The sequence below is a fragment of the Bubalus bubalis genome, chromosome 1 (assembly GCF_019923935.1).
Source record: "Bubalus bubalis isolate 160015118507 breed Murrah chromosome 1, NDDB_SH_1, whole genome shotgun sequence".
Taxonomy (NCBI): domain Eukaryota; kingdom Metazoa; phylum Chordata; class Mammalia; order Artiodactyla; family Bovidae; genus Bubalus; species Bubalus bubalis.
Window position 1 is genome coordinate 21,274,110 of NC_059157.1, and position 72,089 is coordinate 21,346,198.

General features: G+C 41.5%; 1 protein-coding gene and 1 long non-coding RNA gene across 2 annotated transcripts; one reads left to right on the forward strand and one right to left on the reverse strand.

Annotated features, from left to right (window-relative positions):
- Nucleotides 1-4,140: 4,140 nt before the first annotated feature.
- On the reverse strand, nucleotides 4,141-54,118 carry LONRF1 (LON peptidase N-terminal domain and ring finger 1). Its single transcript, XM_006075404.4, has 12 exons — nucleotides 53,299-54,118; nucleotides 25,748-25,866; nucleotides 24,382-24,504; nucleotides 21,268-21,417; nucleotides 20,435-20,675; nucleotides 20,239-20,335; nucleotides 18,267-18,381; nucleotides 15,155-15,276; nucleotides 12,533-12,691; nucleotides 12,257-12,419; nucleotides 7,854-8,006; nucleotides 4,141-5,499 (listed from the first exon to the last, which is right to left on the reverse strand). The coding sequence occupies exons 1-12, from the start codon at nucleotides 54,017-54,019 to the stop codon at nucleotides 5,341-5,343; spliced, it is 2,322 nt and encodes a 773-aa protein (XP_006075466.4). The 5' UTR covers nucleotides 54,020-54,118; the 3' UTR covers nucleotides 4,141-5,340.
- Nucleotides 20,933-21,226, forward strand: LOC123465470. Its single transcript, XR_006640684.1, has 2 exons — nucleotides 20,933-21,064; nucleotides 21,120-21,226. It is a non-coding gene; the product is annotated as an uncharacterized LOC123465470 (long non-coding RNA).
- Nucleotides 54,119-72,089: the final 17,971 nt, after the last annotated feature.

The following is a 72,089-nucleotide window of genomic DNA, read 5'->3' on the forward strand; positions in this document are numbered from 1 at the left end:
CAGTTAAATCAGATGGATTAAGATATGGGAATCATTGAATGTGTGTGTGTGTGTGTGTGTGTTAGTTGCTTAGTCGTGTCTGACTCTTTGCAACCCCATAGACTGTAGCCCACCAGGCCCCTCTGTCCATGGGATTCTCCAGGCAAGAACACTGGAGTGGGTTGCCATTTCCTTCTCCAAAATGAACTATAGAAAGAAAGAAAGTGAAGTCACTCACTCGTGTCCGACTCTTTACGACCCCATGACTGTAGCTTAGCAGGCTCCTCCATCCATGGAATCACTGAATACTTAGCAACAAAGGCATTTCAAAGAATAGAGATGATAAGCATGGGGTACATAAGTATATGAGATTTTCCCATTGTTCTGAGTTTTTAATTTGGGTCTCTGCTACTTGGAACAAGGTGGGATAAGAAGACCCCACAGTCTGACATTGGGTTGAAGATTGTTTTTCTGTAGCTAAGTTGTGTCTGACTCTTTGAGACCCCATGGACTGCAATATGCCAGGATTCCTTCATTGTCTCCCAGAATTTGCTCAAACACATGTCCATTGAGTTGGTGATGCTATTTCAACCATCTCATCATCTGTCACCCCCTTATCCTCCTGTCCTCCATCTTTCCCAGCATCAGGGTCTTTTCCAATGAGTCGGCTCTTCATATCAGGTGGCCAAAGTATTGGAGCTTCAGCATCAATCCTTCCAATGCATACTCAGGGTTAATTTCCTTTAGGATTGAAGATTAAGAGCATTTTAAAGATCCTTGATATACATACCCTGCAATACTACTTTCTAAAAACGTTGTTAGCAATTTACACTGCTCCCCTAAATGTAGGGCTGAGCCTGATCTGGCTGTCTCACTATCGTGGTGAGGTGCTTAGACGCAAGTTCTAATGCCATTACTGTAAAACGCACCCCTCCCCCGAGTGGAAAGCCTGTAAGTCAGAGTCATGTCAGTCACTTTCAGACCTTCTTTGCTGTCTCAGAACCTGATGTGGGGTTAAGGTTGAGGCAGACTGCCTGGGTTCAGTCAGTTCTACCATATATTAGCTGTGTGATCCTTTGGCAAGTTACTTAATTACTTAGTGTTTCTGTTTCTTCATCCTTACAAGGACATTACTTCACAGGACTTTTCTGAGGATTAAATGTTGAGTGTCTACCACATCTTGAAATGAAGCCTATATGCTTTTCAATATCCTACTGTGACAAAAAAAATTTCCTCAAGGATACATTTAAATTTTGGTGAACAGCTAAGAAGTATTTGGAGTCAGGTCTCTAAGAGAACTCATTTATTAAGCTGGTCATAAATGTCTTTTTTTAAAAAATGTTGGCATTTACATGTTGGCTTAGGAAGAAAATTCATCTCATTGAGCCCGTCATCTCCCTGTGGATCGATGAGCTGATTTGAGTTATTGCTATTTTGTCTGTTCTTAGTCACCTAAGTTTGCCTTATTGTCCTATTTAAATGGATGACCTCCATTCCCCAAGAAAGCCCAGAGGTTATTTTATTACCCTGGAGTCAATTACTTGTCTTGTTTCTTCTCTGCTCGTCTTAAAGTTGTACAGATGGACATGAAAACTTAGAATCTCTCTGCCACATCTTGATCTCTCCCTCCTACCCTGCTCTACTGACCTCTGCACTGTGTTCTGGAAAGGACCTCAACCCACCTTCTGCCTCATTCCTTAATCCTGTGTCTGAATTCATTCTTCTGTTTAACTCACCTGCTTAGTATATTTTTATGATTCATTCACTGGTTCAAAAAACTAGGCTCCCAGGTGATGCCAGTGGTAAAGAATCCACCTGCCATTGCAGGAGACACAAAAGACGCAGGTCCCATCCCTGGGTCAGGAAGATCCCCTGTAGGAGGAAACAGCACCTCTCTGGAGTATTCTCGCCTGGAGAATCCCATGGAGAGGAGAGCCTGGCAGGCTACAGCCCATGGGATCACCAAGAGCTGAACACAGCTGAGCAGTCTCACAGCCTCTGCCCACCTCTGCACTGTGTCCTGGAAAGGACCCTGACCCACCCTCTGCCTCATCCCTTCATCCTCTGTCTGAATTCATTCTGCTTAACTCATCTGCTTATTTTTATGACCCACTCACTGGTTGCCAAGGACTGTCTGAGGAACGTATTTTAGATCCCCAGGTAGTTTTTGGAATTGCACGTCCTCCAATCAAAGGGCACTGGATTTGTTGTTTTGTTTAGACTGTCTTTCTGCAAATTCGTAGAAGTTGACTGTCTACTCGCCTTTGTTCCTTCCTGTGGCTTTGCTGGTTCAGTCCCAGGCAGCCTGCTTCTGCTGACCGTGGAGAAGGCTGGGACACAGCCTACGTGAGGGAGGTTGGTAGCTTGCTGTCTGTGCCTGAGGGCTCGCCACCCCATTGGGGCTCTGTGGCTATTTATGTTTTCATGGTCTTCTCTGGCCCAACGCCCACATTCAGTGCTTTGGCCCGAGAACAGCTGCTGTTGCTGCCTGCTGCCTAGGCCAAGTGGGGACAGGCCAGACTATCCAGCCACCTCCCCAAGGAATCTGCCCGAGATTCTCTATCAGTCTGGGGCTCCCCTGTAGTTCTCCATTTCTATAAAGCTATGTTCTCCTCTGGTCTTCTATATCAGATCCTATTTCCAAATCTCATAAATTCCCCCAGAAAACACTGACTTTGGTTTTGTAGCACCATTAGATTTCATTTTCTTTACTGTCACTGTTTTGAACTTGAGGAGGAAAACAAGACAAAGGTATTTTCTCAATCTAAATCTCTTTATCCAACTTCCCTTTTTAATTGGCATTTATTTCAGCTCTGTTCAGTGGTCAACTTATGTCTTGGAGATTACGTCTGTCTAAACTGCTAGACATTAGTCTCAATACTCGAGAGGCTTTATGTATTTAATTCAGGTATCCCCCATAAACGCTATAAGTAAAGTGTAAGGAAAGTGCTATGGATTTAGGGTTCTAGCTGAGTGAAGGTATTCAAGTTGACCTTGAGGAACAGGAAGAACCGCACATGTAGAGACAGGTGTTTAAGAAGGGAAGAGCAACAACCAGCTACCTTGGCTTGAAATATGGAATTCTTGACAGAACTTAGTCACTTAAAGTGACAAGAGAAAATGTGTCAGATTCTTCTGCTTTTTTTTCTTTCTGATAAACTGAATGGGAATTATAGGAGGAAAAAGATTTCCAAAGATTTTCTATAGACATAGTAATTATCGGAGATCATGTACCACAAAACCAGGGTCGAATGATAAATAAAACCCATGAATTTCCATTAGAAAGCAGGTGTACATAGACAGAGACCATTTACTGCCGCGTGTGTGTAGACACACTGCAGAAACTATCAGATGTAGCTCTAGCACCAGGTAACGCCTACTGCCATGTGATACATAACTGGAGAACCATACAGGTAAACTCGTCACTGACACCAACCAGACGTTAGATAGTTTATTACAAGAAAGTGCAATCTAATACTTCAGAAAACTATTCATATGGTACTTTTGGGAAATTGCTCATTCTTTGAACATTTTCTGTTCAACTAGTCAAGATTCTTGAGTAGCATAATTGTGGGGACAAAGGGTGGCCCTCTATCTAGGCAGTCATTTCTGCCTTTTTGAAAAACAAAAACATTTGATATTAAGATGACTTATTTGTATTTGAAAAATTCTAGCTGAGAAACTGGGGACCTAAGTAGTTAAAACTGTTTAGTCAAGAGGAATCAGTAAGAGTCTTATCTTTATCCTTAAGGGACATAGATATTTTTGAAAATTATTTTTAATTGAAGGATAATCACTTTACAATGTTGTGTTCATTTCTGCCATACATCCATATGAATCAACCAAAGGTATACAATATGTCCCATCCCTCTTGAACCTCCCTCCCACCCTGACCCACCCCTCTAGATTGTCACACAGCACCAGGTTGAGCTCCCTGCATCATATAGCAACCAGGGACAAATCTTTTAAGAGGTTGCAAAATGTGTTTTAGAGGATGGGCCTAGAGCTTCCTTAAGACACTTCACTGTTTGGTCAAAAGAAGACCAAAAAAACATATTTCAAAAATATTTTGAAAGCTGTATTATTTACATCTCATAACACAAAACAGTAAAGAAAACTCATGTTCTTTTTTTGACATTGACCTAATAATTAAGAAAAAAGTATTATGAATTTAGCTTTTATTCAAAATTAAATAAGCAAAAGCAAAATTTTTAAGAAACTTTTTACAAATTACTTACATAAAAGAAAGTTAAGAGGGACAGTCACAAGTCTGCAACAAATAATTACAAAAGTATCTAGGGCAGCATGAATACAGACCATGTCACAGCATAGTGACCTAACTGTGATATGAATAAGGCATAACTAACATTTGCACCAAGACCAGGATTAAAAAGAAACAAAACATACTTTAAAAGCTTAGTTCTACATTAAGCTTCTTTTCCCTCAGATCCTTAATGGGTTTATACTATGTAATTTTTTTAAACAAACACATCATGTCAAACTATAAATTACACAGATGGGCAGTTAATGTGAAAAGCACCCCCCCCAAAATGTACAAATGAACTGGTACTGAACTGAGTTCTCCATTTACCTTTATGTACAGTTAAGTGTAAACCATATTTTCACAGTTTTAAGTGTTTTATGAATAGATGCACAGTACCAAGTCAGGTTTGCAGTTGTTCCTGAAAACTGGCTCTAGGTTCTGCATCCGATGCCCGTCGGCTATTGGGATGCAAGTATTTACATAAATAAGAAACTGTGTCATAGTCAATGGTCAAGACGGTTCAGCAAGAGCGGTATTTCCGACAAAGAGGGATACTCAATACCATAGCTTAAATACTTGTGCAAAGTAAGCATTAGGACAGAGAAATCTGAGGCAAATTCAATTTGCAAAAACTTGTATCGCTACTGTTGTAAACTTGGGCAATAAGTGACCCTCGGCAAGTACTGCTCTCTATGGCTTTTTTTTTTCTTTTAAAATTTTAAAGCCAGAGAAAATGCACCCATACTACCCACACGTGCAGAGACACACACACGCGCACGCACCCACCCCACATACACACACAGTTCTCATTTCATTTAGAGTATGGTACATAGTGCAACTTCATCACAAGGTAGAGGTTTAACACACATTCAGTGTGTCTTTTTCTGTGCAAGTTCTTAGTGGTCTAAATCCTAGTTGAAGGTATTCGTCTGCAGAACCACATGACTCAGGAGGTTGAAGAAAAAGGAAAAAAAAAAAAAAAAAGAACAGTTTCCTTACATTTCTCAAACCAGCACTGGATGTGCAAAGGCAGCGGACAACCTGGCCGTCACCCCAGCCAGATTAGGGTAATTTCAGAGGAGGATCCAAGCAGTTGGTTACTTAGATTGGTCTCTGGAAAAATAAGTCAGTATATGCTGTATCTTTGTCAACCGTTCTTTCAACGACTTCATTGACAAAACCGACAGCTGATAGCGGGGGTCAACGGGAAGGACAGCAAGAAGCCACCAACACCAGGCCGGACCATTAGGGATTGCCTAAAAAGAACGCACATTTTATAACATTAACAAAACAAGTAGTTATGTAGGCCCAGCAGCAACACACCACCACCAAGCTAATCTGGATTGAGCAGTTCAGTGTCAGATTCTCTTTCTAAATAAAATCTCCCTACTGTTTTCCATCGTGGCTTACATTCCCCCCAACATTCCCTTTTCTCCACTCTCTCTCCAACATTTGTTATTTATGGCCTTTTTAAATGATGGCTATCCTGACCTGTGTGAGGTAGTAGTCTTGATTTCCTCATTGACCGATTGGTTTTTTAGTAGCATACTGTTCAGTCTCTATTTAATCATTCTCACTTCTTTTCCTGTAGCTGATTTCTGATTTCTATACTCTTATTTGTTGAATGAGGTTAGTTCTGTGTCCTAATATGTGCACTTGAAGAGAATGAACTTTTTGGATGTCTATTTAGAAAAGACTTTTCATTATTTTTTTTAGGATAGGTTTAGGAATTGCTGTATTCTTTTACTTTTTGCTTTTCTAAGAAATTGTCTTTCCTTCTATTCTAAATGATAATCTTGCTGGGTCGAGTATCCTAGGTTGCAGGTTCTTCCATTGCAGGGCTTCGAATATATCTTGCCACTCCATTCTGGCCTGCAGTGTTTCTGTAGAGAAATCAGTTGACAGCCAAATGGGGTGGGGTCCCTTGTAATTAACTCTGTTTTTCCTCTTGTTACCTTTAGAATCCTTACACTTTTGCCATTTTAATAGTAACATGTCTTGGTGTAGGTTTGGGATCCTCTGTGCTTCCTGTACCTGGAGATGTGTTTCCTTCTTTAGATTTGGAAAGTTTTCAGTCATAACTTCTTCAAATACATTTTTGATCCCCTTTTCTCTTTCATTCCCGTCTGAAATCCCCATTATGCACAGACTGGCCCACTTTATTTTATCCCATAGGGATCTTATATTGCTTTTTTTTTTTTTTTCATTTGGCTTCCTGTCTGCTGTTTTGATTGGGTAATTTCCATTATTCTGTCTTCCAGAACACTTACTTCTCTCTTCATGATTCATTCTGCTATTCATTGCCTTCAGCTGAGCTTTCATCTCAGCAAATGAGTTTTCTAATTTTTCTCAGCTCCTCTTTCTAGTTTCTAGTTCCTTTCTAGAACAATCTGCATTTATGTTGATAGCCCTTCTTAATTCCTTCAATTATTTTCACTGCCTCTTTTTTGAACCTGCTGTCTACTAGACTGAAGAGGCCTATATTTCATTGTTCTCTTAGGGAATTCTCTTGGGTCTGTTTTACTGGGAGTGCCTCCTCTGCATCTTCATTTTACTTACATTTCTCTTACTCTGGGTTTAGGAGAAACAAGTAGGCACTGTAGTCTTGGACGGCTATTTACAAGTGGGAGCACCCCTGCACAGCTTGTGTGGGTTTAATAGATTTTGGCCAGAGCGCTGTTTGGTTTGGACACCCGCTGCCTCTTTCCTCAGGCTGCCTGGTCATCGCCCCCCTCACTGGGGGCGTGCAGGCACGCGGCTTGTGGATGCTTCTGGAAGGGCGGGGGTTGGTGCCCCCTCAGGGAACCCTAGGCAGCGGTAGCGAGTGAGGCCACCTCCAGAGTCCGGGACGGCGGTCACGGCTCACACCCCTGGAGCTCGTGTAGTCAGCCCCCTGCTGCCTGAGAGAAGCTCCTATGATGGTCCTGCGCCCCCCAACAACGGCGTTCTGCCTCTCTGGCAGCCCTTTCCGTGCTCCCCCGGCAGTGAGCGCCACACCCCAGCCCCTACAGTTCTCCCTAGACAGCCAACCCCCATCCTCCCCACAGGGTCTGACCTCGGAAGCACCCCCTCTTCCCTGCTGGCCTCCCTGCCAGTGAGGGACCTCCCAGGAACCGTTTCTCCGTCATGGCTCCCTCCCAGGGGCTCAGGTCCCATCCCAATTCCCTTCTGTCTTTTTTCCTTTCCTGCCCGGTTATATGGAGATTTTCTTGCTGCTTGGAAGTCTGAGATCTTTACATCAGCATTCAGTAGGTGTTCTGTGAGAATCGTTCTGTAGGTACATATAAGTTTGATGTGTCTGTGCAATCTTGATCCGACCTCCTATGTCCCACATTTGACTCCTTATCCTCCTTCTGAAAAATCCTCACTAGAAGGGCTTTCTCCTTCTCTGGCACTAACTCCTAATAGACATCTCAGCTCACACCTGTTTCCTTTCTCTTCCTATATAAGATGCAGTGGGTACCACTGTGCTAGAAATATATGGTCATGAGTCTAAGGGCCAGACAAAGGAAATGTTGAATGAAACTCTAAAGATGAAGAAACTTAAAAATCTAACAATTTGGGTTTACACACAGAGTGAAACTTGGAAACAGTATCAAAACCATCGTACCTGCAGGTTTTCCTCCCGCCCAGGCATTGATCCAAAGTGCTGAAGAATCTGGCTTCGAAATCTGTCTCTTAAATTCTGAAACCAGCTGCAGGCTTGAGAGTAGACCAAATCATGAAGTTGCCGGAGGTTCTCTATTTCATCTTCATTCTCAACCTAGAAATACAACAGTAAGATGTCTGTGTTTAGTCTTCCCATCCACACTACCAACATTATAGAAGTGGGGGAAAAAATACTTAAAAAGGAATACCTGTCCCAATGCTGGATTAGAGTGTTTGTGTGACTGACTTCACTCAGCAAGAAAATCTCTAGGTCCATCCATGTTGCTGCAAATGGCATTATTTCCTACTTTTTAATGGCTATGTAATATTCCATTGCAGATATGTACCACTCCTCTGTTGATGGGCATTTAAGTTGCTTCCATGTCTTGGCTATTGTAAACAGTGATGCAGTGAACACTGGGGTGTATGTATCCTTTCAGGCCATGTTTTTCTCTGGGCATATGCTCAGGAGTATTATTCTTATGAACACAGTAAACCCCACACATTTCTGCCTCACATAGTACCAATAGGCCAGACTCAGACAGACAGCAAGGCCTGACCTCCCAGCACAGCTAACCTGGCCTTGCTGAGTTAGCAGTCCAGCTGGGAGGGGCAAGATGGAGAGTGAGTTCTCAGATAATGGTCTACAGGGACTGGGAACTCATTTCTATGGATCAAGGGCCTTTGAAAGCAGTGGAACAAAAAAAAAAGCAGAAGAATACAGTTGCTACAATGAAAGGTAAGATTGGGGGAGGTCTCAGGTGCAGATCCCCTGTGGCAAAAGTAGGAAGAGCACAGAGGAAAAGCGTAATTACAACTTTTACCAGGGAGTTGGGTCAAAAAACCAAAACACGCAATATCTTAGCATAATAAAGCCAGAATATCAAAAGATAGAGAATACATTATGCAGTGATGAAATTCTGCTGTAAAGTCCTACCTCAATCCCCTCTGTACGCTCTTTGGACTACTGGTTCATCAAACTGCAAATACAAAATTAAATGCTTCAGCCTTCCAGCCTAAGATCCAAAAGACTAGGCACATAAAACACAGGTGGGAAGATTGAGCATTAACTCATCCATCTGATATTGATTTCTTTAACACACACTCATATCCCACTCGCTGTGTGCCCGAGAGCGCTATATTTCACATACATTAATGCATCTGAACAAATACCGCCTTAGTCAGCCTTTCATATGTCAAGGATGACTCAGTATAAAGACAATGAGACTCTAAAAAACATCCTGATATATAAAAGGTAAGACTATAGTACACAAGAGACAAAAGAACGTAACTTTTTATTTTTTAATGACTTGAAAAATAAAACTGAAGATAAAAAAGCATCTGCTTTTTCACAACAATGTGGATGTGCTTAATGCCACTGAGAGGGTATTGGTACAAAAGCAGACATATGGATCGATGGAATAGAAATGGAGAGCCCAGAAATAAACCCAGAAACCTACAATCAATTTTTGATAAAGGAGCCAAGGGGTATTGGAAAAGTTGGACAGCCACGTACAGAAAAATAAACTCAAAATGCCTTAAAGATTTAAACCTAAGACATGACACCATAAAATTTCCTAGAGGAGGTCACAGGCAAAACATTCCCCTAGGTTTTCTTAAGTCAGTCTCCCAAGGCAACAGAAATAAAAACAAAAAAATGCTCATCACTGCTAATTATTAGAGAAATGCAGATCAAAACTACAATGAGGTACCACCTCACACTGGCCAGAATGGCCATCATTAAAAGTCTACAAAGAACAAATGCCAGAGAGGGTGTAGAGAAAAGGGAACCCTCCTTCATTACTGGTGGGAACCTAAGTTGGAACAGCTACTATGGCAAACTGTACTAAAAATAGAATTACCGTATGATCCAGCAATCCTACTTCTGGGCATACATCCTGATAAAACCATAATTCAAAAAGATACATGCACCCCTATGTTCACAGCAGCACTATTCACAGTAGCCAAGACATGGAAACAATGAATGGATAAAGATGTGGTACACACTGATAATGTGTAACCAACAAGGTCTTACTGTATAGCACAGGGAAATCTACTCAATATTATGTGGCAGCCTGAATGGGAAGGGAGTTTGAGGGGAAATGGGTATATATAGCTATGGCTGATTCCCATTGCTGTCCACTTGAAACTATCACAATATTGTTAATTGGCTATACTCCAATATAAAATGAAAAGTTAAAAAAAAAAAGATGTGATACATACAATATTACTCAGGCATAAACTTAAAAATGCCATTTGTAGCAACATGGCTGCAACTACAATGAAGTGAAGTGAAGGCAGAAAGAGAAAGACAAATACCATATGATATCACTTACATGTGGAATTCAAAATATGACACAAATGAACCTATGGAACGGAACCACAGATACAGAGAATACACAGGTCGTTGCCAAGGGAGAGGGGATTGGTGGAGGGATGAAGGGAGAGGTTAGCAGGGGTTAGCAGATGTAAGCTTTTTATATAGAATGGATAAACAAGGTCCTATTATATAGCACAGAGAACTATGCTCAGTATTCTATAATAAATGAAAATGGAAATATTTACATTTTTTAATATTTTACGTATAAACGAATCACTTCACTGTTCAGTAGAAATTAACACAACACTGTAAATCAACTATACTTCAATTTTTAAAATCTTCATTAAAAAAATAAACATGATACTTGTTAAAACTATTACAAAAGAAAAAAGTATCTAGTTTCCAGCCTTTTAAAATTCAAGGGACCAAACCATGAACTTTGGTAAACAAGGAATGATAAAAATCATGAGTCTTGGTTAGAAAAAGGAGCTAAAAAGCTGGCAGAAGTTTTAAAGTTATGGAATTTCCTTGCAATAACAGAATCTAAAATGTTATTGAAAGAAAACAGAATTACAACACCAAGGGAAAAAATAGCCTTGATATAAAAAATTTGAGACGCTTTCCCAGAATGAACAAGAAATCATTACACAGATGAGGCACTAAGATGAAGAAAAATTTAGACATTCCTAAAACTACAACATAGATAATTCTAAACATCAAATCCCTAATACTTTCAATATTCTATCATACTGTCATATTTATATGTCATATACATATATAGTCAAGGAATTTTGTCAGCAAATCCAATATATGGAGATGTAAATTTACATAAAACTAAAGTTTATTAGTTTTACAAAGACTATCACTTTTAGGAAATAAGTCCATTAATCAAATATGCTAAGGCACAGACTATATCAATCAACTTAAAATTCCAACTCAATACCTCCAGCTCACTGCATCTTTATAATAGGATAGGCAGTGGCAGATTTAATGAAGTTCATCAGCAGAGCTTGTCAAGAGTGCAAGATAAAACACAGCACTCGAAGCCAGAGAGCTGGCTTTAAATTATCATCATCTTGGCAAATTATTACTAATTAAAACTCCTGAATCCTACTTTCCTTACCTGCTATCTGACTTTTGGAAATTCAGTGAGCTACTGTTTGTAGAAATGCCCAATGCTAACACTCAGTAAATGCTGCTTGGGATGATCAAGCAGATCAATGAACAAGTGATAATACAAGATTTCCTGATTTTTCTAATTTTCTAATGACCTTCCAAAGAAAATTGCCTTTCATTTGATATTTATAGTATCTCAAATCATTTTTCTGGTACCTAAACTAACTGCAGATGCTAAAGCAGGTACTAGAAGTATCAAAAGGATAGCATTAACCCTATTCAAGAAAATTATCACCCTAACCCTCCCCAGGTAAGATACCACCTGTAATTATACTGACAGGGCTGTATCTGGGATGCTCTAGAGCTTGTGTGTATGTTATCACTGAGGTTATCTTAGGCGTATCTTATATATAGAACCATTCAAGGAGTTCATGTTTACCTTTATACCAAAGTTCAATCTACTGCCGACTGTATCCGCTTTGACTACTAATTAATTTAAAAGGGCAGGAATTAGCAGGTTTCATAACTTAGGTTGGAAGTTTAACACCTGCTTTTGTTAAGTAACTACCATGCAGCTACACATGTGACTACATTCTAGGCACGGTGGTGGTTGTCAAGGCGGTAGACATGAACAAAGTCTAGGCTGTGGTCTCCCACGTTCTCTTGGAACTCACAATAATTAAGAGCAAGATGATATAAAGGTCCACCCGAAACTGTCACAACATTGTTCATCAGCTATTCTCCATTATAAACTAAAAATTTCAAAAAAAAAAAAAGGAGAAGCAGGTAATGGAGCTAATTTGCCTAAGTATTGATGAGGGTCTCTGACAGGAAGAACTGGTTAATGTGCCTAGAAAACTGCAGCCTTCACGCCTGTACAATGCCTAGGACAGAGTACACCAATGCTGAAAAAGGGTAGGTTTTAGTACCTTAATATCTTCCAGGTATTCAATGTCTGCGGTGCAATATCCATCTTTCATTCCTCTTTTTAAAACCCTAAACCGCTTTCCTCCAACGGTATCAACCACAGACCTTCCATCAGGCAAGAAATGTACATTTCTAATTTGTAACATACAACCATAGTCTGCAAAACTAGAAGAAAAACTCCAGTTAGTACCAAAAGTTCAAGCCACAGGCATGCACGTTCTCAGCAATATTCACAGAAAACTCAAGAATCAATAAAAACATTTAGACAAAAAGCATACCTATTCTGTGTATCACTGACGCACATCCCAAACTGTTTAGTTCCAGTCTGTATACTTCTTCGAATCATCAATCTGTATCTTGGCTCAAATACATGAAGAGGGCAAGGCACAGTGGGATAGGCCATAGTGCAAACAAATATTGGAACATTCTTGGTCAAGCTGAAGAAGAAAAAAACTGCATTATTATATATCAGAAGATACAACAAAATGAGTGAAACTTTCAATAAATAATAGAAAACAAAAATGTATTCTAAAATCAGGTAATTTTCATTCTTGGCAGGAATAAGAATCAGCACCCCCTTCATTTAAGCTTATGTTGATACAATATTAATCCTAAAACTGTCTGCAATCCTCTTACAAGTAAATTCGAATTTACAAAGTTGTCATATAGAGCTATGTACTTTTATGAATAAAAAAGCAATTGATTGTAATTATTCTATATTAAAAATGTTTCAAATATTTGTAACATGACAGAGTTATTATCTTCTATCCATAAAACACTCTTACTCTTAGACAATAATAAGTGAGTTCCTGCAAAGGACAAAAAACACATTAAAAAAATTTTTTAGTCACTAAAATATTTCCTAACAAAAGCAGGTAATTCAATGACATACAATTTTTTCCAGATAATTAAAATGATACATTTTAATTCCCAGATTGGCAGGAAATATGAAGGATAAAGGCAGCACTCAGTTTCTCATTAATCTAAAGAAACCCTTTGGCAAGGGTATGGGGAAAAACTGGCAGTTGACAGGGGCAGTTTGAAATAGTACAACCATACCAAAGAAGAATTTGGCTACATACATCAAAAATTTTTTTAAATATTCATATCCTTTGAACCAAAAGGTGTACTTTTTTCTGCAAGTACTGTAAAAATGTTCAACGTGTACAGTTGCCAAAACTTAGAAGCAAAAAGAGACAACCAGTAAAATAAATTATGATGTAACCATAAAATGAGATACTATATTTAGACTTTAGATTAATGAGAAAGGAAAGTATTGAATAATGGGAGTAAAATAATCCCATCTTCGTTTATAATGTATTTATATATATTAAAATCAGGAAGGATATACATATTAAAATCAGGAAGGATATATGCCAAAATGCTAGTGGTGATTACCTTTGAGTTACAGATTATGGCTCTCCCTGCCCACCCCCAACTAATATTTTCTACTCTTTCTTCAAAAAGACCACAATGTGAAGTCTATATGTAATACATGTTTAACATACAAGTCCTAATTCCTCTACTTTTAAAACTGTGTCTTTTACCTTCACTAAGCACTCTTATGAACATAAAAACAAGGTGGGGGGGGTGCACAACCCAGTGTATCTTTTGATTAGCAAAACTTATAAGTACCAGAGAATGAGCTACCCTTAAGAAAATAGCCCAGTTAGTACACAGCAAGATTCCCGAGGCTTCTCTCCATCACACGCAGCTTCCCTTGCATCACTACTCCTGTCATTCATGAATTCCAGTCTGTGTGTGTGTGGTGGGGGTGGGGGGGTGCGGGGGTCTGGTCCTGTCATTGTGTTTAACTATTTCAAAAATAAATCTGAAGCTTTCTTGTATCCAGCTTTTTGCAGTGTTGGTCCAAAAGGTTTATAATCCACACATTAGAATATTTTCTATCACAAAGTCACAATAAAATATCAGTTCTATCAGAAGACAAACCACTATCAACTTCTATAAAGAAAAGATAGAAACCTTTCTTCTATTGAAGGCCACTGACCCGACGACAACATTTGGTGGACACATACTAAAAACAAAAAGTCTGTAAAGCACAGTTATTTTTCTCTTAGAAAATGTTTTAATTTATATTAAAAAAAACTAGAAACAGCATGTAAAAATTACAATATTGGTCTTCAGTGTCCAGTTAAAGTGGGAACAAGAAAGAGTTAAGAAATTAGAAACCCAGTAAAGAAACTTGGAGACTGAAGAAAATGGTGAAAGAGGTCAAGTCATGGAGGGAAGAGAAAAGAAGAAAAGTGTGAGAAAGCAACACACAGAGCAACAAAATTACCCAGCCCTGATTAGCTTTTTATGTGCTCTCAGTAGTACCCTGTACCACTGAATCCCAAAGTTACCACCAGGTTTTTCACCTTCCTGATACTAAGTCAATTATGCGAACAGTCAGTATCTTCATTGAGAATTTAGCCCCTAAAGTCACCCCTTCCAATTTCAGTCTCAGGTCTCAAGGTCCCACCCCCTTGCCAACCTCTGATTGGCTACTCCCCCTGCCAATCCAAGCCACTTACCCTCTACTTTCTCCTGTGGGCGGGGACTGATGAGGGGGGCAGTTCCCAGCAACCACCTCCACCAGCCTGATGTCCCTGGAGGAACACCCCGCCCTCGGCCGCCCCCTCAGCTAAAAGACTGGTTCAGTGTGGAGAGCTGTCAGGACGTCACTCCCAACAGAACATCTGGAAGTTACCAAATAAACCTGAAAACCTCTGAATGTTGAAGACAGGGGAAATTAACCAATATTTGTTTACGATATGCCTTTGACTAGACTGGGTTGAACTACAGACAGAACCCAGCTGGCTGTGAGGAGGCTTCTCCTCATTACTTCAAAGGGTAGTAGTTTGATTTGATTATGTTAATTTGTATGAGAAGAAACTTACTGTGAGAGTTCAGCAGTTTCTTCATCATATATTTTTTTTCTCTCAGACAGCTCATCAGGCAGATACTTCACTATTAAATCTTCCAACAGCTGTGTGACACAGTACCTCCTATCTGCTAGATACTGAAAGACAATATTATTTTACATTCCAGCACTTTTTTCCCCCTACAGTACAAAACAGGTAAAACAGTTTAACTCATATAGTAAAGCCTTTATTACATATTTACACAGTCGGTTCTGAATTCATTAGTGAGGGGGAACAATACAACGGATGACGCTAAACTGGAAAACCTGCCTGAAGCTTAGCTCAAGAGCATTCAAGGTAAGTCTGCAACCCGAAACAAGTTCTGTATATAAGATGACCCTTGTCTTGCTATGATCACACATCATTAACAGCAGTCAGCCCTGCTCCTGCCGTCTCCCACACCAAAGGTAAGTTCCTCTGACAGTGCATGAGTATCTGAAACTAGCATTTTAATCGAGAAACAAAAATAAGGAATAAAGAAAATAATGCATTTGCCTTAAGAAAAGCAAAGTTGCTCCCTTTTTTTGTTCCAGATAACTTTTCTTTCAGATTCTTCTTCTGCTGTCATCCCACTATGACTATCGATGCCCTTATCTTATCAAGAGGCTGCTTTTCCTATGTGAGTCACCCTCTGGGTGAGGTGGTACATTTGTGCCACTCCATAGTACTCTAAATGCTGCCACCCTGATACATTTTTGTGTTTCTTTCTCTTCCAACTGCCAAAAGCCATCTGACTATCCTTCAAGGTCTGGCTGCAATTTTACCTTTTGCATAAAGTGTTCCTTATGTTTCTGTCTCCTGGGAATAACCTTTCATATATAGAAGGCAGCTACCATACCCTGCACTATATTAGCTGGACGGGGATATATTATATCTCTGTAACTAAACTAAGAACTGCATAGGGCCAGGGACCAGTTCAGAGTGTGTACACAGAATTCTGAACAAAACATGTGTGTGTGTGTGTGTGTGTATATATATATATGTCCAATACCAATTTGCTTAATGAGGAAATGAGTAAAGAGGAAAACTCTAGTGAGACAACCACAAGACAAAAAGAAACCAGCTTTTCCCCTAGATCCAGCAAAAATAAGGGCTTTGTCAGTATCTAATGAAGTACAGGGTAGAAAATATGAATGCTGGGCAAATGGCTTATACTTGTGGTTTTTCAACTTCAGCAAGAACCGTGGCTTGTTAAAAGTGCGGACTGCTGAGCCCTCACCAGGTTCTGATTTAGTGGCTCTGGGGAAGGGTCTGCGAATTCATATTTCTAACAAGTTCCCAGGCGATATAGATGCTGCTGGTTGGGGGAACATACCTTGAGAACAACTGGGCTATTGACTGGAGAGATGTACTCTTGAGCAGATAATATATACATATATATAGGTAACTTAAGAGTTTATTATAAAGTTAATCAAATTAGAGATATAAAAGCAATTTCAAAGTAATAACGACATTTTAAAACTTAAGACTCATGTATTAAATTTGGGAAATATGGCCTCTCTTCCATTACTGGTAGGAATCTAAATTTGTACATTACTTTAGACCTAGGCAATCTGGCAATTGGTTTTAAGAGTCTTAAAATATATGGCCTTTGATCCAGTAATTCTCCCAGGAATTTATCCTAAGCAAAGAGTCAAAGACACTGACCATAGTATACTAAAAAAAGAAAAAAAAAAAAGAACTGAAATGCTCCAAAACAGAAAAATGTTGTATCATTGGACTAGTATGCTGCTATGAAAATCACATCTTTGAGATGCATTCAGATGAAAAAATGAGCAAAGTAAGTAGGAAGAGCAGAAAACTAGAGCATATCCATTTTATCCGTGTAAAGGTATATTTAGACTTTACCAATTGTACATGGTGTCAAGTCAGGACAAAGGATAAAGTTATTTTAAACAGTATGTTAGTTAAGTTTTTAAATAACATCCTTACTTTGTTTTCCTTAGAACTTCAGACATTTAAGGTGCAATAACTCTAAATTTAAAGCATAGTAAATATATAAGCATATCGAAAAACTCTGAAAAACCAGGAAAGATAGCATGTTTTAGAGTACTTTATCTGAAAACAGAGTCTAAAAGTTGGAAATGTAAAACTCTTTAAAGATTTATTTTAGGTTTCCTGACTTTGTAAACATTCTGTGTTTTGTGTTCCACTACATATAGGGTTGCTATGTTGTATGAAATGTAACAATACATATATGCTATATGATATCCGTACAGAGCTATGCTTTCTACATAGGAAATAACTATTTTTAATAGCAAAATGGTTTTCATCAAATTTTTACATTGTATTTTCAAGACACTTTTTTTCTTAAAATCTAGAGACAGAATCACTCTCCTGGATCAGTGCTACCACTGCAACAAGAATTCTAAGGCTCTGGCCTCACCTTTGAGGATATCAAGCAGGACTGAAGAGGGTGCTGCCCTCCCACTGGTTACAGAAGAGACCCACCTGAGAACCAGCTGTTTTCCTAACGCAGGTGATCGGTGCAGACCACCTGCCAGACAAGGAGGGGTGTGGGAAGCCTCCCTCTCCTTGCCAGGCTACCACTTTCTAGAACGGTGCTGTCCAATGTGGGAGCCACTACTCACACGTGCCTACTTAAATGTAAATTAAAAGTACAGTCCCTCCCACACATGTGGCCAATAGCTACCATGTTGGACAGCGTAGATACAGGGCATTTCCATCAATGTAGCAAGTGCTACTAGATGTTGGTCCAGACGTTAAGGGGATTGACTGAGGCCTGAAATCCAACCTAAAAATGGGGGTGAGTGGCAGGGCAGTTGAGATTCCCCAATACTGTCATTAAAGTCAACATATTCCTGACCAGATACTTGATCACACCTCATCTGTTTAAAAAATTAAGTATAGGGATTCGGTCTTCAGACTCTGCTTTCTCCTACCCTCTCCAAACTCACTTTTCTCCAATACTAGCAGATGGGTAATGAGACATGCATGATCCCCTTTGGTCAATCAGTATGTATAATGTAATTTATTCTGAACCTAATAATCATTATTTCTATGGCTAAATAGAAGTCAAACCATGTTGCTACACATAAGAGCAATAAACAAATACACAAATGCTTACCTCTTTTAAGCTTTCTTTGCAAAGAGGACAATATGGTGTGTGATCTAAACAACGCTCAAGACAGTTCTTACAGAATGAATGTCCACAAGGGGTTGTCACTGGCTCAAAAAACAACCTGAAATCAACCAGAATACATGTTAGTTTTCACCATAAGCTGTCCACTGGAAAAACTGAACAAATAATGTAACCGTAACACTAGCTTCTGTTTAGAAGAGGAAGGAGGGTTTGACAGGCATGAGAGGAGGGAAGGACCAGTGGTAAATGCCAGGTACAGCCTCCTGAACTGTTTAAAAGTTCACCATCATCAGGGGTACCCTGCTTGGAGCTGTACGGACTAATATCACCACCATTCACAGGGGCTACTGCAGCCTCGAAACGGGGCTGGTCCAAACAGATGGGCAGTACTTCTAAAATGCACACCAGACTAGTGCAAGATTAACAATGTAAACTGTATTATTACTTATTCATTTGTTTTTGTACACTCATCACTTTAAAACTAGTTTGCTTATAAAGCTTATAAAAAGCCTTACTATATGAAATTCATTCAAAATAATCCACTGAATATTACCATTGAATCCCAAAGAAAACTGATGCTCAAAACCAGATGTGATACTCAAACAATATGGAAAAACTAATTTTCCTTACATTCTAGTTATTTCCTGAAACACAATACTTTGAGAGTTCCCAGAAGTATTGTTAGACGTATAGGTACTTCAGAAATCGTCGGGGTCTGATCCCCTCACCTCAAGATGAAGCAGCCAAGGGTCAGAATCAAGGGACGTGGCTCAGAAATACCTGGTGTGGCCAGTTCCAGGTGCTTGACACACTGTTCCCTTGCTTCCACCACGATTTATATAAATGGAAAATGTTCTTTTCAAATTATCAGTCTTAGAATTACAAGCATTCATATAATGGAAATCCTTATCCAGTGTTACTTAAAAAGGATTTTGGAGTTAAGATACATAAACAAGATAGAATCACATACACACAATACATCATTGTATTCTTACCCAAATCTAAAACCATGGAGTCTCAGTAATAACATGTATAGCTTTTATAGTACAATTCCTCAGATACTTTCTATATTTTAGTCATTTGATGGTTATAAGACTTAAATATAGCATGGTGGTAAAGAATCTGCCTGCCAGTGCAGGAGATATAAGAGATGCAGGAAGATGCCCTGTAGAAGGAAATGGAAACGCACTGCAGTATTCTCGCCTGGAGAATTCCATGGCCAGAGGAACCTTGTGGGCTACAGTCCACAGGGTTGCAAAGAGTCAGACACGACTGAAAGACTGAGCACTTGAGCACGTGCACACACACACAAATCCTGACACCACTTTCTAGGTGAAAAGTCAAAGTTAGTTGCTCAGTCATGGTAAAGAAAGGGAATGGGCCCACCAGGGAAGCCCCTTCTAAGTAAGGAAAAGCTAAATAAGGTTCAGAGATTATATTATTTGCCCAAGATGTGAAAGGAAAACCGAGGACTAAAATTCTTATCTTTTGATTTTTAATTCACTACTCTGTTACTTCACAGTGCTTATTCTTAAGAGTTCAGTTCAGTCGCTTAGTTGTGTCTGACTCTTTGCAACCCCGTGGGCTGCAGCACACCAGGCTTCCCTGTCCATCACCAACTCCCAGAGTTTACTCAAATTCATGTCGGTTGAGTCGGTGATGCCATCCAACCACCTCTGTCGTCCCCTTCTCCTCCTGCCTTCAATCTTTCCCAGCATCAGGGTCTTTTCCAAGGAGTCAGTTCTTCGCATCAGGTGTCCACAGTACTGGAGTTTCAGCTTCAGCGTCAGTCCTTCCAATGAATATTCAGGACTGATTTCCTTTAGGTTAGACTGGTTTGATCTCCTTCCAGTCCAAGGAAGTCCAGTTCTTACAGAGTAGATTACCTTTATCTACTCTGTACTTATTTATTTACATTAATATAAAATATTCATCTCTTAAAATTTGACGTACTTACCTCATGCAGAGAGAACACTCAAAATCTGAGACATCTATTAATTCTTCTGGGACATCACCGTAAGTTAATGAAAACGTACAGACTTCAGCGGGAATTTCTATTAAAACAAAGAGATGGGGTTATTTTTTTAGGAAAAAATTTGGAAGCCATTCTGAATAAATCAATGTGTTTTCTGTGAGTGTAGTGAAATTTTTACCTCCCTGTCTTTTCAGCTTATTTCTTCCATCTTCATTTACAATCACATCCTGGTCTAAGAGAGACAACTTTCTTTTCAGCAGAACACCTTTCCCTTGAATGCAAAGTGAGGGTTCCGAGGACACTCTTTTTAAACAGTCCTCTCTGGCAGGCATGTCTGTGGAATTTATAGCCTGTGCTGACCGAGCACGGTTTAGGCTTCCTTTGACAGGCTCTGAGGTGACCTCTGCTATTTCTTCATTCTACAAAAAAAAATGCAACAAATAAGGGTAACTGACTGTATGTTTTTACTGTCCTTATTGCTCTCGCCAAGAACTAAACTGAAATGAAACTGTGATGTCTTGAAAGCTTTATTTTATTGTTCATTTAAAACAAAACCAACTTTTAATTCTAAAACCCTGGCAAGAAAAGGATTTTTGCCAGTACTTAAGAGAGCCCTGGACATCAAGCTGACTTCTGTCATAATGAGGTTTAAGTAGTTATGCTAATATAGTTGTTTCTAGTACAAGGAAAGTAAGATAAATACAATGTTCTGGTTTTTTCCAAGAGACAAACATTTCTGACATTCAGGTGATGTAACGTGATTAATGAGCAGATATTTCACATAAAAGTTTTTAGTGTAAAATAAAAGGTCACAGATTAATGAGCAGATATTTCACATAAAAGTTTTTAGTGTAAAATAAAAGGTCACAGATGGAATCCTATTAAGGCAAGCCTTACTAAGTTCAAAGTACCTACATAGATTTTAGTATTAATATTTGAAACTATGAAAGTGAAGATCTTGTGAAGAAAATGGATACACTAAGCCTATGACCGTCTTTTCTCACCCCTTACCTGCTCTGGGCTCAGCTCACTGGCAGAGTGAGACTCTTCCATCACTGAAGGAAAACTGAAAGGTTTGTTTTTAATACATGGTAATGAACTCCAGGAAGAGTCCTTCAGGCCTTCTTTTAAGTTTTCAGGTGATAATAAATCACATAAAATCTGTAAGGAAGGTATCAAAGAATAATGAAAAATATAAAATAGTTTATTAAGGATTAAATTTAGTTACTTAATATTTAAGAGAGCTTTTCTTGTGGCTCAGCTGGTAAAGAATCTGCCTGCAATGTGGGAATTCCTGGGTTGGGAAGATCCCCTGGAGAAGAGAAAGGCTACCCACTCCAATATTCTGGCCTAGAGAATTCCATGGACTGTACAGTCCATGGGGTCGCAAGAAGTCGGACACGATTGAGTGACTTTCACTCACCTCACTCACTCAATGTTTAAGAATTTCTGGAAAATTTCATATGGAGTATAAACTATAAAAATATCCAATCACTTTGTTGTACACTTGAAACTAATAATATTGTAAGTCAGCTATACATCAACTAAAAAAAAGAAAACTTAGAGCTAATATTATTTTTAACGGGCAGGGAAGGAACAGGTTAAGTAAAAAAAACAAGGACTTCCATGTTGATTTTAAAAGTCCTGCCAAAACCAAGGTGTGCCTCCAAGGGGGTCAAACCGCATCAAAGGAATGGTTCAAAAGGAGGGCTCAGGGGTGATTAGACTGGTGGCCTGAGAAGGTGCCCAAGGTAAAGGTTTACATGTATATATAAGGTTTGTAGAAAGAAGAGATCTTAAGAGAAGTGGAAAATATTTACCTCTGACCATCAGCAAGTCCCATCAGTCAATATAGTTAATGGTTCATCCCGATGTATATTCTAAGGCTGAACTTAGACTGTTTATGTGAACTTGGACCTTTAACCACAGAACTAAAATTCCATGTGTTTACAGTGAATTTAGCTTCTCCCTGAACCAGTGACCTGTATGGTCAGTCACCACCCCCGGCATTAACGGGGGCACCCCATGGCAGCCGGCCCAAACGGAGGCAGCTGCAGTATCTGAACTCTGGGTGCTTCTCTCAGAAACACCAAGGGGATTACGACAGAGGAACAGACTGGCTACAAGGAAATGAGAGGGATTCAAATTTGTTTGCTTGTCAAATAAGCTGTGTGTATATGTACAGCATATACACATTTCTTAAAGTCGCAATTTGGAAGTTTGGTTTTTCAGCTGTTCTATCTCTCAAGGCACAAAAATCAGAATTTTCCACAAATCTTTACAATGTAAATAAAAAGGAAATATACATGGTATTAATCAAAGTGTGTGTATCTGTAGGTGCTCAAGCAATAAACCATTTAATGAACAATCACTAAAGAATTTGGATATGTTTTTACATTTCCCCTGATTAAAAAAAAAAAGTATTAAACATACCCCCACCCTAGAAGACAGTTACTTGACTCCTAGGTATTTACTGAAGAGAGATAAAAACATATGTTCACAAAATGACATGCAAAAGAATGTTTGTGGCATCAGTTAGAAACAATCCAAATGAAAATCACCACCAACTGTGAATATCACAAACTGTGACGTGTTCATACCACAGGATACTTGGTGAAAAAAGAAAAAAATTACTGGATGTGTCTCAAAAACATGTTGAGCGAAAAAAGAGTATATACACTGTATGTGAAGGTTCATAACAGGCAGAACTAGTCTGTGGCACTAGAGGTCTGAGCAGTAGCTCCCTCTGAAAGCACAGAGAAAGGGGATCTGCTGCAGAGGAGATGAGGGAGCTTTCCCGGGTGATCTGAAATAGTCTGTATCTTGACTGGGGTGTTGTTACATGAATGTATAATTTCTCAAAACTCACTGAACTATAAAATGCCTTTTATTATGTGTAAATTATACCACAATTTACTCCAAAAAAAGAAAAAATATTTCAAGGCAGTAGGTATTTTGCATTCACCTGACCTTATTAACCAACAAATAATTACAGAAAAGTAAGGCTACCCAGCAGCACGGAAAATGCAAAATTATGAGCCCTTATAAAGTCTGCAGTCTCACCAGGGAGATCACTCTAGCAAAGAGAACACAATAAGAAAACACACAACAGTAAACCGTGTTTTGTTAAATCAGTGGGCTGGAACATGTATGCAAACAAGTCTTATGGAGGATGTTGGCTTATTCATTAAAGCATTTGGAATGCAAGAAAAATTCCAAAGTTCTCTTACTTTAAGGGACATAAGAATCTCCTGAAGTGCTTGTTAAATTGTACTCTAATTCCAGAGATTCTAATTCCAAAGGTCTGTGGTGGGACCCAGGAAATCTTTGTGTTTACCATGCACTCAAGATGACTAACAAAAAGCCATGTTCTGAGAAACGCTACAAACGCAATAAACGATGTGACCTCTTTGGGGGACACTGAAGGGAACAACATGACTGGGCACTGAAATTGTATTAGGATAGATTTTCCTAAAACATTTTTCAGAGACTCTAGTCTTCCAGATGTTCTGTGAGTAAATCTGGCAAAAGCTGAATGCTGTTGTCACGCTAGCAAAGCAAAAACTCTCGACAAGGGCTGAAGAAATCTGTTTGACTGGTTTAACCCAGTGTTTCCCAGAGTCATTTGATCAGAGAACCCCTTTTCCTTTTAATTAACATCTACCACTGAACAAACTCTGCAAAGTGATGTATGGAGCACTGAGAAAATTAAGGCGAAATAAATTGAGTGGGGCAGTACTATTGGCAACCACGGACAGCAAGCAAAGTTGAGACCTGAAATGAAAGGCAAAGGAAGCCAATAAAAATTCCTGAGCAGGAACATCATGACAACAGTATTTAATTAAGAATGACTGGTCTGGCTCCCATGGAACAGACTATTAGAGAACATCTAAATTTAACTAGGCAAAAGTAATCCATTTAACTCTCTCTGAAATGTTCTGATTTTGGTAAGAACTCAATATGCTAATAAGTATATTGAACCTGAAAACCCCTTATCAAACTGCTACTAAATCTGACTTATGGACACCCTTTATGTCCTTACCCCAAGAGTCTAACTGGCATTTGTAAAAAGACCTGTGTTGTCAGGAAACTGGCTGGAAGTGTTACAGTTGGTAAACGGATTACCTTTTCTACTTCTAGCTTTGCAGGTGCGAAATCTTCATCAAGCGCTAAGCACTGAAGAAACAGTTGTAAGGCATCACCTAAAAAACCAGCATCGTGGAGGACTTTTCCTTTCCTGAAGTAGACCTTCAATAAAAGCACACATACCCAACTTTTATGGATGGAATTGTTTTTTGAAACATCAATATCACATAAGGTTAAAAAAAAGTTCTGCTTGGAAATGTTCATTTTGAAACTCTGAATGACTCTCAGGAGCCCAAAGCATTTTAAAGGCACATTTACACCCTACCCGGGAGAGGTACCTATGATTATGAGGTCCAGAAAATGACTCCAAAGCCACATTCTAATTATATCCTGTCAATGATAAGTCCAGAGGGTTCTTTCCTGTTTAATGGTTTTAAGAGCTTCCCTGGTGGCTCAGTTGGCAAAAGAGTTCTCCTGCAATTCAGGAGACCTGGGTTCAATCCTCAGGTTGGGAAGATCCCCTGGAGGAGGGCATGGCAAACCACTCCAGTATTCTTGCCTGGAGAATCCCACGGACAGAGGAGCCTCGAGGGCTACAGCCCATGGGATCGCGCAAGAGTCAGACATGACTTAGCGACTAAACCACCGCTGCCACCAAAGCAGTCTGTACAAATCACTTTCCCTCGTATTCTTAACACTGATTTGACTTGTACCAACTGGTCATGTCATCATGAGATTCTGAATCATTTTATTAATTTTAAATTTTAGAGCATCCTTACTATATAGTCCTCAAAGGCATAGCTTTGAATGCAGGAAAAAAAGTCACATTAAAAGATGACTTTTAACTTAAATAACATATATGGGAGATGGACTGATTTGCCTTGACAGTATTGGTAAAAAGGAGAATTTGTAAACCGATTATATAATATATACATGCTGCAAATCTTTTTCCAAAAGAGCATGGGCAAGGCCCCCATCTACCGTACTAAACGACTGCCTCATCACCCAGTTCCCATCACAATGCCTCAGTCAAGTGTTCAGCCACAGAACCTCTTCTCTCTTCATTAATAAACCTCCTCCACTGATAACCTATTTGGGTCCATCTCCACAATAGGGCCAGATGTATGTCTTTGCGGAAATGCTGTATATTAGAGTTTGGTTTTTTTTTCATGTGTGTCAAATTCAAGTTGTTCTCTAGTTAGGAAACAAACATTTCTTATAGTTTAAAAAACTGTCAGATGATATTCATCCACTCAAAATATTGACCTTAGACTTGTAGAACTATTCTATATATTTAAAAGAAATCGCCCAATCCATTTCGTTGTAACTTACAATCATAATTGAAATGCATATTCCCTACAGTTGAAATTCTTAAATGCATGCAAATGTAAAACAGTAATTTTACCTCAGGCCAATTTGGCAGTTGAAAGAGAACTGCATTTAAATCTTCTATAGCTGCTTTAAACTCCTGGAGACCAGCATACGATTCAGCTCTGTAGATTTTCAGAGTCAAGTCGCTGGGCTCTGAAATCAATGTTATGAAGGTTTGATTATTTTTAAAAGATTACTGTATAATCCACAGAAACATCATACTAGAGTAAGAACTGACTCCGCAATTCTAGTCAGTAACCACTGACGCAAAGGCAGTGAGCCAAGCACAGTACAGGTGCAACCCACTGGCATACTGACATTTCCCTAAGTTATAGCAAATCCTCGGAGAAGGCAGTGGCAATCCACTCCAGTACTCTTGCCTGGAGAATCCCATGGACGGAGGAGCCTGGTAGGCTGCAGTCCATGGGGTCGCTAGGAGTCGGACACGACTGAGCAACTTCACTTTCACTTTTCACTTTCATGCATTGGAGAAGGAAATGGCAACCCACTCCAGTGTTCTTGCCTGGAGAATCCCAGGGACAGGGGAGCCTGGTGGGCTGCCGTCTATGGGGTCGCACAGAGTCGGACACGACTGAAGCGACTTAGCAGCAGTAGCAGCAGCATAGCAAATCCTTATGGTTAGATTATTTTAGTGGAGGAAACTGATTTTTTTAAAAAACTGAAAAATTTTTGATAATATGATCACCCCTAAGAAACTGAATGTTTTCCTAACATAGGTAAAGATTTAGAAGATGTATCTTAGATGTTTAGAAGATTTGTCTTTTTGTGGTAAATCTTTTTTCATACCTGATTTTGAAATCTTTATAAATGACTACATGTGTAACTGCACATGGAATTGCCACAGTTACAAAGACTGACCGAGGCACGATCTTAGGAGAGGACATGGTGGCCCTGTTTCTGGAGGAAATGGCTTGACAAGAGTCAGGTTTCTTAAGAGGGAAAATTTTTTAAATTCCTTCCATTAATAAGAACAGGATTGGATGGCCCCAGAATGATTTAATTTCAAATATTTGAGGGTAAAAAGCTTTAGGTGATAATTTCACTATGCTCTCTGTCTCTACTTGAGAAACCAAACTAGTATCCAAAGGCAGTAAAAATTTCAGACACTTAGTTGGTTCATTTATGATACTATAATCAATTACTACAGGTCATGTGGAATCTAGGAAAATGGTGCAGATGACCCTATTTTCGTACAGACTCGGAGGCAGAGAATGGACATATGGACACCAGAGGGGAGAAGGGGAGGGTGGGACAAATTGAGAGGTCAGGATGGACATATATACACTGCCACACGTGACTCTGCTAGTGGGAACCTGCCGAGCAGCACAGGGAACTCAGCTCGGGGCTCTGTAATGACCTGAGGGCTGGAGGCAGGCCCAAGAAGGAAACGATTTTGTATACTTATAGCTGCTTTACTTCAGTGTACAGCAGAAACACAACATTGTAAAACAATTATATTCCAATAAAAAAAGGTTAAAAAAAATTACTACAGGTACATAGATTCTGAAACTGAAGTCTAAGCCAGAAATCAATTTTCAGTATCTACAGATGACATTAATTTCACTCTTCTTTTTAAAGCTCTTATTCATCTTTAAAGGCTTCCAAAATGTATGCTTATAAAATAAAGTATTTGTTGCGGGAAGGGCATAAAGACCTTACCACCCACCGTCCTGGGCAAACAAAATAAAAACTATAATAAAACTCCTTAATAGCTTCCTTTACTCTAGTTTTAAACTGATTGCTTCTTTACAGATAACTCTCGATTTAACAATTAGGCCTTTTCCAGTTGCTGGTACTTGAGAACTCAAACTGTTACCTCAAATTTATACCAATGAAAAAATTTTAAGAATAAAATTAGTATTTCATGAAAATATTTCTTACTTCCTAAGCAGAAAAAGACATGTCTGGAACATTTCATCTTTTGTTTCTTAAAGCAATATAATTGTAAATCATTATCCGAACAAAAACTCATAGAAACTGAAAGCTCCATGTGATTAATCAATCAAGAATGAGGAGTCTCAGCACTAAGCTAGATAGATGCTGGATGGGTTTCAAAAACGTTACTTTCTCCTTGTCTCTGAGGAGCTTACAGTCACGTTAGGAAATCCTATTTTCTCGTGAAATGGCATCACGTGGTCCTGACTGGACAAGCACAACTGGATTCCGGGAAACAGGTAGCAGCGGGTGCCCAGCCCGTCCAATGAGTGGTCACCACAGCAGCATCCAGCTCTCTGAGCTGGAGAGGATGGGGACCATGTCGGGCACAGCTGGGGTCCTGCCAACAGCACCCCTGGGACCCGCCTGTGCTCCGGCACCTCCAGAGAGAGGGGCTTCAGTCACAACAAGCAGCCCCCTCCACACTCGGATCCCTTACTGGACTGTTTTTCTTCTCACGTGTTTCCTTTCACAGCAGGTCCCCCCGCACAACCCTGGAGGCAGTGCCCATGGGGACCTCGTGAGTACCGTACCCTCTGATCGAGGTCTTTACCTCTTGGCGCTGCCCTTTACGCAGCTTCCCCAGGGCAGCGCTGCGGGAAGGGGCTGGGGAGACCTCTGTCTTTACAGCGCCAGGTCCCCTCCGAGGGATGCAAACAAGGAGTTCAAGCTACCCAGGCTCCCTGGAAAGCTGGTGTCTACTGGGATGAGAAGCATGGTGGGCCCGTGAAGGAGACAGGAGGGTCAGATCTTAAAACTCTTGTTTCCTGAATCCTTGTAGGTTCTGTTCTTACTGAGCACTTCACATGCCAATGGAATGGTGATTCTGACTGACTGTTGGGGAGGGGGGAGCCTCATCAGTTGAGTTCAAACTCCCAGAAGAGTATTAGAGAGATTAGGGCCACCCCACTTGTTTCCTTCAAGTCCTTCCTAATTAAAAAAAAAAAAAAACAACCAACCAATGCATGACGGAGGGTCTCTGAACAGTATGAGGATACAGAACATCTGCCCTCTGTGTCCGCTTGTGGGAAAGGCAACTGCGAAAAAAATGCCATCAGCCAGCCTGTGTCATTAACTCAAGTGTTTAACAGGCGACAGATATTTACTATCTGCTCTGTTCCGGGCCCCACGGACCCTGGGATGAACTGATCACCTCACTGCACGAGCCACCAGGGAGGGCCCGCCCCTCAGTCCACGGCTGCAGGTATGCAGTGCCTGGCGCATCACAGACTTGGTTTGTTGAAAAAGTGCAGAAATATAAAGATGTGTCAAGGCCGAGTGTACTGGGCAGGATTTAATTCCTACCTCTTTTTTTCACCCTACCTCCAGCTGCATCAGATTTCCAACAGCCAGCTGTGCTTTTCCTCAGGCTCAGTCACTTCCCACACCTCCAGCACCCCCAAAAGGATATGTGTGCTGTATTCTGTCAGTAACACTGTCCAAATCAAACCTTGACCACAGTCAGCTTTACCTCCTCTAGTATTTCCCTAATCCATCCCTGGTCTTTTCCAATCCAATTGCTAATAACAACATTTTGAAAGCCAAAATCAAGCTAAGACTACTGTAACAGCCTGCTAACGGCACACCGTGCCTCCAGTTTTACCTACACCCTCACCACCCACGGATGTCGTTATTTAGCAGGACATCCACGTTCCTGCCTGCCTGGGCCCTGCCCATCTCTCCAGCCTTATTTCCCATCAATATGAATGTCCCAGTGAGTCCCAATAGGACCTAGCTACTCAGTCAGCCCCATGCACGCCTTTTCCTACTTCATGCCTCCTTCCTTTTCACAGAGTTTCCTCCTTGTGAGACCACCCCTACGCAACTCCCCTCTGTCTGGACAACTTTTTCTGATCCAGTAAGACTCAGCTCACCAACCTCTTCTCCAAGGTGCTTTCCTTTGCATCTACTGCCACGTGGCATTCCAGAAGGATTCAGAACCTGGAAGCCAGACAACCTGGCTTCAACTTCTGCTCCTCTACTCACTCACTGTGAATTGGGGCAAATTACCTCTGTACCTCAGTTTCCTCAGCTATAAAATCTGAGTTTTTTTCCACCTATGGTCAATTAATCTACAACAAAGGAGGCAAGACTATACAGTGGAGAAAAGAGTGTCTCTTTAATAAACAGTGCTGGGAAAACTGGACAGCTACATGTTAAAAATGAAACTAGAACACCACACATAAAAATAAGCTCAAAATGGATTAAAGGCCTGAATGTAAAGCTTCATAGACAAGCAAAAGCTAAGAGAATTCAGCACCACCAAACCAGCTGTACAACAAATGTTAAAGGAACTTCTCTAGATGGGAAACACAAGAGAAGGAAAAAACCCACGAACATACATATTGATAACTACCTTGAATGTAAATGGACTAAATGCTCCAACCAAAAGACAAGGGCTAGCTGAATAGATACAAACACAAGACCCATATATATGTTGTATACAAGAGATCCACGTTAGAGCTAGGGACACATACAGACTGAAAGTGCGGGTATGGAAAAAGATATTCCATGCAAATGGGAATCAAAAGCAATACTCATATCAAACAGACTTTAACATAAAGACTGTTACAAGAGATAAGAAAGGACACTACAGAATGATCAAGGGATCAATTCAAGAAGAAGATACAACAATTATAAATATTTATGCATCCAACATAGGAGCACCTCAATACATAAGGTAAGTGCTAACAGCCATAAAAGGGGTAATCGACAGTAGCACAATAATGTGGGACTTTAACACCCCACTTACACCAATGGACAGATCATCCAGACAGAAAATAAATATAGAAACACAAACTTTAAATGACACAACAGACCAGATAGACTTAATTGCTATTTATAGGACATTCTGGGGCTTCCCTGGTGGCTCAGACAGTAAAGAATCTGCCTGTAATGTGGGAGATCTGGGTTCGATCCCTGAGTTGGAAAGATGCCCTGGAGGAGGGCATGGCAACCCACTCCAGTATTCTTGCCTGGAGAATCCGCATGGACAGAGAAGCCTGGCGGGCTAAAGTCCGTGGGATCGCAAAGAGTCAGACATGACTGAGCGACTAAGCACAGCACAGGACATTCCACCCGAAAGCAGTAGAATATACATTCTTCTCAAGTGCACACAGAACACTCCAGGATAGATCACATCTTGGGTCACAAATCAGGACAAAGAAAATTTAAGAAAACTGAAACAGTATCAAGCATCTTTTCCAACCACAATGTTATGAGATTAGAAATCAATTACACGGAAAAAAATGAGAAATTACATCTGACACTGCAGAAGAACTGTAAAAATAAAACCCACAAATACAGAGGCTAAATAGCGCACTGCCAATAACTGAGAGATCACTAAAGAAATCAAAGAAAAAAAAATACACAGAAACAAATGACAAAGAAAACACAATGGGGTTTTTCTGGTGGCTCAGTGGTAAAGAATGCACCTGCCAACACAGGAGACGTGAGTTTGATCCCCAGTCTGGGATCCCACATGCCCCGCAGCAACTAGGCCAGTGCCCCACAACTATTGGGCCTGTGCTCTTGAGCCCAGTATCACTACTACTGAAGCCTGTGCGTCTAGAGCCTGTGCTCCATAACCAGAGAAGTAATCACAGTTAGAAGCCTGTGCACTGCAACTAGAGAGCAGGCCCCACTCGCTGCAACTAGAGAAAAAGCCTGCGCAGCAATGAAGTCCCAGCACAACCAAAAAAAAAAAAACCCACGATGATCCACAACTTATGGGACGCAGCAAAAACAGTTCAAACAGTTCTAACAATCTCACCTTAAGAAACAAGAAAAATCTCAAATAGTCTAAACTTACATCTAATGCAACCAGAGAAGGAAGGACAAAGAAAACCCCAAGTCAGCGGAAAGAAATCATAAAGATCGGAGCAGAAACAGAAAAGAGGAAAATAATAGCAATCGATAAAACTAAATGCTGGTTATTTGAGCAGATAAAATTGATAAACCTTTAGCTTTAGCCAGATTCAAAGAAAAAAAGGGAGAGTACTCAAATAATAAAATTAAATGAAAAATGAGAAATAACACCTGACACTACAGAAATACAATGATCATAACAGACAACTACTACAAGCATCTATATGCCAATAAAATGGGACAACCTGGAAGAAATGGACAAATTCTTAAAAAGATACAACTTTCCAAAACTGAATGAGGAAGAATTTGAAACTATAAACAGACCAATCACAGGTAACAAAATTGAAACTGTAATTAAAAATCTTCCAACAAACAAAGTCCAGGACCAGACAGTTTCACAGACCAATTCTATCATTTATTTAGGGAAATAACACCCATCCTACTCAAACTCATCCAAAAAACTGCAGAGGGAATTTGCTCCATGAGGCCACAATCACCCTGATAACAAAACCAGACAAAGATATCACAAAAAAAGAAAATTACAGACCAGTATCACTGATGAACATAAATGCAAAAATTCTCAACAAAATACTAGCAAACAGAATCCACCAATACATTAATCAAACACCATGATCAAGTGGGATTTATCCCATGAATGCAAAGATTCTTCAAAATATACACATCAATATGATACTCCGTATTAACAAATGAAAGAATAAAAAAAAACATACGATCATCTCAATAGATGCAGGAAAAACTTCTGACAAAATTCAACATCCATTTATGATAAAAACTTTCCAGAAAGTGGGCACAGAGGGAACAGACATCAACATGATGAAGGCCATGTACGACAAACCACAGCAAACATCATTCTCAATGGTGAAAACTAAAAGCATTTCCTCTATGATCAGGAACAAAACAAGAATGTCCGCTTTCACCATTTTTATTCAGCATAGTTTTAGAAGTCCTAGCCGTGGCAATCAGAGAAAAAGAAAGAAAGGGAGTACAAACTGGAAAAGAAGAAGTAAAACCGTCACTGTCCGCAAATTCCATCGTACTATACAGAGAAAACCCTAAAGATGCCACTAAAGAAATACTAGAGCTAATCAATGAACTGGGTAAAGCTGCAGGATACAACACTAATGCACAGAAATCTCCTGCATCCCTATACACTAATAACAAAAGATCTGAAAGAGAAATTAAACAATCCCACTTACCATCAAAACAAAAAGAATAAAATACCCAGGAATAAACCTACCTATAGAGACAAAAGGCCTGTACTCAGAAAACTATAAAACACTGATGACAAAAGATGACACAAACAGATGGAGAAATATGCCATGTTCCTGGACTAGAAGAATCAATACTGTGAAAATGATTATACCACCCCAAAGCAATCTACAGATTCAATGCAATCCCTATCAAATTCCCAATGGAATTCTTTACAGATTTAGAACCAAAAAATTTACGATTTGTATGAAAATACAAAAGACCTCAAATAGCCAAAGCAATCCTGAGAAAGGAAAATGGAGAGACATCAAAAGCAGAGACGTCATTTTGCTGCAGAGTCAAAGCTATGGTTTTTCCAGTAGTTGTGTACCAATACAAGAGCTGGACCATAAAAAAGTCTGAGTGCCAAAGAATTGACACTTTTAAACTGTGGTGTTGGAGAAGACTCTTGAGAGTCCCTTGGACTATAAGATCAAACCAGTCAATCCTAAAGGAAATCAGTTCTGAATATTCATTGGAAGGACTGATGCTGAAGCTCCAATCCTTTGGCCACCTGATGCAAAGAGTGAACTCACTGGAAAAGACCCTAATGCTGGGAAAAATTGAGGGCAGGAGGAGAAAGGGGTGACAGAGGATGAGATGGTTGGGTGGCCTCACTGATGTACATGACTTTGAGCAAACACTGGGAGGCAGTGAAGGACAGGGAAGCCAGGGTGTGCTACAATCCATGGGGTCACAAAAAGTTGACTGAGTGACTGAAAAACAAGAACAACATGCAGCTCAATATCAAAACATCAGCCCAATCAAAAATGGCTGGAAGACTTAAACAGACATCTTTCCAAAAAGACATACAGATGGGCAAAAGGCACATGAAAAGACACTCAACATCACCAATTATTAGAGAAATGCAAATCAAAATTACAATAAAGTATCAGTTCATAGCAGTCAGAATGGCCATCATCAAAAAATCTAAAAACACTGATTAGCTCTAGTAATTCCATTCACCATTAAAACGAAAAAATAAAATATTTAGGAATATATCTACCTAAAGAAACAAAAGACCTATATATAGAAAACTATAAAACACTGGTGAAAGAAATCAAAGAGGACACAAATAGATGGAGAAATATACCATGTTCATGGATTGGAAGAATCAATATAGTGAAAATGAGTATACTACCCAAAGCAATCTATATATTCAATGCAATCCCTATCAAGCTACCAATGGTATTTTTCACAGAGCTAGAACAAATAATTTCATAATTTGTATGGAAATACAAAAAACCTCGAATAGCCAAAGCTATCTTGAGAAAGAAGAATGGAACTAGAGGAATCAACCTGCCTGACTTCAGTCTCGACTACAAAGCCACAGTCATCAAGACAGTATGGTACTGGCACAAAGACAGAAATGTAGATCAATGGAACAAATTAGAAAGCCCAGAGATAAATCCACACACCTATGGACACCTTATCTTTGACAAAGGAGGCAAGAATATACAATGGAGAAAAGACAATCTCTTTAACAAGTGGTGCTGGAAAAACTGGTCAACTACTTGTAGAAGAATGAACTAGAACACTTTCTAACACCATACACAAAAATAAACTCAAAATGGATTAAAGATCTAAACGTAAGACCAGAAACTATAAAACTCCTAGAAGAAAACACAGGCAAAACATTCTCCAACATAAACCACAGCAGGATCCTCTATGACCCACCTCCCAGAATATTGGAAATAAAAGCAAAAATAAATAAATGGGACCTAATTAAAAGCTTCTGCACAACAAAGGGAACTATAAGCAAGGTGAAAAGACAGCCTTCAGAATGGGAGAAAATAACAGCAAACGAAGCAACGGACAAACAACTAATCTCAAAAATATACAAGCAACTCCTGCAGCTCAATTCCAGGAAAATAAACAACCCAATCAAAAAGTGGACCAAAGAACTAAACAGACATTTCTCCAAAGAAGACATACAGATGGCTAACACACACATGAAAAGATGCTCAACATCACTCATTATCAGAGAAATGCAAATCAAAACTACAATGAGATACCATCTCACACCAGTCAGAATGGCTGCGATCCAAAAGTCTACAAGCAATAACTGCTGGAGAGGGTGTGGAGAAAAGGGAACCCTCTTACACTGTTGGTGGGAATGCAAACTAGTACAGCCACTATGGAGAACAGTGTGGAGATTCCTTAAAAAACTGGAAATAGAACTGCTATACGACCCAGCAATCCCACTGCTGGGCATACACACTGAAGAAACCAGAATCGAAAGAGACACGTGTACCCCAATGTTCAACGCAGCACTGTTTATAATAGCCAGGACATGGAAGCAACCTAGATGTCCATCAGCAGATGAATAGATAAGAAAGCTCTGGTACATATACACAATGGAATATTACTCAGCCATTAAAAAGAATACATTTGAATCAGTTCTAATAAGGTGGATGAAACTGAAGCCTATTATACAGAGTGAAGTAAGCCATAAAGAAAAACACCAATACAGTATACTAACACATATATATGGAATTTAGAAGACAGTAACGATAACCCTGTATTCGAGACAGCAAAAGAAACACAGATGTATAGAACAGTCTTTTGGACTCTGTGGGAGAGGGTGAGAGTGGGATGATTTGGGAGAATAGCGTTGAAACATGTAAATTATCATATGTGAAACGAATCGCCAGTCCAGGTTCGATGCATGATACAGGGTGCTTGGGGCTGGTGCACTGGGATGACCCAGAGGGATGGGATGGGGAGGAAGGAGGGAGGGGGGTTCAGGATGGGGAACACATGCACACCCATGGTGGATTCATGTCAATGTATGGCAAAACCAATACAATATTTTAAAGTAAAAAAAAAAATCTACAAACAATAAATGCTAGAGAGGGTGTGGAGAATAAGGAACCTTCTTGCTCTGTTGGTGAGAGTGTAAACTGATATAGCCACGGTAGAGAATTGTATGGAGGTTCTTTAAAAAACTAAAACTAGAATTACCATATGACCCAGCAATCCCATTTCTGGGCATATACCCTGGGAAAACTGTAAGTCAAAAGGACACACGTACCCCAACGTTCAGTGCAACAGTATTCACCACAGCCAGGACATGGAAGCAAAGCAAATGCCCAAGACAGATGAATGGATAAAGATGATATGGTACATATATACAATAGAATATTACTCAGCCATGAAAAGGAATGGAACTGGGTCACTGGTAGAGGTGTTGATGGACCTAGAGTCTGTCATACAGAGTGAAGTCAGAAAGAGAAAAACAAGAATCATGTATTGACGCATGTATGTGGAATCTAGAAAAATGGTACAGATGAACCTATATCCAGGGCAGGAATAGAGATGGAGTCATAGATCATGGACACATGGACATAGAGGAGAAAGGAGAGAGAGAGATGAGTTGGGAGATTCATTTTATTGTACAGCAGAAACTAATATAACACTGTAAAGGAATTATACTCCAATTTTAAAAGAAAAGACTTAAATGTAAGACCTGGTATTAGAAAATTCTCTCAAGAAAACATGGGGAGAAAATACTCGGACATAAATCTGAGCAATATCTTTTTAGATCCGCCTCCCAGAGTAATGGAAATAAAACCAAAAATAAATGAGACCTAATCCAACTCAAAAACTTTTGCACAGTAAAGGAAACCATAAAACAAAAAGACAACAACCCACCGAATGGGGCCTCCCCAGTGGTTCAGTGGTTAAGAATCCACCTGCCAATGCAGAAGACTCAGGTTCAATCCCTGGGTCGGGAAGATCCCCCAGAGGAGGAAATGGCAACCCACTCCAGTATTCTTGCCTGGAAAATCCATGAACAGAAGAGTCTTATGGACTATAGTCCATGGGGTCTCAAAGAGTTGGACACAACTGAGCACGTATGCATGCACAGAAGGGGAGAAAATATCTGCAAATGAAACAACTGACAAAGGATTAATCTTCAAAATCTACAAACAGCTCATGCAACTTAGTGTCAAAACAAACAACACAATCAAAAACTGGGCAGAAGGTCTCAACAGACATTTCCCCAACAGAGACATACAGATGGCCAAGGGGCACACGAAAAGATGCTCAACATGGCTAATTATTAGAGAAATGCAGACCAAAACAACAATGGGACATCACCTCACATCAGTCAGAATGGCTATCATCAAAAAATAAATGCTGGAGAAGGTGTGGAGAAAAGGGAAACTTCTTACACTGTTGGTAGGAATGTACATTGGTACGGCCACTATGAAGAACACCTCCATACTAAAAACAGAATTACCATATGATTCAGCAGTCTCATTCCTTAACATGTATCCAGAAAAAACCAGGATTTGAAAAGATACATGCACTCCAATGTTCACTGCAGCACTATTTACAACAGGCAAGACACAAAAGCAAGCTAAATGTCCATCTACAGGTGAATGGATAAAGAAGATGTGGTACATACATACAGTGGAATACTATTTAGCCATAAAAAAGAATGATATAGTGCCATCAGCAGCAACATGGATGGACTTAGAGACTATCATACTAAGTGAAGTCAGAAAAAGACAAGAAAATACCATATGATATTGCTTATATGTGGCATCTAAAAAAAAATGATACAAATGAACTTATTACAAAACAGATACAGAATCTGCCTGCCAATGAAGGAGACTTAAATTCAGTTTCTGGGTCAGGAAGATCCCCTGGACAGAGGAGCCTGGTGGGCTACAGTCCATAGGGCTGCATCCAGTTGGACACGACTGAGAACTAAACCACCACCACCACCACCACGTTTGAAACAGATAACCAATAAGGACCTACTGTATAGCACAGAGAACTCTGCTCAATATTCTGTAATAAGCTAAATGGAAAGAATTTAAGAATAATACATGTATATATATAATTGAATCACTTTGCTATATACCTGAAACTAACACATTGTTAACCTAACTCCACTAATATTCAGAGGATAATTGCTTTAGAATGTCGTGTTGGTTTCTGCTGTACAATGAAGTAAATCAGCTAAAGGTATGCCTATACTCCCTCCCTCTTGGACCTCCCTCCTCCCACCATCCCACCCCTCTGCTGCTGCTGCTGCTGCTGCTGCTAAGTCGCTTCAGTCGTGTCAGACTCTGTGTGACCCCAGAGACCACAGCCCACCAGGCTCCGCCATCCCTGGGATTCTCCAGGCAAGAACACTGGAGTGGGTTGCCATTTCCTTCTCCACCCACCCCTCTAGGTCATCACAAAGCCCGTGAATTGAATTTCCTGGCTATACAGCTGCTTCCTGCTAGATCTCTCTTTTACTTCCGGTAGTATGCATTTGTCAATGCTACTCTCTCAATTAGTCCCACCCTCTCCTTCCCCCACCCCAGTGTCCACAGGTCCGTTCTCAATGCCTGTGTCTCTATTTCTGCCCCGTAAACAGGTTCATCGGTACCATTTTTCTAGATTCCATGTATATGTGTTAATATACAGTATTTGTTTTTCTGACTTACTTCACTCTGTATAACAGGCTCTAGGTTCATCCACCTCACTACAACTGACTCAAATTCGTTCCTTTTTATGGCTGATAAAATAAAAATTAAAAAAAAAAAAAAAACCTACCCCCAAGGGAAGAATTGAACTAATTTTAAATAGACTCTTTAAATGCAAAAATACACACAAAGGAGCAAAGGGTAAGAATTTTAAATATGTGAGATGATAATTTTTTTCAGTTAATACAGTTATTTGGTAACAATAAAAACTATAAACTGTTCTAAATGATCTACAGCCTTCAGAACAATCCTATATGGGTCTAACATTGTTCGCATTTTTATAAAGAAACTGAGTACAGAGAGTTTAAGTATCTTGCCCAAGACCAAACAGCTCCTAAGTAAAGGATTCTAGATGCTCCCTCTAGCCACCTGGATCCAGAGTTCCTGCTGTCCACCTCTGCTAATAGCAGGGCTCACAGGGCGTACTTACAACAAGGCTTGGTACATTATAAGCTCTATTTAAGTGTTTGCTATTACGATTGCGCTCCATCACTGTATGTGCGTAGCATATATTTAATTATAAAAAAAACCTGTTTTTGAGCTCCCTCCATTATTTACTGTCTCTGTATCCTCTATTCCGGCTTTGATAAATGTCTGCTGAAGCAGAGGAAATTCATTAAAATCTGTCCCCTTGGGCTCGTCAATCCTGGCCCTCATTCCCTCTTCTCTTCAACATGGTGGTATCGTGAGTACTTAGGTCAATAAAACAACTGTATTTCATTTTATTTAAATTCTGCTACACATCTGAGGAAACTAGCTTTAAGTGGTCCAAGGTACCGCATGGGCTGTGGGAAGAGAGTTCTCCAAAGTGGAGACTTCTCAAAGAAATCGGTTTTCCAGGAGGTGATGGGTAGTAAGAGGTGTGTATACATCATTTATCTTCAAGAAACTTGTTTTGAATAACAAGTGTTATAAAATATTTACCTGTAAACTTTGAAAAATACAGAAAATTAAGAACCAAGATCCTTTTCCTACCACAAAGCAATTTATTAAAATCTGTTGTCTTAAGCTCCTCAATTCATGCTCTCATGAACTAAGAAATAACCAGTGTTGGCATATAACCTGTACTTTTTTATCTGTGTGGGTAGATTACATTTTTAATGTATAGCTTTATAAAATATACCATATATACTGTGTATAATCTGCTCTTTTTATCAATGTGATTATATCCACAAGATACTTAATGGTTGCAAAGTATTCCATTATATATACCATCTATGTAAAATTCCCTATTACTTCTAATTTTTGCTACTATAAAAAGTACTGTAATGAACACTTACCTATAAGCTTTTACATATCAGCTTATTTCCTTATTTTCTAGAAAGCTGAGTGTGTAGAAAGCTATGTAGATATATTATACAAAGTCTTCAATATATTCTGCTCACCCTCCTTTTATAAAAATGTTACACTCCCAGAAGCTGTGTGTTTGTTTTCTAGGAAAATAGGAATGAAGAAGGATGTGCGCTCATCTCCTCCTGTGAGAACACCAAAGTCACAAGTAGCTGTTGAACAACCATTGACAGGAGGACGCTGGAACCTACCAAAAAAGACACCCCACATTCAAAGACAAAGCAGCAGCCACAGCAAGACAGCGGGAGGGCCACAATCACGACAGAATTAAATCCCATACCCGCCTGGTGAGTGACCCACAGACTGGAGAACCGTAAGAACTGTAATACCAAAGAAGTTCTCCTGCTGTTGTGAAGGTTCAGAACCCCACGTCAGGCTTCCCAGCCTGGGGACCAGACAAAGGGACTGGGAATCCCCAGGGAATCTGACCTTGAAGGCCAGCGGGATTTGATTACAAGACTTCCACAGGACTGGGGGAAACAGAGACTCCAGTCTTGGAGGGCACAACAAAACCACGCGCACACCAAGACCCAGAGGAAAAGAGTAGCAACTCCACGGGAGACTGAACCAAAACCACCTGCTGGTGTGAGGGTCTCCTGTGGAGGTGTGGGTCAGCAGGGACCAAGCATAGGGAGGGACACTGGGAGCAGCAGGCTGGGAAGGTCCCCCTTGGTGTAAACCCTCTTGGAGGTGGCCAGCAACCCTACCATAGAGCTGAGGGCTGGGTCACCTCAGGCCAAACAACTACTAGGGAGGGAGCAGAAAACCCACTCATCAGCAGACAATTGGATTAAAGCTTCAATAAGCAAGGGTGTCCCCACCAGAGCAAGACCCAGTTTTCCCAACCACCAGGAAGCTTGCACAAGCCTCTTAGCCTCCTCCATCAGAGGGCAGGCAGAAGAAGCAAGTAGAACCACAATCCCACAGCGAGTAAAACAAACCACATTTCATAAAGTTAAGGACTTTCCTGGTGGCACAGATGGTAAAGAATCTGCCTGCAATGCAGGGAGACTAGGGTTTGATCCCTGGGTTGGGAAGATCCCCTGGAGAAGGGAATGGTAACCACTCCAGTATTCTTGCCTGGTGAATTCCATGGAGAGAGGAGCCTGGCAGGCTACTATCTATGGGATGCAAAAAGTCGGATACGACTGAGAGACTAACACACAACCAGCATGAACAAGCAGAAAGTTACGTCCTAGATGAAGGGACAAGATAAAACCCCAGGAAAACAACTAAAACGTAGTGGAGACAGGCAACCTTCCAGAAAAAGAATTCAGAATGATAGTGAAGATGATTCGGGATCTTGGAAAAAGAATGGCAACAAAGATTGAGAAGATGCAAAAAATGTGTACCAAAGACCTAGAAGAACTAAAGAACAAACAAACAGATGAGTAGTACACTAGAAGGAATTCACAGCAGAATAACTGAGGCAGAAGAACAGATAAATGAGCTGGAGGACAGAATGGTGGAAATCACTGCCACAGAACAGAATACAGATAAAAGAATGAAAAGAAATGAAGACAGCCTAAGGGATCTCTGGGACAACATTAATCAGACCAACATTTGCATTACAGGGGTCCCAAAAGGAGAAAAGAAAAGACCTGAGAAAATATTTTAAGAGATAATAGCTGAAAACTTCCCTAACATGGAAAAGCAAATAGTTAACCAAGTCCAGGAAGCACAGAGAGTCCCAGGAAGGATAAACCCAAGGAGGAACACACCAAGACATATAACAAATCAAACTGACAAAAATTAAAGACAAAGATAAAATACTGAAAGCGACAACGGAAAAACGACAAATAACATACAAGGGAACTCCCATCAGGCTATCAGCTGATTTCTCAACAGAAACTCTATAATCCAGAAGGGAATGGCATGATATACTTAAAGTGAAATATAAGAACCAACAACCAAGAATACTCTATCCAATAAGACTCTCCTTCAGATCTGATGGAGAAATGAAAAGCTTTCCAGACAAGCAAGAGAGAATTCAGCACCACCAAACCAGCTTTACAACAAATGCTAAAGGAACTTCTCTAGGCAGGAAACAAGAGAAGAAAAAGACCTACCTACAGAAAATAACACCCCCCCCCCCAAATTAAGAAAACAGTAATAGGATCATACATATTGATAATCACCTTAAATGTAAATGAATTAAAAGGACCAACCAAAAGAGATAGACTGGCTGAGCAGATGAAAACACACGGAAAACACGTGCACTCCCACTTACCACATCACTCTGCCTGATCCCCCAAATTGTATGTATTCATTTCATAGTTAGGTTAATCGTGTTTCCATTATGGCTTTCAATTGCAATTATCTTTTATTTTTTGTCTGGCTATTGATTGTGAGAACTGATAAACATCTTTTACTACTATGATTATGTAACTATTACCCACTTAATACCACCGTATCATGATTGGTCAACAGAAAAATAGAATTCTGTATCATCAAAACTACCATTAATAGGAAAACCTATAATCACTTTTTAAAATCCAGATGCACATCATAATTATCATGGGATATTTTTGGGGAAAAAAATGCCCAGATATTGCTTTTTCTTTTTTGCCAGAGCTCCAGTTATGTTTCTAATGAGCTGCTGCTGCTGCTAAGTCCCTTCAGTCATGTGCGACTCTGTGTGACCCCAGAGACAGCAGCCCACCAGGATCCCCAGTCCCTGGGATTCTCCAGGCAAGAACACTGGAGTGGGTTGCCATTTCCTTCTCCAATGCATGAAAAGTGAAAAGTGAAAGGGAAGGCGCTCAGTCATGTCCGACTCTTAGCGACCCCATGGACTGCAGCCTAGCAGGCTCCTCCGTTCATGGGTTTTTCCAAGCAAGAGTGGGTTGCCATTGCCTTCTAATGGGCAGTCAGGTTTAAAAACAACTGGACTATATGAGGAGCTTTCACTTTTATTTAAGTTTGTTTCAGTTTTTCTATTTCATGTTCAGTTCAGTTGCTCAGTCATGTCCGACTCTTTGCCACCCCATGAATTGCAGCACACCAGGCCTCCCTGTCCATCACCAACTCCCGGATCATTGCTCCCATTTCATTTACTTTATATTTTCCAATTTCTCCATCTCTCCCCTTTTTTTTTTTTTTTGATGGTCTTTCTCAAGCATAGTAGAAAAGCTTTAGTATACGTATATATAAATAATATGTATATTTTAGGAAATGAATTTTTGCCTAATTAAAAATTTTTTGACATTTTGATTCCATTTGTTCAAATTATGAATAGAATGCTAGATTTCTAATTTTAAAAAATACATGCAACAAGCAACAAAGGTTTACTGCATAGCACAGGGAACTATAGTCAATATCTTGTAATGGAAAATTTTAAAAATAATATGGGTATATATATAACTGAATCACACACCAAGAATTCTACTTTTTGAAATTTAGTAATGTTTATCTTTTTGCCAGTTTTTCTAAATCTCCTATGGACATCTAATAACAACATATGAGATACAAAATTTTAAATATATCTGTGTAGGATATAAGATTAATATACATTAATTAAACATAAATCTATACATTCAAGTTATTAACAATATCATTCAAGATGCTCTGATTCTTATTTTTTCTGCACTTCATAAAATATTCTTAGAGAAAAGTTAGTATGTCTCATTATGATTATATATTTTTTCTTTTCCCTTATATTTCTTCTGATGTATCCGTTTCTTTGTTATTAGGTGTCTAATGGTTTACAATGTCTATCTTCTTTGTGAACTTTTTATCATTAAAAAATATTCATCTTTGTTTCATTTAAAATAATTTAAAAATACAAATGAAAAACAGCATCATTATTTTAGTGTGCCTTTTCTCAGTGAGTTTTACCTTAAAATTATTTATTGGCTATTTGAATTATTTATGTGTAAGTATAAAAATTCCCTGTTCATTTCCTTTTTATCATTCCTCTTGAGTGTCTTTTCTTTTTATATTTATAGGTTCAGCTAGTTTAAGAATTCCATTGGCTACCTGAAATACCAAATTTTTTCTACAGAACTTGGTTATCACAGTTAAACTAAGAGCTGCTGACTGAGAAGTTATTAGCAGTTAATAAAGTCCAGGAATAGTAGTTTGGCATACTAATTAAGATTATAACCACTGGATTGAGAAGATCTGGGTTCTGATTCACTTTTGACCATTTATTTAACTCTTTGAACCTCTGTCTCCTCACCTATAAAATGCTTGAGATACCTACATCTTAAGACTGTTGTGAGGGGACATCCCTGGTAGTTCAGTGGCTAAGACTCTGCTCTCCCAATGAAGGAGACATGGGTTCAATTCCTGGGCAGGGAACTAGATCCAGTCTGCCACAACTAAAGATCAAAGATGCTGTGTGTGGCAACTAAGACCCAGCACAGACAAATAATTTTTTTTTTTTTAAGGGATACCCAGCTGTGGATGTGACTGGTGATAGAAGCAAGGTCCGATGCTGTAAAGAGCAATATTGCATAGGAACCTGGAATGTCAGGTCCATGAATCAAGGCAAATTGGAAGTGGTCAAACAAGAGATGGCAAGAGTGAATGTCGACATTCTAGGAATCAGCAAACTGAAATGGACTGGAATGGGTGAATTTAACTCAGATGAGCATTATATCTACTACTGCAGGCAGGAATCCCTCAGAAGAAATGGAGTGGCCACCATGGTCAACAAAAGAGTCCAAAATGCAGTACTTGGATGCAATCTCAAAAACGACAGAAGGATCTCTGTTTGTTTCCAAGGCAAACCATTCAATATCACAGTAATCCAAGTCTATACCCCCACCAGTAACGCTGAAGAAGCTGAAGTTGAACGGTTCTATGAAGACCTACAAGACCTTTTAGAACTAACACCCCAAAAAGATGTCCTTTTCATTATAGGGGACTGGAATGTAAAAGTAGGAAGTCAAGAAACACCTGGAGTAACAGGCAAATTTGGCCTTGGAATACGGAATGAAGCAGGGCAAAGACTGATAGAGTTTTGCCAAGAAAATGCACTGGTCATAACAAACACCCTCTTCCAACAACACAAGAGAAGACTCTAGACATGGACATCACCAGATGGTCAACACCAAAATCAGATTGATATATTCTTTGCAGCCAAAGATGGAGAAGCTCTATACAGTCGGCAAAAACAAGACCAGGAGCTGACTGTAGCTCAGACCATGAACTCCTTATTGCCAAATTCAGACTTAAATTGAAGAAAGTAGGGAAAACCACTACACCATTCAGGTATGACCTAAATCAAATCCCTTATGATTATACAGTGGAAGTGAGAAATAGATTTAAGGGCCTAGATCTGATAGAGAGTGCCTGATGAACTATGGAATGAGGTTTGTGACACTGTACAAGAGACAGGGATCAAGACCATTCCCATGGAAAAGAAATGCAAAAAAGCAAAATGGCTGTCTGGGGAGGCCTTACAAATAGCTGTGAAAAGAAGAGAAGCGAAAAGCAAAGGAGAAAAGGAAAGATATAAACATCTGAATGCAGAGTTCCAAAGAATAGCAAGAAGAGATAAGAAAGCCTTCCTCAGCAATCAATGCAAAGAAATAGAGGCAAACAACAGAATGGGAAAGACTATGGATCTCTTCAAGAAAATCAGAGATACCAGAGGAACATTTCATGCAAGGATGGGCTTGATAAAGGACAGAAATGGTATGGACCTAACAGAAGCAGAAGATATTAAGAAGAGATGGCAAGAATACACAAAGAACCATACAAAAAAGATCTTCACGACCCAGATAATCATGATGGTGTGGTCACTGACCTAGAGCCAGACATCCTGGAATGTGAAGTCAAGTGGGCCTTAGAAAGCATCACTACGAACAAAGCTAGTGGAGGTGATGGAATTCCAGTTGAGCTATTCCAAATCCCGAAAGATGATGCTGTGAAAGTGCTTTACTCAATATGCCAGCAAATCTGGAAAACTCAGCAGTGGCCACAGGACTGGAAAAGGTCAGTTTTCATTCCAATCCCAAAGAAAGGCAATGCCAAAGAATGCTCAAACTACCGCACAATTGCACTCATCTCACATGCTAGTAAAGTAATGCTCAAAATTCTCCAAGCCAGGTTTCAGCAATACGTGAACCGTAACTTACTGATGTTCAAGCTGGTTTGAGAAAAGGCAGAGGAACCAGAGATCAAATTACCAACATCCGCTGGATCATGGAAAAAGCATGAGAGTTCCAGAAAAACATCTATTTCTGCTTTACTGACTATGCCAAAGCCTTTGACTGTGTGGGTCACAATAAACTGTGGAAAATTCTGAAAGAGATGGGAATACCAGACCACCTGATCTGCCTCTTGAGAAATTTGTATGCAGGTCAGGAAGCAACAGTTAGAACTGGACATCGAACAACAGACTGGTTCCAAATAGGAAAAGGAGTTCGTCAAGGCTGTATATTGTCACCCTGCTTATTTAACTTATATGCAGATTACATCATGAGAAACACTGGACTGGAAGAAACACAAGCTGGAATCAAGATTGCCGGGAGAAATATCAGTAACCTCAGATATGCAGATGACACCACCCTTATGGCACAAAGTGAAGAGGAACTCAAAAGCCTCTTGATGAAAGTGAAAGTGGAGAGTGAAAAACTTGGCTTAAAGCTCAACATTCAGAAAACTAAGATCGTGGCATCCAGTCCCACCACTTCATGGGAAATAGATGGGGAAACAGTGGAAACAGTGTCAGACTTTATTTTTCTGGGCTCCAAAATCACTGCAGATGGTGACTGCAGCCATGAAATTAAAAGACGCTTACTCCTTGGAAGGAAAGTTATGACCAACCTAGATGGCATATTCAAAAGCAGAGACATTACTTTGCCAACAAAGGTTCGTCTAGTCAAGGCTATGGTTTTTCCTGTGGTCATGTATGGATGTGAGAGTTGGACTGTGAAGAAGGCTGAGCACCGAAGAATTGATGCTTTTGAACTGTGGTATTGGAGAAGACTCTTGAGAGTCCCTTGGACTGCAAGGAGATCCAACCAGTCCATTCTGAAGGGGATCAGCCCTGGGATTTCTTTGGAAGGAATGATGCTAAAGCTGAAACTTCAGTACTTTGGCCACCTCTTGCGAAGAGTTGACTCATTGGAAAAAGACTCTGATGCTGGGAGGGATTGGGGGCAGGAGGAGTAGGGGATGACAGAGGATGAGATGGCTGGATGGCATCACTGACTCGATGGACATGGGTCTGAGTGAACTCCGGGAGTTGTTGATGGATACAGGGAGGCCTGGCGTGCTGTGATTCATGGGGTCGCAAAGAGTTGGACACGACTGAGCGATTGATCTGATCTGATCTGATGTTAACAGTTAACACAAGGCCTGGCACATAAGCACTCAATAAGTAACAATTACTGTTAAACTACAAAATATTTCAAAACAAGTTGATAAATAAATGAAATCAGTTCTTTATACAAGGTATTAGAAGAGTATTTTCTACATCTTTTACTCAAATAATCCTTAGCCAGGTAAGAAATATCTTTGGGCTTCCCTGATGGCTCAGAGGATAAAAGAATCGGCGTGCGATGCCTGAGACCTGGGTTTGATACCTGTGTCAGGGACATCTCCTGGAGAAGTAAATGGCTACCCATTCCAGTATTCTTACTTGGAGAATTCCATGGATAGAGGAAATATCTTTAGGGATTAGTAATGCAGGTTGGACAAAAGGAGGGGAAGAAAAAAAGAAAAAAGAATGATCCTATTCTATTAATACAAGAAAAAGAAAAAAAAATTGAACAGAAACTTCTGCTTAGCATTTTAGATTTCTCTTAAATCATTCACCTTCTATAGTAAAACATAATCACAATTTCAAAAAATATCTTTATAATGCAAGAGGCAGTAGTGAAAGTCGCTCAGTCATGTCTGACTTTTTGTGACCCCATGGACTATACAGTCCATGAAATTCTCTAGTCCAGAATACTGGAGTGGGTAGCCTTTCCCTTTTCCAGGGTATCTTCCCTGACCCAGGGATTGAACCCAGGTCTCCCACATTACAGGCAGATTCTTTACCAGCTGGACCACAAGGGAAGCCCAAGAATACTGGAGTGGGTAGCCTATTCCTTCGCCAACAGATCTTCCCAACCCAGGAATCGAACCTGGGTCTCCTGCATTGTAGGCAGATTCTTTACCAACTGAGCTATCAGGGAAGCCATTAGAGTCAGAATACTATACAAATACATTTAACATTATAATTGAATACACCTAAGCCTCCAGAAATATTTCACTAAATATAAAAACAATTCTGAGTAAACCAAAGTTTAATATACAAATAATGAGAAATTCTATGATAACTGAGCTTTGGTAAATCTTTCATCATTTGCTTGATGAATAAAAGGTAAAAACATAGAAATTATTTTAAACAGACCACTTCAAGAGTTATTTATATAAGCCCTTTTTCATTTTCTGTAACAATGAGAAAATGCTGTTATAATAGTGACCGTGAGGCACAGCAAAAATCCTACAAGTGGACTTCTAAATTAAAGGAAAGATGAAACAGATATATACAGGATACACATTCAGTGTGTTAGAAATCAGTTAAGCAATAAGCCCCTTTTCTGACTATTTTCAATAAATACTAATTTGCTGCAACCTTAAGAGAAACAAAAAAATACAAACTCTCTTGAGGACAGGCACTTGATTTTATTTACCTCTGTATTTCCAACACCTAAAACAAAGCCTAGTATACAGCAAGCACTCAATAAACACTTGTTAATAACAAGAACACTTAAGATTTATGTTTTATATGCTCATTTTAAAATCAATCCGTCTTAGAAGCAATATCCACATGCCCAGTTTCTGCTTTCAGTTGTAACTTGGTTACTTGCTTGCCTTTAAAAAGTCACTTTCTTGGAGCTCTTTTTCTACATTCTATGAATTCTAATACATGCTCTCCTATCTCGCGTGATCTTTGGTTAAGACTCAGTTAATGGAAGTGAAAATGTGTTGCAAAGTATAAACCACCATATAAATGTCAATGTTTACTGTTTCAAGCATTTGGCAGAGTAAGTTAAGGCATACATAATTTTGCATGGTAAGTCACTTCAGTTGTGTACAACTCTTTGCGACCCTATGGAATGCAGTCTGCTAGGCTTCTCTGTCCATGCGATTCTCCAGGCAAGAATACTGGAGTGGGTTGCCCTGCCCCACTCCAAGGGATACATAAGTTTGAAGTGAAGTGTAAGTGTCGCACAGTCTTGTCTGACTCTTTGAGGTGATAAATTCAAATCTCTTCATGTTAACCTCACTAATAAAATGTTAAAATACCTTTTACATTTTCTTTAAAGGTATTCAGTATTTACCTATAATTTGACTAATCTTTTTTCCCTGGTGGCTCAGATAGTAAAGAATCTGCCTGCAATGCAGGAGACCGGAGTTCGATCCCTAGGTCAGAAAAATCCCCTGGAGAAGGAAATGGCAACCCACTTCAGTATCCTTGACTGGAAAATCCCACGGACAGAGGAGTCTGGTGGGCTACAGTCGATGGGGTCTCAAAGAGTTGGACATGACTTAGCGCCTAACATACACATAATTCGACTAATCTTTTTATTAGGAAAGCCTTGCAGCATCTATATTTTATTGATGTATGTTAAAATGTTACTACATTGATGTATGCTAAAATGTTACTACTAATTAACATATGTAGGCCAGAATCAGGATTTAACCCTCACTCTGTTAATATACCCTGGTGGCTCAGATGGTAAAGAATCCGCCTGCAAAACAGGAGATCCAAGTTGGATCCAAGAGTTGGGAAGATCCCCTGGAGATGGGAATGGCAACCCACTCCAGTATTCTTGCCTGGAGAATTCCATGACAGAGGAACTTGGCAGGTTACCCGCCATGGGATCATAAAGAGTTGGACACGATTGAAGCAACTTAGCCTGCACACATGCACTGGTAATATTAATGTGGTAGAGAGAAAAGAATAGGACTTGATATTATAAGATTTAGATTTCAATTTTGGCTAAATCATCTTCTAACTGGGGCACAAATTTTACATTTTAAGAATATTTTAATTAATATTTGCTGGGTATTTATCTGCCAGGCACCATTCAGAGCACTTCACATGATTTGACTCTCTTAATTCTCACAACAGCCCTAGGCTGTTGTTATGATTGTTATCTATCTATGAGGTAGACACTCTGCTCACTTCTCAGATAAGGAAAGCAAAACAGGGAGGTTAGACACAGGCCCAAGGCCCGAGAGCAGGTGGAGACTGCACTGGGATTCAAACCCAGGTCTTAGACACCAATATGCACAGCTCTAACTACCGGGCTGTACTAGGCACCCCAGGTGCCTCAACTTCCCTCTGAGGATAACAGTACTCCATAGGATTCTTTGTGACAATGAAATAAAACATTTTGAAATACCTGACAAGGAATACATAATTAATAATCAACACAGAGACTTCCTGGTGGTCTAATGGCTAAGACTCTGCACTCCCAATGCAGGGGGCCCAGGTTCGATCCCATGTCAGGAACTAGATCCCTACATGCTGCATCTACAGACTCCAAATGCCACAACTAAAAACAAAACAAAACAAAAATGAACCCACACGCCTCAACAAACACAGAAGATTCTGAACGCTGCAAATAAGATCTAGCATAGCCAAACATTTTTTTTTTAATATTAAAAATAAAACTTTTTTTCTCCAAGTATTTTAAATAAAATGTTCTCTTCCCTGTGACTTTTATTTACTTTCTAACCATTTCAAATTATAAATTATACTGTTCTGTTGGTCTTTTTTGTGGGGAGGGTGGCAAGTCAGTGTAAAAATTCATTAAAAATAAAACAAAGAGCATAGCTGAGTGGGATCATTTTAAGTATAAAGAACCAAAGCAGAAAAGATCTTTACATAATATTCTTGAATACTAAAAAGACAAAGTTATGAAACATCTGAAAGTTAATACCAAAAGATCAATGGATTAAATGTTATCTAAATATATTTCAATTCAACAGAAACTTATGTAATCTCAATGGGAACGTTCTGATTTTGGCAAAGGTTTTCTAGCTTTCCTTTCTTGTTGAAAGGGCTTAAATTTGGATGTGTGTGGGCTAACTGTAGACTGATTATTTTTTCTAGTTAATAGTATTTACTTGTTTCATTGTAAGAATTATACGAAGAAATTATAGTCTTTTTCCACTTTTTCCACTGTTAGCAATAATGAAGGTATCTGGGGTACAGCTGTCCGATTATACAAACACATTTCAAATGCCTTTCTAGCTAACTAGCTTTCAAAAAGTTAAACCTTAACTGCACAAGTAGATTTATAACTCTACTAAACCTTTTTATTTACCCTCATAAACTGTTAAACACATAATATCTGCACTCCATCAACTATAATTTGTTAGCTCTAAGATTTTTTTCTTCCTACTTTGTACTAAAGATTCAAAAGATGAAAAAAGTTATCCTCATTAGTACCAATCAGACACATTTTGGAGTATGGAATTAAAGATTTTTCAAAGACCTAAAAATGAGGAGAAAATGGACAAGGTCAAAGGAGTCTTGGGTTCTAGTCCTGCAAAAGTAGAATGAAGCAGCTGAATGGACAAAATTCCCACATGTAGTCTATGCAAATTGAAAAAAAAAGGAGAAAGAGTAGGTATTTCAGTCTTTTCCTGTTAAAAATAATATCCTCAATCCCAGGCCCAAAATCTTCTTTAATTAAATAGATTATTGGTCATAGAACGCTAAGCTAGATCTTAATTAGTAAATACTCCCTGTTCTTCTGTGGATTAGGACCTGAATTTTTTCAAAATGCCTAATTTAAGAGTCAAACCATTTAAATCAGTGGGAGTTAATAATGAATAGGGCTGTCAGTAAGTTTCTCCTTTATTTCACACTAGTGGCAAAAAACTTCCTTGGGAATTGATGCTACACATTTTCATTGGATGAGCCCTAACGGTAGGATGAACCCTGATCCAACATTTAGGAGAACTGCAGGACACAGCGCTGCCTCCACACATCAGCTGGCTGTGTGACTGTGGACCAGTCATGTCACTGCCCCGGCTTCTGCTTCCTCATTTTCAGGATGGTCTGTCCTTCGTTGACCATCCAAACTCGATTCATCCAGAGAGACTGAGCTGTTGAGGAATTCTGTATTCCAAATAGTTCTGTTTTGTTCTGGGTCTATCATGCTACTTCTGTAACTGTTACTCCCCATATAAAGATACTGAAAGCATATGAAAGCATGCCAAGTTTGTGGTTTGAATTCTAAAGGTATTAAATGACTTAACATAGTGACTACTTCAAAATGACTGAGCGCTTAGGGTTTAAAAAAAAAATAAAGCCTCCAAGAAGATGCTTTCAGTTAGTGTTTATAAATGCACCTCAAACCTCACATCAGTTTATCTTCTGGATACCTACTTTCTTGGTGATTAATTCTCCAAGTATTATTCCATTCCATCTTGAAATATGCTTATTTCCTACAAGGGTTAACAGGGACAAAACTGACACTTCGGGCCTTGATCACTGTGTGGGAAACTGTGCCGCGCACTACTGGATACTGAAGAGCCTTCGTGGCCTCTGCCCACTATTTGTACCAGCACCACTCCACTCGCACAAGGGGTGGCCACCAAAAATGTCTCTAGACATTGCCTCTGATAACGTCCCAAGGGTGGGGGTGGAGGGAATACCCATGGTAGAAAACCACCGATTTAAAGAACAACGCTTCATTTTACACAGCTAACTAACTCCGCCAAAGTCTCTTTCCACAGCTCCAAACCACCTTTAAGAAAAGTGGCTAGCCTAGGTTAGCAGGCTGAAACTGCTTCTTGACGGCGAAAGAACAGACCAAAGATCTTCAGAGGCCCTTCGCCGCCACAGCTTGATCAAGAGTGTGGAAAGGCAAACACAAGCGTGCCCACGAACTCCACCAGAGACTACCTCTATTATCTTCACCGTGAGCTACGTGCATTCGAAAGGAAGCACACGCGTTTCTGAAATAGGCACGCTTTGAACCATCAAGGTGGGAACCATCAACAGGCAGCAAGTCTCCGGATGTTCTCATTTAAGACTGGGACAACCCTGGGCAGCTCCGACCGGGCCTCCGGGTGCGGGGTGCGGGGTGCGGGCGCCCAGCTCCCGCCACGCCCACCCGACGTCACCCGTTACACAACGCCCTCCACCACCCCCACCCACACCGGCTTATGCAATTCTGCCTCCCGCGGCTTCCAATTGCCCCGGTGACTTTTGCGGGAGACCAAGGTATATACGTTGCACGCCCAGCCTCGGCTGGGAATCCTCTTCCCCGCCCCGGCAAGGAGTCTCCCCGCGGCGGACCCGGCCCGGGCGGCCAATTACCGGAAAGAGCGCGGCAGGAAGCGAGCCGACGCTCAGGCTCGCCCAACTCCCTCCCCATCCCGCGCTCGCGCGGCCTCGCCCGGCCACCCGCTCCGCGCCGCTCCACTCGGGGCGCGCCCGCCACAGCGCCAGGCCGAGGCGGAGGAAACCCCGCGCCGCGTCACAGTCGGCTCCAGGGCGATCCCCATTGTGACCGAAGCACCTCGGGGCGCCGCCCCTTCCCACACACACACCCCCCAAAACACACACACCCCGGGACCCCAAGACGCAAACCCTGGGCGGCAGCCGGCCTGGGGCGCAGACGAGCTTGGGGCCACCCCGCGCGTCGGGGAAGGAAGGGTGCGGTCGCGGGGCCCGCGCGCTCACCTGCTCGCAGCTCCTCGCAGGCGGCGGCCAGGGCCTCCCGGTAGCGCCCCTGGTGCAGCAGCTCCCCGAGCCGGCCGGCCGCCCGGGCTCGCTCCCGCTGGCCCGGGAACCACTTTTCGGCCAGGTGGTTGAGAACGACGCTGGTCCTGAAGCCGGAGGCGGCGATGGCGGTGGCCGGAGGCGGCCGCGGGGAGGTCCCCGGGGCATCGGCGGCCGCGGCGGGTGGCAGCCGGTCTCGGCAGAGGCGGCAGCGCGCACGGAGCTCTCTCCGCAGGCAGCGGCGGCAGTAGCTGTGGCCACAGGGCACTGTCACCGGCTCGCTGAGGAAGCCCCGGCAGCCCAGGCAGCTAAGCAGCCCTCCGGCGCTAACGCCGCGGTGGGCGCCCCCCGCCGGGCTCGCGCTCCAGCCCAAGCCGTGGCGGAGCCGGTAGTTGAACACCAGGCAGTCTACCAGGGTGCCGAGGCACTCGGGCCTCACCGGGGCCCCGCGGCGCAGCGCCGCCGCGTACGCCTCCAGCGCGCCCTTCAGGTGGCCGCCCAGCGCCAGCAGCTCGCCCCGGCGGAGCAGCAGCTCCCAGCGCTCCGACTCCGCGGCCGCGCGCTCCAGCCGGTCGCCGCCGCCGCCGCCGCCCACTTCCCAGAACCGGCCCTGCCTCTGCGGCCGCGAGTCCACCTCCTGGCTCCCTCCCGGGGAGCTCCTCGCTACGGCCGGGGAAGACATGGCCCGCGGACGGCTGCTCTGCCGCCGCCCGCCGCCACGGTCCCGGAGCCTCCGGGGCGCGCGGCTCCGCACGCGGCCCGCGAGCAGGGGGGCGTGGCGCGCGGACACGGCGGGGCGGCGCGCGCCCGGGAAGCCCCGGGGGCGGGGCGCGGCGGGCGCGGGGCGGGGCCGGGCTGCGCGGCGGCTCCCGGGACTCCCCCGCACGGCCCGCGGCCGGGTCCCGGAGGAGGCGACCGCCGGCCCCGCCCCTGCCGAAGCCCCTCCTGGCGGGAGACGCGAGGTCAGATGATCCCCCGGCGGGGATCTAATTGGCTTCTCCGGAAAGAAGGGCCTGGCTTGTAACTGAACAAAGCACGGAGGAGTCCGATGCTCCATCCCCCACCTGATTGCTCCGCCGGAGCCCTCACCCCCACCCCCTCAGTCATAGATTCTCCCCTAACCCCTGCTTCGTTGGCACTTCTCCGCCGGGCAAGCCGGCCTCGCTGGACTGAGGCCCAAATCACCATCCCTCTCCTGACATAAACGCCCACCTAAGTTGGGACCCGCCCCCCCGTTCCTGTCCCCTGGGATCTTCCCAGTGTAGTTTACCACAGGTCCGGTGCTCCTCTGCATTTTTACTTGTTTATGCCCAACTTACAGATGGACACGTAGAGGCCGAGGTCTCAGGGACGCGCACAGTCAGTGGGACGACTCAGTGACTCCCTGAGTCTAGAGTAGGTCAACTTTAGGAACGAAATGTGGCTCAGATGGTAAAGAAATCTGCCTGCAATGCGGGAGACCTGGGTTGCCATGCCCTTCTCCAGGGGAGCTCTGGAGAATTCCATGGACAGAGGAGCCTGATCGGCTATAGCCCATGGGGTCTCAAAGAGTCAGACACTGAGCAACTAACATTCTACACACACACTACCTACCTGACACGACTCCCTGAAGAGTGTAAGACAATTTTGCTTGGTGCCAAATTACTGCTGCTTTTCTAGTTTAAAACTCAGTCCCCCATGTCGAGGGAGGAAGCCCACAGGTTCCTCTCCACATTTCATTTACTACCGCACAACTGGCTAAGGCCTACATTTGGCATTTTTTAAAGAGAAAACGCCAGGATGAATGTTTTTCACGGGGCAGTTACCCTATCACTGCAACCCAAGCGAGGTCTGCAGTTTTGCCCACAGGAGAAGCAAAATGATCTGGTTTTTGTATAATGGGTTATATTTCCTTGAAACTTGGTGGCAACCAGTTTAAAGCTCTCTGTTGAAAGTATTTATAGATCTGATTGTAGGGTACTAAATTGTTAGGGGCTTCCCCGGTGGCCCAGGCACTAAAGAATCCACTTACAATGTGGGAGACCTAGGTTGGATCCCTGGGTGGGCAAGATCCCCTGTAGGAGGGTATGGCAACCCACTCCAGTATTCTTGCCTGGAGAATCCCCATGGACAGAGGAGCCTGACGGGCTACAGTTCATTGGGTCAAAAAGAGTCAGACACTACTATGCGACTACACACAGCGCACGGCATAGATTGTTAAAGCTGTCCTTTTTTCAAAGGTTAGAAACAATAGCCCAGAGAGGGAAAGCTATTTGCCCAAAATCACACAGCTCAAAATATACAAAGGTTTAAAATCACTTTACTCTTTCTGCTATTATTAGATCTTAAATAAAAATATTTCACATGAGATTTTCAAAACAGCTGAAGAGAACATTAACCTGAGCATTGTATGTCTGAACCTGGCTAACGGTTCCATCAGCATCCCTCTTTATACAGAACAGGCAGTTAGGCTCAAAACTGCTTTGAGTTACACGTATTTCTACTACACAACTAGCAAATCTCCCTGCCCCCAAGGGAACAAGGAAAAAGCCAAGGCGCCTGTTCCTATAGGGTGCAGAGTTCACTCATCATCCACACTGAACCTAAGCAAATTGGAGCTGAAACCCTAGGAGCAACTTCCAATCAATTGAGGTGGGGTGTATTACTATTGATTTACAAGCACAACCCTGAATCTGATTCCAGGCCCCTGAGTTACTGCCATCCTTCAATACACTGAAGAATGACATTAGTCAGATACCCACAAACTCATCTGAAACTTGAAACTGTAAGTAATAAAACAAATATCCATATGCCCATGGGCATTTACTTTTGTGATGTATTCCTATCCTTAACAGCCACAGCAACATGCAGAATATACAATAGTAACTACTTAACACATGGTGTTCATGATTACACAAAAAAGTGTAAGTTGATAAATATGCTTATATTTCTTATCAAATATAATTCAGGTTTAACTAGGGGATTTCCCCCCAAAGTAAAATATAATATTCAGAAAATAGTATGAAACATCATTTGTCCTTTGGAATTTCTTTCCCCAATAAATGTGACAAATAGCCACATCTGATTCTGGTGTGAAATAAAATAGTACAATTTTGATAATATGGGGGCGGGGGATGGGACTGTAGGAGGACTCTTGCTGTGTTCTCCTTGGCATTTGTGAATGGTTATAATTCGTGTTTGCTGGTTTATACATTTACATAACTGGTTCTCATTTATGTAACTTATTTATGTAAGAGGTTGTACTGCCTCTGTGGCCTTTGTGTGCTGCACAATTTCCCTCTGAGTCAGGAAGTCTGGGGCAAAACTATCACCAGCTCTAAGACAGGTTACTTGTCTATCATTCTGTGCCACCACGAGAGGGTATGTACTTTGATGTGGGTGCGTTTTCAATTCAGAGGAGAGAAAAATTAGTATCTTTTTTCATTCATTAAAAAAAAAAAAATTTGGACTTTGGTCTCTGACTCACCCAGCAGCCTGCCACAGAAGAGAGGGAATCCTGTGTGTGTGTGTGTGTGTGTGTGTGTGTGTGTGGTGGGTAGAGGTGGCGGTAACCTCCAGACCAAGAGGAATAGGATGGGGTAAAACTCTCCTTTCTTTCCCTTCCAGCGTTACTTGCTTGTGCCTTAGCTAACAAAGTAGTAAAATGATGAGATTTGTATTTCATTTCAGTTTTTTTGTGTTGTCTTCTAAAATAGATCAGTTATGTAAGAGTACGAAGAAAAGCATATCTGTTTCCTAATTTGGAAAATGCTTATCACCATCATTCCCTGCGTATCCCAGCCCTCCCCCGCCCCCACTGCGCCAGAAGGAGACTTTTCCTGATATAGTTAGGTAAACTATTTAAGCATCACGTAACACAGTGCTTTTCCTGTGCACGAGTCAGCTGAAGATGTGTATCTGAACCTCCTTCTTTCTTTTTTTTTAACTGTGGGTGAATTTACCATTTGTTTCTTCACATTCTTACCATTAAAAAAGAAGACAGACAGAATTTAAGCTTTAAAGAGCCAAGCAAAATTATGTCCTCTTCCTGATTCATTTCAGTTAGTAACATTCTGGTCAATGCACTGAGAACAGTCAATTCTAAAATGAAATATAGTCAGTGTGTAGCCAATAGCATATTGATACGTAAGGGCCAGATGGAAGGGAGTTTAGAGCCCACCTGGCACGCCCCTCGTTTTACAGCCATGAGGACACTGAGTCCCGAGGAGCTGCTCACTTATGAAAGTCACATTAGAGACGCCACAGACCTGGACTGCGCCTGTGCCTCTGTGCCAGGCAGGAAGGCCCATGGCTTTGCTGAGCCTCATCTGCCACCTGTGAAATGCCAGAACTGGAACTCTCTTTCAGGTGCCTCCTGCCTCTGGAGCAGAGTCCTGGGGGTTGGTCTGAACACAGTGAGAGGAGGCAGATGGTCTCCCGGGCACAGGAGTGCAGCAACGTGACACCTGATGAAAATGTAACAGCAGAAGGTGAAGGCTGAAAAGCGAAAAGGAGGGATGAGAAACACACTTGATGGGAGCACACCCAGCCATGTCCTGAGGAGGGAGAACCAGCCCTGGGACGTGAGCGTTTTCAGCCAGAGATCCCCCACCACACACACCTCCTCGCCCCTTCTAACAGTCTCTGAGACGCTGGAGGAAAGCCTGGGGGAGGGGAGCTGGTTACATAACTTGGGCATTTGTGGGGAAGTTTATATAAGATGCTAAAAATACAGTATATGATTGCAGTAATGGTGTTCTAAGTGAAGAGTCCTAATGAGCACAAACTGAGTAGGTTAAATAGAGGTGATGGTAAGTAGATGTCTAAACCCAGTGGCCTGCAATGACTACTGTCTCACCAAGTTTATTGCCCAGTATTAAAATAATGTTATCCTTGGTAGCTCAGTATGTAAAGAATCTGCCTGCAGTGCAGGAGACCTGGCTTTGATCGCTGGGTCAGGAAGATCCCCTGAGAGGGAAATGGCAACCCACTCCAGTATTCTTGCCTAGGAAATCCCATGGACAGAAGGGCCTGGTGGGTTACAGTCTGTGGTCGCAGAGTCAGACATGACTCAGTGACTAAACCACCATCCCCATGGGGAACACCATCAAAGGGCTCAAGATCATCATCCTTAATTCTTTTCTAATACGCTGAAGAACATAGAAATGCTAAGGACATAACCCATATTCTATTTTACTGGTAGTCAAACTGATAAAAGGAATGTAGTTCCCAGTATCAAGCTGTTAAATAGAAACAGACATAGGAATAAATTCCACACATTATTTAACAAGTTCTGAGAATTAACCACACACAAATCCCCTGGTATTGTCTATGCTCCTTCCTTCTCCTCTCACCCCTCACCTTAGCACTTACTGTCACCTGAAATTATATACACACACACACACACGGAGAGAGAGAGAGAGAGAGAGAGAGAGTATGTATGTCTGTCCTCCAAAATTGTAAGCTCCTTGAAAACTGGGATTTCTGCCTGTCTTGTTCACTGATGTGTCTCAAGCACTCAGGGCATTAGATAATAACTGCTGAATGAGTCACACACAAATTAATGCTATCACCTAATACTCTTCACCCTAATCAGAGATAAGAAGACATTACCATTAACACACTAGGACAATTTATATTCTTCATTTCTCGGCTTTCATACATCCAATCAGGCCTGCCAGAAAATCCTTCTAGTTCTGCTTTCAGAATATATTCAGACTCTGACTCCTTCTCTCTGCTCCCTCTGCTTCCCAACTCCCTGCCACCCCCACCATCACCCTGGGTCAAGCCATCAGCATCTGAACTAAAATAACATCATGGGTTTTGGTACTCTTTAGGTAAGAGAAAAAATTTTGCAGGTGAGAACAGATAAAAAGAAAATTATAACCAACAAAACATATGCATACATAAATCAAGAAAACAAATACCTAACAGTCTAATATAGCAAATAAAGCTTTAATAACTTGAAAATTATAAAGCACTACTCATTTGGATAGAATCTAGCATTATTACTACTACTGTTATTTGGAAATGCTTCTTAAACTCCTGGGTGTATCAGAAAATCTTTGAGCATTTGAAAAGATCTGCTGGGATGCGTATATGGGTCCAAAAATTCTTGGGAGTCATCCTCAACTCCTCTCTTTCACTCACACTTCATGAATGGTGGGCCAGAAAATCCTCTGGGTTCTACTTTCAGAATATATCCAGACTCTGACCCCATCTCGCTCCTCCCCTGACACCGCCCTGGTGCCAGCCACCAGCAGCATCTCGCACCTAGATTCCTGCCACTGGCCCCTGCTGTTGTCATGACACCCTTTCATTGTTATCAGCACCTTATAACACGAACCGTGTGTTCCTTGAAACACAGCAGTTATTTCTCGTTTTAACTCAGAAGAAAATCCAAAGGCCCATCCATGACCCAGAACTTGGTCTGTCCCAGCCTCCAGCAAACCTTTAGACTTCGGATGAAATGGCACCTGTGATGTCTTGCCTCGTCTCCCTATCTCTTTTGCCAGTTTTTTCATCTTTAGCTTTTATCACTAATATAACCGTTATGTTTTCTTTCTCTTATTTATTGTCTGCCTCCCCCAAGAGTATGAGTTCTACAAGGGAAACTTTATGTAATAAACTGCTTTATTCTCCATTGGATTTTTAATGTCTAGAACACATAAATAGATCCTCAATTTAAAAAAACTGTTGAATGAAAGGATAAGGAAGGGGCTCTGGTGCTCCACACAGAGGGTGCACAGAGTGAACATCCACGTGCTCTGGGGCTCAGCTTCTGGCTTTGGCTGTTTGTGCCACAGCTGGAAGTCTATGGATTTAAGGATGCACAATGCAGAGTACAAACCACTATACGAACACGGCTGGATCTAACGATACAGAATGGAACCTCTAACATGGTTTCTTGTGACAGAATCTGACAAAATAATATTTGAGCTAGACAAGTAGAAGTCGAGTTCTAGCATCAGCAATACTTAAAAAAAAAAAAAAAACAATACCCAGTGAATTTACTCCTTGAAAGTTCATGAGTGGACCTTCAATCTGGTAAAGTCCCCAGGCCCATCAAATGCAGAGGAGCCTCTGCTCCCATCTCTTTCCCATGTGGTTTTGCTTCCTTTGTACATTTCTAAGGTTATACAGCGTGACTAGCCTGTCACCTGGTTTAGAGGATAAAGCCATGCGGTACACTTTTGCTTGACTCATTTTCAGCTCGTATGTGACTTTTTAAGAATCTGAGTTATTAGATAAATCATAAGGATCTGAGGTTGTAATTCATAAAATAATGAGTGGCTTGGATAAGGTGAATATTTGCAGAATTTCATCTGAAAGACTGGAGTATGTTAGTTATATGGGGAGGGCATTGGAGCTGGTGAAGGAGATGGAAGCATGTGAGGTAGGAAGACATCTGTGACTAGGTTAGGGCAGTGATCTGTGTCCCAAGCAGTCCACAACGTCAGTGTCATGAAAGGAGAGATGATGCCCTCAGATGATGGAAGAGTTCCTAGCCAGGAGGTGAACACGTACAGATCAGAGAGTCAAGACGAGGGCACAATGGTAGAATGAGCAACCAGGTTAGTTGTTAAGACAGATAAGAGAAAAAAGAGGAGAAGAAAGGCATGCAACACAGGTTGATATGCGTTATAGGTGATCTTTATTCAATGTCTAGCACATGCTGCAGGTCAGGTTAGTTTAGGTAAATGCAATACAGAGAAGAATCTCTTTTTTATTTCTTTACCATTGTAACATATCTAGATGAGGAAACAGTCTTTCAAAACTTAAATGAGAATGCTCTTTCAAACTTAAGTGAAATAAACAAGATAAAGAACTCTTTCAACTAGCATGGAACACTAGTTATCACAAAAATTAACAAAATATATTAAAAGGTTGTAAACAAGCTAAAGAATGGGTACATTAAAATACTACTAAAGGAGGTCAGACTTTTGCTCTTTAGTTCCTAATTCATGTCTGACTCTATTGCAACACCACGAACTGTAGCCCACCAGGTTCCTCTGTCCATGGAATTCCCAGAGAAAGAATACTGAAGTAGGTTGCCATTTCCTCTGCCAGGGGATCTTCCCACCTCAGAGATCGAACCTGAGACTCCTGCATTGGCAAGCAAGAGTTGTCAATGATTCTTTACATTGGGCCACCAGGGAAGCCCAAGTGAGATGCTACAGAAATTTAATTTAGTAAAAAAAAAAAAAAAAAAGATGCTTTCCCAAGATCCAGCCTTTGAATTTTCTGTTGGTAACAGGATCCTGGGCTGAATGGTCCAGGAATCTCACCCAGTAGGATAGCTCCCATATTCTTATGTCTCTCCTTAATTAATTCCATTGACTCCATTATGAAACCAAATAAAAAACACATGATAATTCTGAATAAAATGCCTTGTAATCAGAAATGTCTTGATCATAGCTCTAAGCAAAACATCAAACATAGAGCATGTTTCGGTATACAAGTGTCAGTGTGATGATCCTTCCTACTGCTAGCTGACTAGCTCATAGAAACTCCCAGGATTCCGGCCATTGCTTTAACCTGTCTGCCTTCTGATGCCCTCTCTCAGCACCTACCATCTTACTTGAGTTTCTCTTACCCTGGACATGGGGTATCTTTTCACAACCACTCTAGCAAAGCGCAGCCGCTGCTCCTCACCTTGGATGTGGGGCAGCTCCTCTCGGCCACCGCCCCTGACCTTGGACGTGGGGTAGCTCCTCTCGGCCACCGCCCCTGACCTTGGACATGGGGTAGCTCCTCTAGGCCACCGCCCCTGACCTTGGATGTGGGGTAGCTCCTCTAGGCCACGCTCGTGCGTCGTTGCAGCTGCCATCAGAGGGCAGACAGACTGAAACCACAATCACAGACAATGAGCCAATCTGATCACATGGACCACAGCCTTGTCTAACTCAATGAAACTAAGCCATGCTGTATGGGGCCACCTAAGATGGGCAGGTCATGGTGGAGAGGTCTGACACAATGTGGTCCACTGGAGAAGGGAATGGCAAACCACTTCAGTATTCTTGCCTTGAGAACTCCATGAACAGTATGAAAAGGCAAAAAGATAGGACACTGAAATATGAACTCCCCAGGTCAGTAGGTGTCCAATATGCTATTGGAGATCAGTGGAGAAATAACTCCAGAAAGAATGAAGGGATGGAGCCAAAGCAAAAATGGCACCAGTTGTGGATGAGACTGGTGATAGAAGCAAGGTTCGCTGCTGTAAAGAGCAATATTGCATATGAACATGGAATGTTAGGCCCATGAATCAAGGCAAATTGGCAGTGGTCAAACAGGAGATGACAAGAGTGAATATCAACATTCTAGGAATCAGCGAACAAAGATGGACTGGAATGGGTGAATTTAACTCAGATGACCATTATATCTACTACTGTGGGCAGGAATCCCTTGGAAGAAATGGGGTAGCCATCATAGTCAACAAAAGAGTCCAAAATGCAGTACTTGGATGCAATCTCAAAAACGACAGAATAATCTGTTTGTTTCCCAGGCAAACCATTCAATATCACGATAATCCAAGTCTATTGCCCCGACCAGTAACACTGAAGAAGCTGAACAGTTTTATGAAGACCTACAAGACCTTCTAGAACTAACACCCAAAAAAGATGTCCTTTTCATTATAGGGGACTGGAACGCAAAAGTAGGAAGTCAAGAAACACCTGGAGTAACAGGCAAATTTGGCCTTGGAGTACAGAATGAAGCAGGGCAAATGCTAACAGAGTTCTGCCAAGAGAACGCACTGGTCGTAGCAAACACCCTCTTCCAAAAACACAAGAGAAGACTCTACACATGGACATCACCAGGTGGTCAACAATGAAATCAGATTTATTATATCCTTTGCAGCCAAAGATGTAGAAGCTCTATACAGTCAGCAAAAATAAGACCAGGAGTGGACTGTGGCTCAGATCATGAACTCCTTATTGCCAAATTCAGACTTAAATTGAAGAAAGTGAGGAAAACCACTAGACCATTCAGGTATGACCTAAATCAAATCCCTTATGACTATACAGTGGAAGTTAAAAATAGATTTAAGGGACTAGATATGATAGACAGAGTGCCTGATGAACTATGGATGGAGGTTCGTGACATTGTATGGGAGACAGGAAGCAAGACCATCCCCAAGAAAAAGAAATGCAAAAAAGCAAAATGGCTGTCTGAGGAGGCCTTACAAATAGCTGTGAAAAGAAGAGAAGCAAAAAGCAAAAGAGAAAAGGAAAGATATACCCATTTGAATGCAGAGTTTCAAAGAATAGCAAGGAAAGATAAGAAAGCCTTCCTCAGCAATCAATGCAAAGAAATAGAGGAAAACAATAGAATGGGAAAGACTAGAGATCTCGTCAAGAAAATCAGAGATACCAAGGGAACATTTCATGCAAAGATGGGCTCAATAAAGGACAGAAATGGTATGGACCTAACAGAGCAGAAGATATTAAGAAGAGGTGGCAAGAATACACAGAACTGTAAAAAAAGATCTTCATGACCCAGATAATCACGAAGGTGTGATCACTCATACTCACCTAGAGCCGGACATCCTGGAATGTGAAGTCAGGTGGGCCGTAGGAAGCATCACTACGAGCAAAGCTAGTGGAGGTGATGGAATTCCAGTTGAGCTATTTCAAATTCTAAAAGGTGATGCTGTGAAAGTGCTGCACTCAATATGTCAGCAAGTTTGGAAAACTCAGCAGTGGCCACAGGACTGGAAAAGGTCAGTTTTCATTCCAATCCCAAAGAAAGGCAATGCCAAAGAATGCTCAAACTACTGCACAATCGCACTCATCTCATACACTAGTAAAGTAATGCTCAAAATTCTCCAAGCCCGGCTTCAGCAATATGTGAACTGCGAACTTCCAGATGTTCAAGCTGGTTTTAGCAAAGGCAGAGGAACCAGAGAACAAATTGCCAACATCCACTGGATTATCAAAAAAGCAAGAGAGTTCCAGAAAAACATCTATTTCTGCTTTGTTGACTATGCCAAAGCCTTTGACTGTGTGGATCACAATAAACTGTGGAAAATTCTGAAAGACATGGGAGTACCAGACCACCTGATCTGCCTCTTGAGAAACCTATATGCAGGTCAGGAAGCAACAGTTAGAGCTGGACATAGAACAACAGACTGGTTCCAAATAGGAAAAGGAGTACGTCAAGGCTGTATATTGTCACCCTGCTTACTTAACTTCTATGCAGAGTACATCATGAGAAACGCTGGGCTGGAGGAAGCACAAGCTGGAATCAAGATTGCTGGGAGAAATACCAATAGTTCTTCACTTTCATCTTGATACCACCCTTATGCCAGAAAGTGAAGAACTAAAGAGCCTCTTGATGAAAGTGAAAGAGGAGAGTGAAAAAGTTGGCTTAAAGCTCAACATTCAGAAAACGAAGATCATGGCATCTGGTCCCATCACTTCATGGCAAATAGATGGGGAAACAGTGTCAGACTTTATTTTTTGGGGCTCCAAAATCACTGCAGATGGTGATTTCAGCCATGAAATTAAAAGACGCTTACTCCTTCAAAGGAAAGTTATGACCAACCTAGATAGCATATTAAAAAGCAGAGACATTACTTTGCCACAAAGGTCCATCTATTCAAGGCTATGGTTTTTCCAGTAGTCATGTATGAATGTGAGAGTTGGACTATATAAAAGCTGAGTGCCAAGGAATTGATGCTTTTGAACTATGGTGTTGGAGAAGACTCTTGAGAGTCCCTTGGACTACAAGGAGATCCAACCAGTCCATTCTGAAGGAGATCAGTCCTGGGTGTTCATTGGAAGGACTGATGTTGAAGCTGAAACTCCAATACTTTGGCCACCTGATGAGGAGAGCTGACTCACTTGAAAAGACCCTGATGCTGGGAAAGATTGAGGGCAGGAGGAGAAGGGGACGACAGAGGATGAGATGGTTGAATGGCATCACCGACACAGTAGACATGGGTTTGGGTAGACTCTGGGAGTTGGTGATGGACAGGGAGGCCTGGCGTGCTGCGGTTCATGGGGTCGCAAAGAGTCAGACACGACTGAGCGACTGAATTGAACTGAACTGAATTTAACCTGATTCTGACTCTGGTTTCTGTCTGTGAAAATTCAGACCTGAAATCTCACTCACATCTCAGGTGACAATACTTCTGATCCAGTGTGAAGAGAATCAAAGATTCCCACAGGCACATTTATGACCAAGATAATGTTGCTACAAGTGCCTTTGGCCTTAGAAGATTTATTAATCCAGATATTACTATACTGCAGCAATGTCCCCTATTACATCAACAGAGGTCTAAAATAATTAAGGTCTGTCCCTTAGGCAGGCTTCTTTAGATTGAGATCAAACCTTTCTGACCAGAAGAGGTATTCTGAGTAACTAAACAGCTCCATTTTTGTTTCTCTTAAATTTGATGTAGCCAAGTTATCTGGGCCCAAATATAACTAGATAACTCAAATGCAGTCAGCAAGAGCTGAATTTATGAAGCTTTCATTTATATCTGTTTACATAAGCAACTTGCTTTAACAATGTCTTGGAATTGTTTATATGACAAATCAAAGCTGCTTTGTGTTTCTCTGGGGGGAAAAATAGAGCCACTTAAACACGTAAGAGAAGTTTCCAACTGCCGAGACAGTGTGAGTTAAAAGACACTGCTGCAGGCAGTAATGCCAAAAATCGTTTTATCCAGAGGGAAAGCCACTCGAAGAGTAAGCTTACCTGGTGGCTCAGATGGTAAAGCGTCTGCCTGCAATGCGGAAGACCCAGGTTCGATCCTTGGGTTGGGAAGATCCTCTGGAGAAGGAAATGGCAACCCACTGCAGTAGTCTTGCCTGGAAAATTCCATGGACGGAGGAGCCTGGCAGGCTACAGTCTATGGGGTCGCAAAAGAGTCGGACACGACTGAGTGACTTCACAAGCCACTCGGACACTGTGCACCCATGTGCAAAAGTTTCTCCCATTCCCAGTATGATGAGGGAGTTTGACATATAATTTCTAAGTTCCCTTCCAGCTCTGAGAGGCTGTAATTTCTGCACAAATACACCCTTGCTATTTTGATATTTTTCCAGTGGCAAACCAAGTCGTTTTGGTCCATATGTGAAACCTTTCATAATTAAGGCCTCCATTGGGGCCCGCCCACAGAGGAGTGGGCCGTGCCCTATGGAGGCGGAGTCGATGCAGGCGCACCGTGCTTCCTCCCAGGGCATCGGTGCCTTCGCAGGGTTTGGGGTGGAGGGTGGGCAGTAGATGGTGTCCCTACCCCGAGGGCGAGGTGGGGGGTGGTTACAGGGGGGCGAGGACAAAGGGCGGTGTGAAGGCGCTAGGTCACAATGGTCCAGAGGGTTAAAGGTGGCCCCCGGGGTGTTTTAGTTGGGGGCTTGAGGAAGGCAAGCAGTTGAGCATCTCGGCCCAGGTTCAGGAATGAGAGGGTGAAAGGGCCTCTCTATGAGTCTGGGGGCGGGGTGGGGGGGGATGGGCCCTTCCTGAACGTGCCACCACGTCTCTCTCTGTGCCCTTGGATGCGCGTGGTTGGGATCCAGACCCCTGGCTCGTACCCAGCTGGCTGAAAGGGCCGAAGGGTGGGTAATCAGCGCCCCCATCCCTTCCAAGTTGCCCCTGCCAGGGTGCTCTGGAGCAAAAGGGAGACCCTGCGCTCAGCCACCTGACCCCAGGCCTGCCGAACACCCGGCAGCCCGTGATATGCGGAGCCATGCAGAGCTATATTGAAAACAGATGGCCATGAACTATGCATCCAGGTTACCAGATTACCCAGGGGAAAGCTGCATCCGGTAAGCGTGATTACCACCTGCACAGAAAGCTACGCTGCACAAGGGAGGGTATGCTAATTCAAGTACACACTGATCTTTAAGGGCAGCTCTAACCAGACCAGCAAGAGAAGTGAGCAACAGACACGCCATATGCAAATGCGGACTGGGAGCCTCCTATCCACCAGTGCCAGCCTTGCAAGACCTGGTGCTATGCTGCTGGCCGGACCAGTTGTGAGGAGCGTGCCAGGTGTGGTGAGACACCCAGGGAAGCAGCGGGGCCCTACAAAGACCTTGGAGCTAACCAGGCAGCTTCTGCTGAAGTGTGTAAAGATACCCATCTACAGTCAGAACAAACAACAGCCCCACCTGAAACTTGGCACTGGCCACCCTTTTCCCCTTCAGCTGTGTCCCCGTCAGTTCTGAGAGATCACTCTACTCACCAGAAAATCCTTGTTTAGCCCCCAAGACCATCAGTAGAGCCTTACACTTGTACCCAGGCCATCCCAGCTGAGGAACACGAGCGACTTACCTGTGTCTGAAGCCGAGCCCAGTAGCCATGGAGCTCCAGGGAGAAGGAGACAGCCCCCAGGTCCGCAGCAGCTGCCTTCCCATGGTGTCTGGGGCCACCTCCTCTATTAACACTGAAGGTGAAGGAGTCCAGGATGCCGCCTGCACATCCTGTGTTCACAGAAGCACACCGTTTCTCCCAGTCACAACAGCTGTGTGCCTAACAAAGGAGCAGTGGTGTTAATGGCATCAAACCCAAGGTGGCAGAGGGGAGCGGGTGGAGGTCATCCCTTTATTCTTACTTTTCAGGTAATTACCTTGGTAAGATATACAGCGTGCACCAGTGTTACAGGGCTTTATACGGTTGTCGAAAATATAAACATTAATAATATAAATATAAGTAAGTGTGCCATAAAATATGTAAGAAAAGAATATTGTTTTTCAACAGTGAGTGGGAGAGAGGTCGTGAAGTGGTGGCTACATAAGAAAATTACAGGACTTCCCTGGTGTGTCCAGTGGCTAAGACTCCATGCTCCCAATGCAGGGGATCTGGTTTTGATCCCTGATGGGGGAACTAGATCCCATATACCACAAGTAAGAGTTCATGTGCCACAGCTAAAGATCTGCATGCGGCAATTAAGACGCAGTACAGCAAAAAAAAAAAAAAAACACCCTAAAAACATAACTACATGTGATCCAGCAATTCCATTCCTGAGCATTTATCTGAAGAAAATGAAAATACTATTAGAAAAGATACATGAACCCACCAATGTTCAAAGAAGAAGTATTTACGATAGCCAACATATGGAAACAAGCTAAGTATTCATGAGCAAATGAAAGGATATGGAAGAAGTGGTATCTATATACACAATGGAATATTACTCAGCCATAAAAAGAATGAAATTTTACCATTTGCAAGAGCATGGATGGACCCAGACCTTTGTAAAGTAAGTCAGACAGAAAAAAGACACTTATATGTGGAATCTAAGTATAAAACAAATGAATAAAACAAAATAGAAACAGGCTTACAGATACACAGAACAAACTAGTTGTTTCAGAGGAGAGAGGGATTAGAGGAGAAAAAAGGTAATATAGGAGATTAAGATGTGCAAACTATTGGGTATAAAAGAAATAAGTTACAAGGATGTAATGTACAACACAGGGAACATATCAAATATTTTATAATAACTTTAAATGGAGTATAATCTATAAAAATATCAAATTACTAAGTTGTACACCCAGAACTAATATAATATTGTAGGCGATGGTGATGGACAGGGAGGCCTGGTGTGCAGCAATTCATGGGGTCGCAAAGAGTCAGACACGACTGAGCGACTGAACTGAACTGAACTGAAATCAATTATATCTCAATAAATAAAGAAGACAGTGTGATGTTACCCAGTAACATAATCCCAGCAAGTAGCAGAGGGGAGGTCTTTAACCTCCTGAAGGCAGCATTGTGGTTGGGTGACTGCCTTTGCTCATGTTAGTGACAAAGTACCTTCAAGTACTCCCTTAAGTGAACCACACAACCTAGCTTATACATCATCAAATGCAACTGGGTATTCCATTGTCAAAGTAGATGCCACTTATTAGCTACTACGTGGCACAGGCATGTGCATTATCTCCTTTCCCTTAACAGTTTTTGAGACAGGTACCATTATCCATATTTTACCCATGACAAAACTGCACTGAGTAACTTTCAAAGCTGCACAGTTAATAAGAGGTAAAGCCTAGATTCAAACCCAGAGTTCTTAATAGCAACCAGGATGTATCTGGGCATTTTGGGGGGAAGAAGCTAGAGAAGGCGGCTACTCTGGACAATAAAGAGATGAGTCACAGCTTTCATACAAACATAAACAACTTTGTTTCAGCGGTAAAGAAAACAAGCATACACCATTAGTGTCTAGGTAGAACACAAAGGATCCCTGTAATAGGAAGTGACGTCCAGTTAAAGATGAAATAAATGCATAGATTCAAAGCTATGGTTCCAGTAGTCATGTATGAATGTGACAGCTGGACTATAAAGAAGACTGAGCGCCAAAGAATTGATGCTTTTAAAATGTGGTGCTGGAGAAAACTCTTGAGAGTCCCTTGGACAGCAAGGAGATCAAACCAGTCAATCGTAAAGGAAATCAACCCTGAACATTCATTGGAAGGATTGATGCTGAAACTCAAGTTCCAATACTTTGGCCACCTGATGTGAAGAGCTGACTCATTGGAAAAGACCCTGATGAAGATTGAAGGTAGGAAGAGAAGGGGAGGACAAGACGACGAGATGGTTGGATGGCATTACCGACTCAATGGACATGAGTTTGAGCAAACTCCAGGAGATAGTGAAGGATAGGGAAGCCTGGAGTGCTGCAGTCCATGAGGCTGAAAAGAGTTGGCCACGAATGAATGACTGAACGACAACCACGTTGTGTATTTTGATGCCGCTCTCCACCTTATTGGGCAAACTTATTGAAACAGGATGTTGTGTTGTATATAAAGCACAATCCAACAGATGCATGCTCTGAAGGGAACTGACTACTAGCCAGTGATGCACTGGTTATGAGTTTATCTCTCCTTTCCTTACATAAGCATGTTTATGCAACATCAATACACAGAGCAATAGCCAAAAGATGCTGTGATAACTGATGAGAACAGAGAAGTTCTGCCCAGCTCAGCACTTCCGGACAGTGCTCCCTTATGAAGAAGGTATCTCATAGTAAGAGATGCTCACCTTGAGAGCATACTTCCAAGAGATGCATAGTCAGTTCATTTATTTTTACTGCTTCTTGTGGATTGATGGTAGTCTTGTCTTTAATTTCTATTTATGATTATGTTTTTCTAATTACTTAATTAACTATTTATTTTTGGCTGCACTGGGTCTTTGCGGGTGTGTGTGGACTTTCTCTGGTCGCAGTGCACAGGCTTCTCTTCGTGGTAGCTTCTCCTGTTGCCTAGAGCATGGGCTCTAAGGCACTCAGGCTTAGTTGCCCCGAGGCATGTGGAATCCTCCCAGATCAGGGATCGAACCCCTGTCCCCTGCATTGACAGATGGATTCTTAACCACTGGACCACCAGGGAAGTCCTATGGTTAGGTTTTGATTTAAGGAACTATAAATTTGTCAAAGCTTAAAAACTTTGTCAAAGCTTAAAAAACTGACCTAGGTGAATACCTGGTCACCTTCCTAAAGGTCTCTTGAAAGAATTCTTTGTTAGGAAGTATTTTAGACATAATGATTTATAATGGTATTTATGGAGCTTAATGTTAGGTCTGAAGGATTCACTTGTAAATTATGTAGATTTGAGTTACATTCATGCTAATTGTGTTAGTTCAGAAAAGTGTTTATATAGACATTAAATCACTGTGTTTTGGGAGACACTGTTCCACTCAACCTGCCTGTGGTTAGACCTGATTACTTCAGTCTTCCTCACCACTTCAGCTCTTATTTTAATTAGTGCTTATGCGCACTCCATAAGTATATAATTATCTGTACATATCTGCTCTACACCCTCTAATTTGCTTTGACTTTTTTTTTATTGCATTGAAAGTTTTTGTTTTAGTGTGTGTGTATGTATGTATATATATATATATATATATATATATATATATATATATATATGTCTTCCTCCTCCCCAAGCCTCAAAACTCCTAGCAAAATATTGTGAACACACAACAAGATTTTTGTCTGACAGTAGAGTTCCAAGTCAATTAGCGAGTTTCAAGTCTTGCAGCTTTGGAGATATCTCAAAGGAATCAAGCCTAAATGATTCCTCCCAGATACCAGTCATCTCTTGGGTGGTTTCTTGTCTTTCAATTACTTGTTTATGTAATCAAATGGCCACGGGCTCCTCTGAGAGCCCCTGTTAGAAGGAAATTCAACATCTAAACGAGCATTCATCTGTAAAGGATCTTACTGTGTCTAGAGGCTAAAAGAGTTTAAATGCACGTCTATTTCTATGTTATTCACTTCCTTTCTTATTCACTTTTTTCCAGGCTTTTCCTTCAGATATATCAGTAATACCTCATTTCCGCAAGCCTGTGTCTACAAGTATTTTTAGAGCTCTTTTGCCTCCATCACTTACCTTCTTTGTGAAAACCAAATATTTTCTACTCTGAACTTCTCTACCGGTTCAACTGGGAGAGTGATTATTTTCCATGGCAAAGCAGTCTTCACTTTACAAATGAGACCAAGGACCTCTCATCTCTTCTTTGTATAAATATTACTTGAGCCCATTTTGCAGGATGAAAAGAGTTCTGTGGATGGATGGTGGTGATGATACTACAATAACGTGCATGTACTTAACGTCACTGCACGCTACACTGAAAAATGGTGAAGACGGTAAAGGTTATGTTAGGTGTAGTTTGCCACGACTGTACAGCATCTGTTCTTGTGCATTCCTGCACTGTGCTCCACGCTGCGGCCATGACACTGAGTGACGTAGATACTATCGCTGCCCACACGTCCCGGTCTAGTGGGACAGTCTGGTCTACTGACCAGGTCATGCTTCCAGTGTGGCACAGTG

What these genes read in the sequence shown, in the direction of transcription:
- LONRF1 (XM_006075404.4), bottom strand. Translation starts at nt 54,019, where the DNA reads ATGTCTTCCCCGGCCGTAGCGAGGAGCTCCCCGGGAGGGAGCCAGGAG. An exon ending in GTGAGCTGAGCCCAGAGCAG is followed by an intron (nt 20,676 to 21,267) that starts GTAAGGGGTGAG and finishes TTTTTTTTGTAG; the next exon opens with AATGAAGAAATAGCAGAGGT. An exon ending in TAAGCTGAAAAGACAGGGAG is followed by an intron (nt 20,336 to 20,434) that starts GTAAAAATTTCA and finishes TTGTTTTAATAG; the next exon opens with AAATTCCCGCTGAAGTCTGT.